Here is a 72,089-nt window from a genome sequence, read left to right on the forward strand (position 1 = left end):
GTAAAATGAAAATTTAACATTAAGTACGACCACGTTGTTAAGTACACCATAGGATTATGTTGGGCATCAGCAAACCTTGTGAAATAATAGATCAAAGCACCGAAAACATAAGCCGCCATAATGGCCCGGTAAATTATAAACAACCATTGGGGGCATTTCCACTGAAAAATATAAAAGAAATAGTGATAGTTTTAATAGTATTTAAGTAATTTTTTTTGGGGGGGGGGGGGGGTCTGCTTTAGTGCTAGTACATGTGACAGGTGGGCACAAACGAAACATTGTACAATGTAGGCCTATATTGTGAGTGTGTGGATGGGGGCATTTAATCTCATTGTCCTAGAAACAAGACAGTTAAGTAGTCTTATTCTGAATTTGCAACAATATCTTGCAGGACCAGGTATATGTGGCATATCTTAAGGCATAAGGCTTTGTACTCTTTGTCCATTCGAAACTTTGTAAACTTATATAAGTTAATATTTTTATTGCCTATAGAAGTTGAGAATGAAGGAGAATATTAGAGATTTTATGATTTTATGTGCCATTATAAATCATTATCTATATTTACACTCATAATTGAAGTCTCCATAATTCAAAATAGACTTGATCATATTACAATTTACATCATACAACTTTATTTTTAGCCTAAATCATGTCGCAGTACCACGACTAAAGACATCACAGGTATATTAATAAAATAAGCTATAAGTTGCTGAGAGCACATGTTCCTGGAAGGGATTACAATTGATTAATATACTGATGAATATAAAACATCCTGAATTCAGGATTGGAGCTTTCCGACTTATACTAGCTATAGTAGTCTGACCTACAAATCATTGAAATTTTATCATTATTTCGTTTTAAATTTTCAAACATTCCACTATTCAAATACTCATGGAAAACGACGAAACGAAACAAATATTGAAAAAAAACGACTGAAAACAAGTGTACAGATATGGATATTTGTACATATCTTGATGGTTATCTGCTGCTTTTAAGTCAGACCACCGATGCTCCGGAAAAAAAAACCGATAGATTTAATACTACATATTTAATAAGAATACAATTTACTTGGGGGTTGGAATGACATTTTAATGTGGTACATTTGCAATGATCGCAGAACGATTTTATTTACTTCATTCCGATATTTTAACTGCCAAAAGATCCTCGACGGGGTCTCGATTATAATGTAGAACATTTTAGATTAGAAATAAGTACCAAGAAAAACAAACTCCTGTGACACAAAGTGGCAATTGCAGTCAGGATGAAGTACACAATGGCCTGACATTGTGAAGATGCTACAATGCAGAAAATCCAATTTTAAATACATCTAGATTGTTAAGGCCCGGACTTCGCCTTCTGATATCCATTTGAATTGCCTCGGATCACATTTCAAAATAAATGTCATTGATCGTTTGAATGTTATTTTTCAAGTTGACAGAACGACTTGAACTCGTCGACTTATAGAATTAAACTTAAATTAATATAATATTTCGAAATATGGAAAATAAATATTGCTATATCATAGAATAAATACCATGAAGATTAAGTTTAATAACAGAAACGAGCCGGAGATATCGTGGGGCTATGGAAATAACAAAGGAAGACTTTTGTTTCTCTTTCAAAGCTATAACATAAAAAAAAATTAAAATATTATTCGCACACTATTTTCTCATAGTAAATCGAATTTTTCGAATTATCTAAAAAAAAAATCCAAAAAAGACCTTAACTACATTTAGAAGTGAGGAGTACATGATATCACAAACACAAGACAATATTACAGAATATAAACACTTATTTAATAATAATAAACACATAACATTTCAACACAATTTACAGTGTCGTCATCAGATGAAATAATGAGGGAATCGTTGGTAGATGACAAGTTAACGATGCTGATATCGCAAACTGGGTAGTTGTTGGTAGTCGTAGTAGTTGGATTGGTTCATCTTGGATGATGCTGTGTTGTTGGTTTGGTCGTTGATACTAATGAGGCAATATAACATAACAAAATATATAACAACTGTGAATAATAGAGAGATTACCACACTACTTTCTCATCCATTTTATATAATACTACAGTATTTAGTCTCCCTATAGTTTCACGTTGGTTAATTAGCTTTTGTTCTCATATTATGACTCCTTATTGTTACTTGTTTTTTACCCTTTCATGTATAAAACCTTGTTAAGTTCTGTATTATTTTCAGTTGTTATATATTTTGTTTCATTCCCTCATTATTATTTCATCTGTGTAAATAGTGCTTAATTTGATCAACAAGCTTCATATTCTATATATTGTCTTAACATGACATGTTGTGAGGTGTTTGTGTGATATTTTCATGAAATAGAATATCAGTATCAAAGTGGTATTTAACGAGAGCGTTACAGGAATGAATAAAAATAGATTTTAAAAGAGTTTTCTCTGCCTTTGAATGCATATCGTGGATACAAAGAGATATTTTTAGCACCATTCCGATCTCACGATGTTTTGTTTTCACTATAAATTTCACTGTCACCGACATTGGGCTTGGATTAAAAACCTCTACAACATGCTATTAATATTAGATTAAAGGGAATGTAAGGAGATTTTCTAAAAAAAAAAACATTTATATTTATCGGGAATCTAATTTTCAGTCAGGCGTCTGTGGTTCCTGAAATTCCACTAAAACTAAGTGTTTGATGACGTCACTTATCGCGAAATGCTTAAATGATACAAACATATATTGCAATTAGTGATGTGCAGGAACCACAGACGTCTGACTGAAAATTGGAATGGTGCAATTAATGCTACAAGTGTATAGTAGAAAACCTCTTTACAGTCCCTTTAATATCCATAATTCATGATTCTTCTAACATCGATAGCAGATCGGTCGAAATAATTTGCGAAAATCGAAAGATGGTGGATTGATACGAATCAAAAGATGTCGACAAGTCCATATTATCTTCAGGCTACTAGAAATTAGATCATGGTTAAATCTAAATTTCTTACACTCAGTGTAGCTTGATATTTCTACGATTCCCTTTTAGTTAAACACGATCTTTCAAAATTAGTAAAACTTCATTGGCACATGACCACATCAATGTTGGAAATTTAACCGTGTATCATTTTTACTCTGCCGGTGCCTTCTGTTCACACCTGTTCCAGTTTTAATCACCCTAGCCCCAACCCCGGTGTAGGATCTAACACCCAACCTTTCTCCTGTTACTCTCAGATATCTCCACACATTCGTTGATAGATATTAACTGATAAATTTATGTGCATTGAAATATGAGATTCAAAATAGTATTTAGAATTTAGAGTAACTTTGCGTTGATAACAATTAAAGCATGAGAAAACATTAACACGTAAAATTCAGTTTTTTACTTATGATTCTTTTACGTCAATTTGGGGCTCATGTAGACGGAAGTGTGGTTCTATGCAATACATACTTATAAAACCGTAATTATTTTTTTATTAACGCCAAGTCATTCTAAGACTAAAAGTATTTTTGAAGATGATATTCAAATCCTCTTTTAGAAAAAATTGCCAAATTCCATTACGATTGTTGCACACTAAGACCATGGTTGTCCTGATGAGCATTGCGTATCCTAAACACATATAAGCAGAACGAGATGAAATAAGTCAATTAAAATAGAAATTCTCTAACCTGGCTGGTGTAGAATGGTTGCTTGTGTGGAAAAGACAACCAAAAATTCTTCAGTTGAAACTCACTTTTGAGGACATCAATAGCTGACATGGCGGTACTCCTTCCAACAGCTTTAGTCGGTTTGATTCAATGTACTTCACTTCAATGACGAGTACTCACACTCACTAGTCTTGTTTAAACATAATCTATTTATACTCGGCTTTTAAACTGGTCTGATTTAATATCCAACTCTGTATTATGATTATACAATATGCGCCTTGCACATACATTCAACCAATTTCAATACATTTTAAGATTACTAGTGGTCCTCCTTTCAAAACTTTTATCATATTGTGTGACACTGCGCATTTCTAGACTTTAATTGCATTCTGTTTAGCAAATTTACATTGCACTACGGTTACATGTGTTTGAATATAACTACCTATGAATAGAAAAATTAACTAATTGATTATTATAGATTGGTGTCTTCATGGTGATATTCTGTCGTGCTGACTTGGAGTCGATTGACGTGATATTAATTGACCTCAAGCAAGAGGTAAGAAATCACCAGAGATTTTCGAGTAAACTCTATTTACTGCGTCATAAATACAACTCAAACAAAATTACTCTTAATTAGATAAAGTAGTATCAACTCACTCGTGTTGCTAAAAAAATGTAATTGGCTTTTCTTGTTATTGACATAAAATAACCAAATAACTCTTACAATCAATCCGAATGACAATTGTATGTCATACTTTTTCTGTATATTTCTTCAATCGTACATAATCATTTTAATCATTTATAATCAATGTTATCACATATAATCAAGTGTATAATCATTGAAATCTTGTATAATCAATGTAACCGTGTATAATCAATGTAATCACGCATGATCAATGTAATCAAGTATAATTATTGTTATCACGTATGATCATTGTAAGCGTGTATAACCATTGTAATGGCGTGTGATGATAGTAATCAAGTTTGCTTATGGTAATCATGTATAATCTTTGTAATCATGTATAATCTTCGTAACCACGTGTGCTCATTGAGATCATTGTAATCACGTATGATCATTGTAATCGTTGTATAATCTTTGTAATCGCGTGTAGTTAATGTAATCACGTATCATCGTTGTAACCATATTAATCACGTTTAATCATTATAATCACGTATAATCATTGTAATCACGTATAATCATTGTAATCACGTATAATCATTGTAATCACGTATGATCATTGTAATCGTGTATAATCTTTGTAACCGCGTGTAATCAATGTAACACGTATGATCATTTAACCACATTAATCTCGAATAATCATTGTAATCACGTATACTCATTGTAATCACGTATAATCATTATAATCACGTATAATCATTGTAATCACGTATAATCACGTATAATCCTTGTAATCACGTATAATGAGGTATAATCTCGTATAATCACGTATAATGACGTATAATCATTGTCATCTCGTATAATCATTGTAATCACGTATACTCATTGTAATCACGTATAATCATTGTAATCACGTATAATTATTGAAATCACATATAATCATTGTAATCACGTATGATCATTGTAACCATATTAAGCACGTATAATCATTGTAATCACGTATAATCATAGTAATCTCGAATAATCATTGTAATCACGTATAATCATTGTAATCACGTATAATCATTATAATCACGTATAATCAATGTAATCACGTATAATGAGGTATAATCTCGTATAATCACGTATAATCATTGACATCTCGTATAATCATTGTAATCACGTATAATCATTGTAATCACGTATAATCATTGTAATCACGTATAATCATTGAAATCACGTATAATCATTGTAATCACGTATGATCATTGTTACCATATTAAGCAAGTATAATCATTGTAATCACGTATAATCATAGTAATCACGTATAATCATAGTAATCACGTATAATCAATGTTATATCAAGTGTAATAATGTAATAGGTAAGTTTGTCCGAAAAGCAAACAAATATTTAAGAGTATAAGTGAAATCAAATCGAGTGTTGCTTTTTACTTTCGTGCACCAGTTTGGGCTTTTAAGGACACAACCACCATGTAGTATGAAATTAAAGAAATGTTGCAATGACATCGGTATTCTCTTTCTGTTTATTCTCTCTATGAATAGAAATGAACGGAGTTTTACGTTCTACGTTTATGTCTCAATGAACAGAGGTTTTCTCAATATTAATAGAATAAATGTGAGAAAATTGTCATCACGTGTTTTGGATATAATCGTCGTATAATGGCAAATGAATATTATCGCCTGAAATGTGTCCTTCAAGTCATGAGAAAGTTTCAAAAATAGAATTTAGTAATGTGGTCAGTATCTTTCAAAAACAAGTGATCCACTTCAGATAAGATAAGTACGCGAGTTTATCAATCAGTCTTATCTTTGATCAATGCTCAGACATATGTTTCACATTGTGTAATTCATACTTATTGTAGAGAGAAATAACGATTGTCCATAATTAACCTTAAAATACCATTGCAACCATGGATATTCATTATTATCAAGCATTGTAATAATGTAATCACGAAAAACATTGTGAAAAAAATAGCCTTATATAGTTATAGCAATCGTATAATTCTTGAAATCATTGGTATGATGTTTAATTGTTGAAATCACGTTTACTCATTGTATTCATGTATAATCAATGTAATCACGTATAATCGATGTAGTAACGTGTAAACATTGTAATCATCTTTAATCATAGTAATAATGTAAAATCGATGTAATCACGTATAAGCAATGAATCAATTTAAATCATTGCACTTACGTATAATCATTGTAATCTTGTTTATTCATTGTAATCGTGTGTAATCAACGTTAGCACGATTTAATCGTTTTTATCAATGTAATCATGTATAATCAATGTAATCATGTATAATCAATGTTATCATGTATAATCAATGTAATCATTTATAATCGATGTAATCATTTATAATCATTTATAATCAATGTAATCATCAATAATCAATGGAATCATGTATAATCAATGGAATCATGTATGATCAATGTACTCAATGCAATCATGTAAACTCTTTAAAAATCATATTTACTCATTCTTTGCATTTATGTATAAACATTGTAATTAGAAATATTAAAACATAGGCTATACGAAAATGTTGTTACTCAGAGGGTCTCGCTATGCGATCTTCAGACAACTGACCTATTTGTATAATCGTTGAAATCATGTATACTCTGCTATAATCATTGTATTGACGTATAATCATTTTAATCATTTTGAATAATTGTAATCTAATCTTTTAAAATCAGAGATCGTGTATTACCATTGTTATCGTGTATAATCACTGTAATCACCTATAATCATTGTAGTCGTGTATAATCATCGTAATCGTGTATAATCATTATAATCGTGTATAATCATTGCAATCATGTATACTCATTGTAATTGTGTATAATCATGGTAGTAGTGTATAATCATCATAATCGTGTATAATCATCGTAATCGTGTATAATCATTGTAATTGTTTATAATCATTGTAGTCGTGTATAATCATTGTAATCGTGTATAATCATTGTAATTGTGGATAATAGTTGTAATCGCGTATAATCCTTGTAATCATGTATAATCATTGTAATTGTGTATAATAATTTTAGCCTGTATAATCATTGTAATTTTGGATAATAGTAAAGTTGTAATCGCGTATAATCATTGTAATCGTGTATAATCATTGTAATTGTGTAGTAATTGTAAATACTTAATATAAGATATGTTGGTAACAGTATTTTGGCATTAACAATTGGCCATTACTTTGAGACCAACTATACTAAGCTACATTTAAATCTGAATTGACTGATAGTTCGGGAAGATAAATTTGCACCATGTGGTTGAATAGGGAAGAATTCTAACCATTGGAAAGCCAATAGATTAAAATATAACAAATTATATGAGATCCTAAACATATTTATAAATAAATCAAATAAAACAGTTTAGATTATGGTTCATGTTCATACTTTTGCTTATATATTTTCTCAAAGATGAAGAGACGGAGTCGATAGAAACCGAAAAACATAAATTGTAGTAATGGAAGTACAATAAACAGTAGCGTGAAGTTCACCATCGTGGCTATCTCCGGTTTATTCCAATCGAGTAATCCAGGATATAGAACATTCCTGCTCTTGTTAACGTTCCAGTAGACTTCATACATAACAGAGTACACCCCACCAGCTATGATAGTATAGGATACGTGGTACAGACGTACAGGTATAGCAGTGATAGAAACATCTACCAGAACCAATATCGTATTAAATACATGGATGTTGACGTCTTCCATATCTGTATTCACACCACCCAGGGGAAACAACGCGAAGTAGAACACCGTTGTGACGGTTATTGCAGACGTGTAGGAAACATTCGCTAGTAACCAAGTAATGATGACGTACCATGGTAACGAATTTTTCTTATTTGCTGTTGTCTCTTCTTCGTCAACTCGATCATTGTTGACACTTCCGGTTGTCAGAGGAATAGTTTCAGTTTTCTCCTCCTTTGTGGTTTTGGCAAAAATATAGCTCGTTACAATTAGTGCCACTAGATGGTATAGCGTCAAGGCGATATACGCCCACGTTGCTAGATACAAAATAGTTGGATGTCGAAGATCCTGGCGGTACACCAAGTAATAGATCAAACCAAATACTGTGTAAAAGGAGAAAATTCCCCGATACACTAACATAACCCAAACCGGCCATTTCCACTGAAAAAAAAACAAATATAAATCTCGAACTTTTTAAAGGGATTGTAAAAAGGTTTTCAAAATTATGCTTTATTACATAAGGCAATTCGCTATTAATGACCAAACACATAGTTTTAGTGGAGTTGCATAGACGTCTGGTTGAAAAGTAGAACTATGCAAATTGATGCTATCAGCACGGTCAAATTCACCGCACTAGTTGACCACAGTCTTTGTAATTGGTCATAGTTTACCAAATACCTTGCCACCGTTAATGGACTAATAGTTTGGAGCATAAAAGTAATTTGAAACAATTAAGCATTAACAGATTAATGCAATGTTTTGAAAATATCTTTAACCGCCCCGTTACCATGTATGACTTTCAGAGCATAACATTGTCACTCGACGATATCGGAATTCTGACCGCAACCACTGAAACCCTATAAAATAGTATAATAAATGTTTACACTGTACCTGTGGTTTGTAAAAAGGTTCCACAGATTTGAATTTTGCAAGATAGTTTTTTAACAAAAATTCCTGCCGAAATACTCCCATGGCTGCTCAATATCGAATGTGATTACCAATAACATACGATTACAGGAAGAAAATGTTAATGGTTATGGCAATGTAGTAATTGTTGATATGTGTCATATGGTGCTATTGTCTATTTTGTGGAACCTTCCTACGTTATGTCGAAACTTAAAGTTTAAAAATAAAAATGACACAGACAAACTTAATTATGTCGAACAACAGGTGCCCGAACGAAGTAAACAGAACTACCAATATCGCTGTTATTAGTTCAATGTCCCGTTCCAAGTGATATAGGTGTCAATTATCAATAACTACATAAATAAATCTTAAGTTTCTGTTAAAAATGGGTTTCCTTATTTTTTAGTGTCAACTGATATTTTTCCAAGCCATTAGAACAGCCCTTCTTTCTATTCATATATAAATAAGGGAACCCATCTTTAAATGCTTCTTACTTGAAAATTGGGGTGGTTATTTACAACTTTAAACTGGTGTCAGGGTGCAGTGTATAACAAGTTTCCAGCTGGATCCATATCTGTATACATATTTCTTATTCCAGATACCATATGAATTTATTGCATCTTAGTACTGAAGCATAAATTAAGAAATGACAGTTTACGATTTTCAAGACCAGAGAATTCAAATCAACCAGCTACGCATTTGTTATCGAGGCGCTGGCCAGTTCCACCGGGGTTTCTAATGTATAAAATTTAAAGTTGACCTCTTCGTGATCCAGTCGATTACCAGGAGAAAGAGCCACTGTGATAGGTGACAGCCTTGTCGAACCCAAGTCCTAACCATAATATGAAAATGTCGTATGTATTATTGCAAAATATAAAAACCAAATCTCACAAGTCCGTAAAGTCCTTAAAATAGGGATAATATTTACTCGCTGAGGATAAAATGCAAAGTGAGTTAAAGAAGAGATGAACTTATCTGAACATGATAGTAGGGTCAGCTATTACATACCAATGAAATCTTATCATATCAGCTAAATATGGGGAGCCGCGGTGGCTCAGCGAGTTAGACGCTTGCTCGCTAACCTGAAGGTCCAGGGTTCAATCCCGGCATAGGTCGAGATAATACCTTCGGATTTTTCAACCCGGTTTCCCCCTGCCAGTGATGCAGGTACGAGGGGCTGATATGGAAAAAGCGTCTAGTCGTTCGGATGGGACAATAAACCGAGGCCCCTGTGTGCTACAGGCTGTGCACGTTAAAGATCCCTCGACAGTTGGAAATCGAAAAAGAGTAGGCTAATGCCGCTGTCCTGGCAAAATTTCCCTCATGGCACCCTGCATGGCGTTGCCCGTCTTCATTAGCCCACATGGTGCAGAAAAGTACGACGTTAAGGTGCATTTATACAGAACGCGAACGCAAACGCGGTTTTTCGTCATGGAATGGTTTCATCATTTTATAGAGGGACCGTTCAAATAGAATGCGAACGCGAACGCGAACACGAACAAATATTTGTTCGCGCGGTCGACCGCCGAGATTGCCCCAAGAGCGAATTTTTCAGAAAGTCGCGGCGGATTTCTTGCTATCAACCAATCAGTTTGTACCACCTCCCTTGCATCATTTCCTAAAATAGAAATTTGTGCACATGGCTTTTCCAATTTGCTTGTAGGGTACAAACAATGGATAAAACGGAAGTTTTGATTTTAGAAGTTGAAAAGAATCCAGTTTTGTTTGACAAAGCTGAAAAAACTTACAAAGAGACAGTAAAAAAGAAAGATATTTGGAAGGGAATCGGAGAGATGATTCCAAAATGACCATATGACCAAATTTTAACAACAAAAGAGGCGATCCGCATTGAAAGCCGTCGACGGTTTTCCGCGTTCGTGTTCGCGCTCTATTTGAATGACTGAACTGATGAAAAGTCGCGTTCGCGGTCGCGGTCGCGTTCGCGCCGGTCGCGTTCGCGCTCTGTATAAACCCACCTTAAAACTCCATTCATTTCATTTCAGCTAAATATGACAAGTTAACACTGCTTATCAACAATTACAAGTATTTACTACAGTGGACTAATTGGAAAAGTTTTAAACAAATTACACACAGGGCTAAAAAAATTTTTTAAATGTTGCCATGAGCTCATAGATGCCTGAAGTCACGAAAAATATCGCCTATTCCGATTACATATATCACTCCGATTCTGGTATTTCTGGCAGTCTCTGATAGATATAACTACAAAACACAGTTAAATTATTGTACATGCTTTATCAGGGTTACGTACCTTTAACTACTATTTCATCTATCCATTTTAAGTATCTATTTATCTACCTGTTCTAATAAAGACAGCAGATGTCATGCGAGGAAGCTAGGTAGTAGTGATCAGAATTCCGTTTCTTGATTTTAGTCTGTTGACTTTTCAAGCGATGGTATAAGCCCGTTTCTCAATCAGTGAGTCAGTATCACCACTAGTAAAGGGTATATGTATCTATTTTCTTATATTTTGTGGTTTTGTATGAAATTATATGGTCAGACTATATAATCGAGAAAGAGGATCATTTCCACTAAGAAAAATGTGTCTCATTTTGACAAAATTCCAAATTATTTTTTCATTAAAAACCTAAAGCTGTTACGAATATTGGTCGTTATTGTGGGCAACTGCTTGTGTTCTCCGTTTTCTTATTCCTTTTGTTGGTAACAATTATCTGGTTTCATGTTCAGAGCCATCCAATATGGTCATTACTTTAAAACAGTGCTTCGCTGACATGTCATGAAATATCGTGTTAAATGAAAGGGGAACTAAATCTTGCAAAGTAGAAAGTTTCTGTGGTCAGAAGGGCTAATCTGTGACTCAAGATTATCAGTAAGTATTGTGGTTGTATATTGGTTATTTTTAAATGAATTATTGATTTAAAGTGAACCAGATCAAGTTTTGTAGAGTTCATGTACTTAAAATGACTCTTTAATTTCTAGAGTCATTGTTCTTTTATTTAGTTTTGAGAATGTATCGAAAAGACCAGGAACTGGATTACTGTAATGTTTAGGACATAGTACATTACATAGGAGTTAGGCTGTGCTCTAAACTAAGCACAAACTGTCTCTTCAATAGCTAACACTAATGTCTTATAAATCTAGAAACCCTTGTTGGAAATCCCTTCAGAAAGAGACAATACAACAACATTTTCTTGAATTGAGGGTGGCTGCCTAAGAGCCTGTGAGCCCCCTTGGCATTTCTGTGATCCCTACAGAACCCCCTCACCAAATTAATCATAGAGATGCCATTGGTAGCCTACACTACTGAAAGAAACAAGACAAGAACATTTTTCTAGCTATTTATTTGAAACATATATCACTAGTAAAGCACCTACTCTGAGAAGATGTAGTATAATAATAGAACTTTATGATAATGTCTTAGAGAGTTTTGCTTTAATTGTGTTCATGCCTTAAACATTTCATGGTTTTACAAAGAATGAATGATTATTTGTAGCAATAGATGATATTTGAATATAATTGAAATGACAATACAAAGGATAAGAAATCTATATAAGGTGAAAATTGATCTTGAAATATAATGTGAATTTTCCATAATGATTAATAGCAATAATAAAACCTTATTTCAGAAATATAGATGTTACATCTCAATAATCCCATCTCTTAATGGAGATAAATAACATTGAAATACTCTTGATGAAAAATGAAATGATTGCTCAATATTTTTAGTGATAGGTTTCAATGTGAGCAGTATCAGGCCTCAACTTTACCTCAGTAAAGAAATGGACCCTGAAACATGAAACCTCAAACATTTAAACAAACCACATTTGGATTTGCTTGATGTATGTATGATTTAACAATGTCAAAGTGAAGGATTTGTTCTGATTTTTTTTAAGCTTTTGATTCGTCAAAATAATTTTCCAAGTTTGTTCAGAAATATATTTGAAAACAAGATCAACACATTTCCAGACAAATGACTGTTTAATGCACATATTTTTAAAGTGAACAGTAAAACTGTGTCCTTGGTATTAATCTAGTTGTTTACAATATTACATCAGTAATTTTAAATCCAAAACCCATGTGGCCAGCTTAAATTTGTAATAAACCACATGTTTTAAATATTATTTTTAATTAGGCATACAGGAAGGTGTACCTGTCTTTTCATATGTTTTTATATAACCCACAGAATACTTTTTCCTAGTTTTTTTACACACCCCTACACATGTTGAGTAATTTTTGCTTTTTAATTGCTAATATGTTCTCCAGCCATGAAATTTATGGAAAGAAATCGAAAGTCTGTACTTGTGTACTGTGCAGGTGATACCTTTCTACGCAAAATCCTGCACATTTCTTTCAAATGTCAAACCTCATAAAAAATATTAGTCACATTTGGCTCCAAAAAAAAAAATTTCCTTTTTTCATTTTTCATCAATCACAGGGTAATAAAAAACGTTTTACTACATGAGCAAAAAAATTAAAAAATACATTTGACAACTTTTTTCTCGAATTCTTTTCTTTACATCTCATACACCGGTAATGTCATTTAATGACATTCATTTTGTGTAGTATCTCTTGACTTATATACATCTCTCAAAAGTCTGTTCAATTTCTGCTTCCAAATACTGTCATTTGGTGAGTTAGAAAAGGAACTATGATGTCATTTCCTCCCAAATTTGAGTCTATTTTATTTGCTTAGCAAATTGGTTTTGTTGCATGATTTTTCTTAAATTCAGACGAGCCTCAGATCATCTGAACAGTGTAATTCTTAAACAGCATACTTATAAAGGCATAGATACAGTAACATCGAAACAAAATTTTTCTTTATAAAGAAGGGAAGACATTAGTTTGACTGTGATACCATTTTGATTTCATCTTTTCAAGCCTTATATACTTGTCCAGCAATCGGAAAGATGTTTTTAGCATGGTAAATTCAAACTTTGAAAAATACATGAAAGAGACAACATTCCTATTACTATATATTCCTAGAAAACTGAACATACACAATTGGTTTAGGCTTTATTAACTATTTAACTCTTTCAATAAGAGGGAAAGCATTCACCATAACAATTACTTGTACTTTAAAATGGTATCACAGTCTTCCCTCTTTTATTTTTTCTCCAAACAAATATGTCTTGAAACTACAAATGAATTTATAATATAGAACTTCTTATAGCAACTTGGTTGCTCCTTGACACCAGAGAGTCTTTATACATAGCACTTTTACAGATTCATAATAATAATAATAATAATAATATAATCACAGTAGATATAACAGACAATAAAAACAGTGTCACACAATTCGAGGTTTTTTTTTTTTCAATTGATAAACAATCACAAGACAAAATATAGGGTTTTGACCACAAATATAACATTTTGAATCGATCATTTTCTTGTACAGTTTTATCATTTCCATAAACACAAAACAGTTGATTGAAAAGACACCTAATGCTTTCATTATGGTATTATTTAGCCTGAAAGTTTATTTGTGAAATAAAGGGAGCCTTGTGTACCAGAAAATCCAAGCTTTGTTCTCCTAAACCTGATAGTATTCCAATCTAGTCTCAATTTCAAATCCAAGCACCTATGTCTATAGAACATAATTTAGTTTCTGTTGCAATTTTTTTTTTTTCAAATGACTTTAAAATATGGGTTTAAATTAATTCTATTGATAAGGTAGCCTTTCATTGCAGGAATTTAACAGGCAAGAACTTGACTATCACTGGTAGATGTACCATTACATAACATTTTCAATACCATGCTAATGCTGTGTATGACATACGCTAATTAATTATTTTGGTTTGCACGGCAAAGGAAATTGGTTATATTTGGGTCATATTAAGGTTTTTTAGTAATGAATTGATATGAAACTGTTACAAGTATATCATTGTACTACTATTACATTACATAACAAATATTATTCACATCTAATAATATGGCACAATTAATTTCTACATGTCCATATTTCTATAACTTTCAATATTATGTAGTACCCTCCACTCTTCTTACCAAGTTGTTCCATTCTCGTATCTGTCTTAAATTTTTAAATTCTATTTTTTTTTTATACCAACAGCACTTGTTGATTCTTCAAATCTAGATTTTTATATCTGATACCTTGATCAAATCATTGAAGAAGATACCTTAAGAATTGTGTCAACTAACAATGAAATATAACAACTTTACTACATGCAAAGTTTTAAGTTGATGTGAAATATGGACATGTACTTTGAAATATACTGATGAAATTCAGTGATGAATAATACCTACAGACAAACAAAGATTTATGATTGAAAATCATTAATTGCAAGAATATAAATGAATGAATAAATGAATGAATGAATGATTATGAGAAGAAAACTGATTGAAATGAAGCCACCTTCATAATAGGTGAAATAAGGTTTTCCAGGAAAAATGATCATCTTACAAAACAAAATCAAAATTTACAAATAATATAATACCGGTAATAAGTAAATGTACAGAAAGAATTATAAGAAACAAAACAGGTGAGAAAAACATACAAATTATCCTTCAACAACTTCTAAATATATATGTATACAGATTTCATATTATTCAACAAAAGCAGAAAACAATACAAAATTCATACAAAGTACAGAAAATGAAATAAATTTTTCGGCTGCTTGTGAACATTCTCTTCTGCTAATGTTAAAATAGTTGATGACAGTGATATATTATAATTGAATGAATGAATGAATGAATATACAGAATGGATGAATAAACTGACGCAATCCTCAATTAACAAAATGTACAGATGATAATAAATGAAATCGACTAGGTTAATATCGTCCACAACGTAAAGATAATATGAGATGACAGTTCTATGTTCTTCAGGAAGTATATCTGATGTTTCTATAATAAACAGTTGCATCATTATACACCTTTGATCTTCCATATTTCAGTTCAATCTTAGAGGTTATACCAATCATAATGTTATACCTTTGCTGCAGAGTTTGATCTTTTTTAAAGTGAAAATAATGGTCACTATCTAAAATTTTAGACATAAACCTGTGATGTTACATTACAAGCAATTTAGGTCACAAAAAAATTGACAAATCCACAATTTCAGTGGACCCTTCTTTTTTTAGGGGACTTGAAACAAAGACCTGCATTCAGCAAAATTATAACATTAGGTTCAGGATGACGTTTACATGTACCTTACTGAACTAGAACTGAAGTAATTTGTATGTACAGTAACTACAAATGGCTTAAAGATAATTTTGGTAATCAAGACAGAAAAAAAGAGAAATCTAGCTTTATGAAAAAATATAATAAACAAAGAATCAACTAAAATTAAAATTACCCGCTTTTTATCCGAAATGTTATAATATTTCCATGCTATAATGCCCTATGATATAAGAAAAGCCTTTTGTAAGTTTTATTTACATGAACATGAGCCCTTTTCAGATGCAATAGTCAAAACAGTCTGCTGGATGTCCAACTGAACTCAAGGTCATAGTAGACATGATGTATTTAAGATCTAAAATAAAATTATTAAAATGTGTCTTTCTAACATAGCAAATAAACTTGGAATTGATTCAAACTAAAAATTAATAATAAAAGAATGTGAGATTTACAAAAACATGTCTTCTTTCTGTTTCATTTCAAGAAGCCAACTTTTTTCTGAAATACTGTATTGATATTTGATGGTATTCTTACTTCATGATTAGAAATTTGTAATTCAGGTTATTTTCTAAATTTACATGAAAACAAACTTTGAAGGAACTGTCAAATAATATTTCTTCTGGTTGAAAGTAATGTCATATTGTGTATTCTAATATTCTACTGATGTCAGAAGAAACTGGCTCCAGAGACACTAAATGTAAATTTCTCTAATAAATACTCATATTTTTCTGCAATCTGTACGAGCAATTTCCAAATGACCTTTTCCATTTGTAGTCTTTGCAGGTTTGAAATGAGAAACAGTATATTAAACTGTCTAAGGTATTCATACGATTGTCATTCTGCCAGCAGCCATTTTAATAACATAGATTTATAGGATTACCTTACTAAAACCAGAATGTCAAATATTTTAGTCTTGACAATTTCAATTCATTTTATAAGCAGTCGACTGAATCAAATAGTTCCATGATTTTTTGCGAAAAGAAAGGAGTAGTATATCCATAATAGTGTTCCTATTTATTTAAAGTTCTGAGACATCTGCCATACTAGGTCCAATTTTAAAAAAAATTAATAAATGATGAAACATCATCGACAAATTAGCCAGATATCCATCTGCGGTTATGTCCTGGCATCTTTGATTTGACCTGATTTTTTCTGACATATTTCAGTGATTGAATTTCAATAAGTTTTTGACCTTATTAAAACATATACATGAAAACGTAAGCACAAGTTTCAGAAAAGTAAAAAAATATGCTAAATATATTTGCATGTCAGCTTTGAATTTCTGTGATTTTATCGAAAATCTGACACTGGATTGAAACTTGAAACAATGTATCCTTTTTTTTGATTTTCAAGCAATTGCATGTCATGTCAAGTCAAGAAGTTGTTCTAGCATCATTTTACATCAATGTAAGTAAGTTAGCTGTAGAATGATTTTCAAATCAATATGTAAAAAAATTGTAAGATAGATTACGTTAATACGAAAACTTGGAAAATTTCTATATTTTTTGTCAAGTCAAATGTATGACAGATCACTTATTAAGTGTTTAATGTACTTTACAAACTACTGACAGCAAATTGGATAAGATAATATCAGTAATTGTTTTCAGTTACCATTGTATCACAATGACGACATTATCAATCAAAAATGTTTTACAAAGTTGCCTAATGACATCAACCAAAATTTGTAGCAAAGATGTCTTTCAACCATCAAGTAAAAGTAGCTTCTTGAAAGAAACAGAGAAGAAATGAAAATCTAAAATAAATGAAAATCAGAACTAAGTTGATTTATATTTCGATAGTTTGGAAACGCCATAAATGAAAGATGATTATTTTTTACAAAGAGATGAATTATTTGAAACAAGTAACAATGAAATAATGTTGTTTCAGTATTTACATAAAGTTACATATGAAACAGTGAGAACAATGAACCACCATCAAAACTTAATCAGTCTATTTAAATGCACAGTGGATGAATAATATTCATTAAAAAAACATATTTTCTAACTGTATGAAAATTTGATTTGCGTTGAAACTTTAAATCACTCATTCTGGCATGTTATTTCCTATTATTGATTTTCTTGCTGGCAACATGTAGCAGATTTCGTCCATGATCATTCCTCATTATTCCTGGTGGCCGCCTACGACTGGCATTCTTAGACATTGTAACAAGAAAAACCACAGGAATTTCTGATATTGGAGTATAGAGAAAGAAAAATAGAGGAAAGGAAATAAATGACTATTGAGATGAGTTGACAGCAAAGCTTAATCGGTGAATCAAGATAGCAATATGATCTTTTTGATTGAATCGTAAAGATAGATGACGTTTCACATATTCTTTATAACTCAATATAAAATACATCTTTCTTGATTTTACAGAAAGATTATTCTATTAGTTTCAAAAACCAGGCATTCAAATTTCAATGCAATTACAAAGCAAATTAACTATGTGAAAATTTGATGAGAAAATAAATGCATATTTGAAAACTGCAGAGCAATTCTATTTTTGAGCTCAATGCAAACTTAGATCATATTTTTAATGTTTGCAACATAAATTTATTTATTTGGCTTTACTCAAATGGTGTTTTGTAATATTTTTGTTTTTATTTTAAAATAGCTTTTATTTCATATAAGCTGCCTGTCAACCTTTATAATTTCAATTAAGTTTTATTTATGTGACATTTTCTTCACAAAGTAATAATACCCCCCAAAAAAATAATTAAAAAATCTGAAACATTAGAAGCAGATGTGAAAACAACCTTGAATATTTCTGAGAAGTTTCTTTATAACAGACCTTAAATGCAATCCTTCTCTGTAAAAAATTCTTCACAATAAAAGGTTTATTTCCTGTCAACATCTTTCAGAAGCGAGACTTGTTCATTTCAGCACAGAGTTTTTTATTTGATTCAGAATTCTGTTTCAAATATCTTACGCTCAGAAACATTACACAGACATATTTCAGATTTTACGCAACACTTTAATCTGATTGATAAATAATATTGAGTTAATATTTAATTTTGACCAATCAGATATGGAACACTAAAACAAATACCACAAAGTTTCAGAGAAATAGGTTCAAGAGCTGTCTGCTCAGAGCGTACTTTGTATGACCATAACAGGATTAATAATAATAATAATAATAATAGTTAGAATAACAATGGCGGACACAACATCTAGAATTATAACAAAGACTTTTGAAGAGTCATAAGTAGGAAGAATCACAGCCTTAAAAGATAACCAACAAAATCAACAACAATATTCTTCGATTACATATTTTGTTTTCAAAAATAAACGCTTCTCAAATTGAGATATTCTTCAATCCACCAAATGAATTCTTTCTCGCTTCAGTACGTTATTACGCCGAAAAAAAAGTTCCCCTTTCATTAGTGCTTCTTGTAATAATTTCGATGACATGTCTGATTTGATATCAGCTGTATGTTTCATTTTACCGTTCATGATGGCTTTATCTCGTTGCAATAATTCCACAATATCCACTCCAAGCCGTTTTAATTCTTCTCGTAAAATACGATTTTCATCTTGTAGGTCATTATACAAACTTTTAAAATGCTGCATTCTGCCTTCTAACTCCATGTTCATTTGTAGGTATTTCTCATTCATCTGAAAAGACAAAGAAAGATAACTCTGATTAAAACAGATACAGATTATTTTTTGGTTGAATCCTCTAGTCGGCATAGACGAGGTAAAGTGTTCTGTGTGGGGTATGGTATGAAACAATTATTACATTAGAAAGTAAAACAAATGAACACACAAGGTCTGAACAAAATTTGTCTATTTAAATGTTTTTATTAAATAAATTTTGTTTTATATCATATATCACCGCCATCAACACTGTATCTCGTCTATTCCAAACTATTCAAAAAGTCCTTTCACTCTGTCTTCATCAAAATCTTAAATCTTTTTAGCGGAATGGGCTAGTGAGCCTGAATGTTGATGAGAGACAAAGATCATAGATATCTGATGCAAGTGGATATACATGTACATCATAAATAATAGCTTTCCCACTGAATCTATAATTGTGTTCGGGTTATTGTGTGCAGATAAATCATATATACACTTGTTCATCATAAATAATACCTTTCTTACTAAATCTATATCTTAGACAGTTAAAGAATTGTGAGATAATATTGTGTTTTATTCAAGACGTGTTTATATCTTTTTTATAATAAAAGACAGACTGTGGTGAAACATATATCGGTCGGTTCACAGAGTTCAATAAAACAACTATATTGATACATATCAATCAATGAAGTCGTGTTATACACTTGTCATTTAACAAGGTGGCCAATGTCAGTTTCTCTCAATGCCCTGTAGCAATTGAAAACAACATAGCCCTTGAACTAGTTTTAATTAGAGTATTGTAGAGCAAAAATATCCAGATATTATGATACATTGATACAATTTTATGAAGGTATGATACACATATAAAATTTCATCATCAATCTCCCTCCAGCATATGGACATAGTTCAATATAAACAGTACGAAAAAAATAGGAATTTCACATTTCTTCACTGAGCTTGAGTTATATGCTTCTTAATTGCAAGGAGCAATAGGTGATAAGTTAAAATAAGTTTAAAAAAGAGGGAGGAGGGAGGGGGGGAGGGGTCTGGGTGGATGAACACTGCTTAATGGTGAAAGATTCATTTTCTTACTGCAGAATGGACAAACATTAATTGTAGTGTGCTGGTAGACAATGTAAAACTTTAACCTTGCATTTTGATTTTTTTTTTCATTAAATTCTAATTTTGGTTAATTCAAAAGTTAGCATGCCTCATTGCTTTCTATTACCTGAGAATATGGCCTTGAATTGTTGTGGACAAATGAACTTAATGAAATGAGAACCACTCCTCCTTAAAAAGACATTAAGGTTATATTAGTCAGTTGTAGTCCATTTTAGAGAATTGATGTCTATGGTTTTTAGAAAATGTCTAATCTTCAGACATCTCGCAACCAAACTAGTCTTAACAATCCAAAGGAATCTATGATATTTGGCTAGTCGCCAGTGTTTGGGGTATTTTTATTCGAATCACTGCCACTTTCTGATTGATTTTTTACATGTAGTATCTCATTTAATCCTAGTTTTTCATCATCATTAATAATCGCTGAGTTTTCATCAAATCCTAAATATAGCAGACTATTGTCTATACAACTTTTAACTACTGACCTAAAAAATTCATTAAGGAAGTTCCACCAACATGGAGTCCAAAGACTTTTTAAAGCAAAGATATCAGAAATAGAAATTATTGTCATCCACATAAGCCACCCACACTTAGTTGACTTAGTTATTATAGCCTGAATTTCTGAGTTACATGGTGTGTGGTACTGCATACAGTTTGTTTACACACCAAAGTGGCTTCTATATGAAATTCTGTCATTACAGTGCTTCTTAGCCAACAATTTATTTCTCAGGTTTTAGCATTTTCAAGAGAAGTGTTTGTCCGAACACAAATCCAGTGTTAACCACCAACATCTGAGCCTCCAACAATAATACCCAACCATCAAAGCTTTAAATATTACTATTGTAAGCTCAATTCTAATGAATATCCAGAGATTGATATATAATAAAACATTTCTGACTTGCATGATCCATAAATTTAGCTGTAGGAGTAAGCCGGATAATGCACATAAAATCATTTTGGATCAAAATTAAATACCTTTTTCAATAATTAATAAGTACATGTCAGAAACCCTGAAAATATCAATAAAATAATCAAAGTTCTAAGTGAATTCACATGAATCTACAGTTCCGAGCAATTTAAAGACATAAAGAGGAAGATGTCTTTATACCTATACAGTATTAACTGCTATAAACTGCATGTAAGCTGGCTGTTTATTGTCTTGCTAAAGCATAAAACACCATGTTTCTCAGGAAATAAGACAATCTTTTTCAGTTTAAATGATGAATATATGCAATCATTAACTCTTTAATTATTGATTCTTCGTTAGGATGTACCATTTTTATGATGTTGCTGTACTTTATGGCATATTATATTGCACTATTTCTATCATCTTTGACAGATCCAGAATAATTGTGGTACATGAATTAAACAAATTTTACATTGAATTCTATTTAGTTATTCTACAACCAAAATAATTCAATATAGTACACTTCATTTCTTTATCATCAGTTAGGAATATATTCTAGTTTGATATCAATAGTTCTATCATCATCATGATTCAGCTTAAGAAACACTGATGATAATGATGATGATGATGTGCAAGGGGTAGAGTTAAATTATCATTTGAGTGTAACCAGTGTTTTCCAGGTACAAGGCTTAAGCCTGGATTCCCCCTGTCAGTGATGCAGGTAAGAAGGGCTGACATGGAAAAAGCGTCTAGTCGTTCGGATGGGACAATAAACTGAGGCCCCGTGTGCTACAGGCTGTGCACGTTAAACATCCCTTGACAGTTGGAAATCGAAAAAGAGCAGACTAATACCGCTGTCCAGGCAAAATTTCCCCCATGGCACCCTGCATGGCGTTGCCCGTCTTCATTAGTCCACAAGGTTCAGAAAAGTAGGACATAAAACTCCATTCATTTCATTTGGCATTGGTACATGTATAAAATTAAACTAAAAACAACCACTTTGTGATCTCCATGTTATGAGATACTTGTACAAACTAATTTCACTAATTAAGTTTAGAAAAACATTTGTAATTTGTTTTCCATATTAATTTTAGAACTTTGCACTAAATTTTGTAAACAGACATCCAGGAAAGATGAAAGACAAAAATAACCTCAAGGTAATCAAATTAGTTCTGATATGTGCACATCATCTTGTCTCTCTATCTCTTCTAACATATGGTTTTCATTGAAGTTTTCTGTTCTCTTGCCAAAAACCACTTTATTTCATCTAATTCATGGTAGCAATTATTTTTTCTTTTTTTATAAATAGCTGTGTGTGTAGATAAGAAAAATTCCTTGACCGAGTTTCCACCGAATTTATCTGTTTTTTCATCATATATAAAATTAATGAGCTTATCTTGAGAAAGAAATAGCCTATACAGACCTCTTAGTTGTTGTGACTACAGTTATTGATAAGGTTTACAGATAAAAACCACTAAGAACTGACCAACTTATTTTTATGGTAATAATTCGTCAGTCTTTTATAGAAATTCAATTTGGTAGCTAGACTGAGACATAAAAATCTTTAGTTAAAATTATGGACATAATCCCCTTGCTCAAATTTTTGTCACATGGGTGACATTGAGAGATGGGTGATAACCCTGCATAGTTTATTCCCTGGTCAATGGTCATGCTTCTATAGCGAATCAATGGTCATGCTTCTATAGCGAGTCAATGGTCATGCTTCTTTATTGAGTCAATGATAATGCTTCTATAGCAAGTCAATGGTCATGCTTCTATAGAAAGTCAATGGTCATGCTTCTGTAGCGTGTCAATGGTCATGCTTCTATAGCGAGTCAATGATCATGCTTTTATAGCGAGTCAATGATCATGCTTCTATAGCAAGTCAATGGTCATGCTTCTATAGCAAGTCAATGGTCATGCTTCTATAGCAAGTCAATGATCATGCTTCTATAGCGAGTCAATGGTCATGCTTCTATAGCAAGTCAATGGTCATGCTTCTATAGTGAGTCAATGGTCATGCTTCTATACCGAGTCAATGGTCATGCTTCTATAGCTAGTCAATGGTCATACTTCTATAATGAGTCAATGGTCATGCTTCTATACCGAGTCAATGGTCATGCTTCTATAGCAAGTCAATGGTCATGCTTCTATACCGAGTCAATGGTCATGCTTCTATAGCAAGTCAATGGTCATGCTTCTATACCGAGTCAATGGTCATGCTTCTATAGCAAGTCAATGATCATGCTTCTATAGAAAGTCAATGATCATGCTTCTATAGCAAGTCAATGATCATGCTTCTACAGAAAGTCAATGGTCATGCTTCTATAGAAAGTCAATGATCATGCTTCTATAGCAAGTCAATGGTCATTCTTCTATAGAAAGTCAATGATCATGCTTCTATAGAAAGTCAATGGTCATTCTTCTATAGAAAGTCAATGGTCATTCTTCTATAGAAAGTCAATGATCATGCTTCTATAAAAAGTCAATGGTCATGCTTCTATAGCAAGTCAATGATCATGCTTCTATAGAAAGTCAATGGTCATGCTTCTATAGCGAGTCAATGATCATGCTTCTATAGAAAGTCAATGATCATGCTTCTATAGAAAGTCAATGATCATTGATGAGTATTTTTACAATTCTATTATTGTGGGTTTATTTGTTTGTTTTGCTTTGAACATTTATGCAATTTATTTATCATTAGTATTATCATAATATCAACAAAGCAAATTTTGAAGCTGTTAGCATTATAAATACACTTCATGTAAACACTTTATACATTAAAATACAGAAATTGTAAACAGTAAATACAATTCTATTGGAGGCTATTAATAAAGATAGTGTATAAAATTAGAATCGTAGTAGAATAATAATATAATACAGTACAAAAGACACTCTTGGACTAAACTGTGTCTAAACTGAAATCATTATGACTCAACACGCTTCAATGACTTCAGAAAATTTCTCTGTGTGTAAGACTGACCTACTTTTAACTTCAGTTTTCTTGTAAACACATTTATACAGGGTATAAAATATTTACATGTACCCACTTTAAAACGTCATGGCTATTCGAATTTTGGCAAATGAGTGTGTTTGCTTTTAGCACACTTATTTGGAGTCGTGGTTTAACATTTTAAATATTGTGTTTAAATACAGTCTAAATTGCACTTATTACGCCAATATGTGTCAAATATGTGGTAAAAAAGAACACAAAGGGCAAATAATAAACAAATATTTTGTACATTACAATGCAAATTAAGGATCATAATTAATTTGATATGAACTTTCACTAAATATAATTATTAATATGTTTTAAACTAGGTTAAAAATTCCTATGCAGAAGCACCATTTTTTTGACCAATCATACTTATTCTCAAAAACCAGATTTTTTTAAACTAAGCTAGTCATTTATAGTGTTCACAGCTCACTGTCGAAATTTGAGCCTTCAAATCCATGTGTGTCCAGAATTATCTGTGTTTGAAAGTTAAAGGAAGTATTGTATTTTCTTGAGACACTGTCATATATAGAAAATACATCTTTAGAAATAGGAAAAGAAATTTTTTAAGGAATTATGAGATTTTCGTACATGTCTAGTACTTCTAAAGACTATTTACATATATTTATTCAAAACCCAAGAATGGTGCATCTGTCCCTTTAAGTTGTATGAAAATTAGATAATAATATATTTCTTGTTCACTTCCATAACAACAAGCCAGATGGTACTTTTAGTTTGTATGCAATATATACTAATTATTATTATGTGACAGTTGCTACTTATTATCTCTTTAGACAATATCAATGAGCATCATGATCAGTTATTGAGTACACACCCATAGACCAATCTCTCATTCTGCCCCTCGTATAAAATCCTGAGTACCCACACAAAAGGTATGTCTTCCATTCTACCCCTTGTAGACAATACAAGTACACAAAATAAAACAATAGACAATAACATGGATGACAAACATGTTTTCAAACATGTATGATCATAAAACAGTATGACCATTTAAGGTGACCATCAAAAATTTGTGAGATCATGAGTCAATGTTCTGGTCTATCCTTGCCTATTCAAACTGTAATAAATGTCATTTCAGTTTTTCATTAACCATGAGTTTGTTTAAACCTACTTAAATTGTTATTGTTGAAAATTATATAAGTCACATTTCAACAATCACACTAAATAGCCCTTGATTGTCCAGACAGACTGGCAACAACGTATATTTTTACGCATTCTTTATGTCACATATCTATTTTCAAACAGGTTTAAAAATTGGGTCAATGTAGCTAGTAGATTATATGACTCTGTTAAATGGTATAACTCAAGGTTAACATCAGAGTGCATATTTATTTATAGGTAGACAGAAGGTCTGGATAACCACTTAACCCAGATACAGTTAAACATCATAATATAGTTAAACCAGTCCCTAGATTTTCCATAGCTGCCGGTAAATTCTGGCACCACATGTTTACATATTATATTCTTGGCGGCACACAAAGTTCATTTTAACCTGGCAAAGTACAAAGTAATTTGTTGCTAAACATGTGAGTTCAAATTTCAAACTTGTTATTCAATGGGAAGAGATTTTTGCTTGAATCTGAATGAATCAGTGTTTATGTCGAGTTTGATTCAGAACTTTTAAACATTGAAACATCAAACTAATGCTATGTCTATTCTTCCACTACATCAGAAGGAATTTTAATATGGCCACTTCCACCTTAAGATCCACAATTCCACAGATATGACTCTGCAGGCTTACATCTTTATGGTAAAGCATTCCACCAGCAAATATAAATGTTGCAAGCTTGATCCATGAAGATCACAATGTAGTTAATTTGAAAACGACAAGGCAACTGGTTTAAGCAGCAGACAATGAATGAGTTTGGCTAGCCCTTTTTTAGAGTAAAAACTGTATACTATACACACAAATAAATGGCATAAGTATAGAAAGTTTAGAGAAGGTCTGCCAAAGCTGTGATCATAGACCTAGTCTTGATGGGTAAGACCAAGGCCTTATTGAGTCAAATTTTGAAACAACAAGCAAACTTTTCTCAAGTTTTTTCTTTTGAATCATCTGACATTGGTTCGTGATAATGTCTTGGCCTTACAAAATCAGTGTCAATAAGGTTAACGACATTTGTTCTGTACTGTCAACAGCAAGTAGAAAGTAAAAAAAAACAACCATTTTTTCTCAGTAATCTAATACAGCAGTTTAAACCATATGAAGACATTTGGTGTGGATTAAAATCAAAAGGTCAAATTAAACAGAAAGTTACTAGATGTTCAGTAACTAGTACATTGATCAAATATCAGGCAATTTTAAAAGATATTCTCATGTTGAATGTTTTATTCTAGTAAACTGTACTCTGACAATCACATATCATATGACAAAAGCTCTCAGTTAATCTCATATCTTTGCAAATCTGAATCTCTTCAGGACCTTATGTATGCAAAATCAGAACATTTTGAAAACAAAATAATCTATCAAAATCAGATCTATTTTTTCATTATCTAATAATTATTTAATAATTTTTGATATTTTAATTTCTTGACTGAGAATTTCTGTTTCTACTCAAATTAACTGTCTTCAGTGATTTCATTGCAAATTTCAATGAAACACTGAAAATTCAAAGAATTGTCGTTATGTACTTCTTCTGTAGGGTTGAAGGTTCATTTCACTGCTTGGTATTAACAATCGTGTCACAATGATGTATAGGACAATACCAAGGCTATCTTACATATAACATTATGTTGTATCCCTGTTAAGATGCCCTCATAAAGTGAAATAAATAAATGCCTGTTTACAACTATGAAGGAAGATTATAGGATGTTATAAAAAAGACAAAATTCACACAGTTATTGTAATAGGCCAAATGTTCTTTCTAGGTCAAGTGGCAATAATTAACCTTAATAATTCAAATCTGACTATCTCTTAAACTATTTACAAATATTATTATCTGGTAGATTTATCACAGGAAATATCAATTCAATATAAACTCTCAATACAAACGAATAGCAAAATCATTTAATAATAGCATAGCATAAACACTGTGTGATGACTATATAGACATGATTTTCTATTTTTAGAGCGAAGTATTTTGGTTCTTTGACAATATTGCATATGAAATTAAATAACTCAAGTACTAACATCTGAACCGCAAAACAACATTTTAGCGAAACAACATGATGCTTAATTGATTGAATACATGTCTAAACATATCTTAATTCAACTGACAGACTAAACAGATTAACAATATGCATACTGGCTATGCTATACTACTGACACTATGCAGTGTGCAATTGTCACATTATGAGTACAAGTCTACAACATATCAGGCCCTTGGAACATGATTTTAATCCTACTTATAACTTGGAATTATTCACATTAACTTACTTACAAAATTAACCTTTTCAACTGATTATATAACTATATCTTAATCAAGGAAATTTTTGAGGAAAAGATTTTTAAGATAGCTTGCCAGGCAAGGTAACATACGCCCACTGGCAGCTGTCAGAAATGATTAAACAGTCTTTAGTGACTACAGGGTTGTACAATATAGCTAATAGAGTGAAACGTCAAGTCAGACATGATATTTCGGTGAAAAATCATCCGATCATCACGAAAATCAATAGGGACCATCTTCATAATGACATTGACACACAAAATAAAAATCAAAAGAATCTGTAAAAAATTGTAGCCAGTAGAGTGAGCACGAGTTGCACAATATAGCTAATAGAGAAAAATGTCAAGTCAGACACGATATTTCGGTGAAAAATTATCCGATCATCACGAAAATCAATAGGGATCATCTTCATAATGACATTGACACACAAAATAAAAATCAAAAGAATCTGTAAAAAATTGTAGCCTGTAGAGTGAGCACGAGTTGCACAATATAGCTAATAGAGAAAAACGTCAAGTCAGACATGATATTTCGGTGAAAAATTATCCGATCATCACGAAAATCAATAGGGATCATCTTCATAATGACATTGACACACAAAATAAAAATCAAAAGGATCTGTAAAAAAATTGTAGCCTGTAGAGTGAGCACGAGTTGCACAATATAGCTAATAGAGAAAAACGTCAAGTCAGACACGATATTTCGGTGAAAAATTATCCGATCATCACGAAAATCAATAGGGATCATCTTCATAATGACATTGACATACAAAATAAAAATCAAAAGAATCCATACAGAACTGTAGCCTGTAGAGTGAGCACGAGCCAAATGTGAACGGACGGACCGACGGGGTGATTACAATATACGCCCATCTTACGTGTGGGCGTAAAAAAAAAGGATCCTGCATTGAAATATTTCTTCAAATCAATTTTTATGCCAAGTTAGATTTATAAAATATAATATTTTTTGAATAAGGTCCATACACTTTAATTTTATAGAAATCTAACTGACCAAAAACCACTCTTGAACAGCAGAGTATATAGTTTGAAGTTGACAGTCACTAATAGATATATAGGTCAGTAACTATGATTTCAGTATTGACTTAAGATAAAGACTGAATACTCAATCTGTAGATTAAGCTGACCACAGTGTTGTCAAAGAGTAAGGTGACCCCAGGTCAAATAATTATAAAACCTGACCAATATGGTCATCTTAAATCTGGATTTAAAATAAAACCAAGATAGCAGACAAATGTCAACAACATTTACCAGGTCCCATGAATTATTCTCAAAACTATTGCCCCTTGCTGGACCATAAAGAGATTTTCAAATTTTGTTTTATGTGTATATAGGATATTGATAATAATGATTTGCACTAGCATTCAATTTTCAGTCGAACACCTGTGGGTTTTGCAATTCCACTGAAACTTAGTGTTTTATGTTGTAGCTTTTAAGATATTATGAACAGTTTTTGCACTAATGACTAACATCATTAACATCTGAAGGAAAAATAAAGCACTAGTGAAATCACAGGCCTGAATCAATATGTATCACCATCTTCCACTGCATATGCAAGAAAATTTTACAAATTAGTAGATTTTTTTCTCTCTTTGTAATAAAATATATCCCAAAGAACTATTAACAAAAGAAAAGAAAGCCATAATGTTATAAAGAGTATCAAAACCTAATAGCTAATGTCAAGGTGAAACTATTGCATGTACATGTATAAAGAATAAGGCAATAATGAGAAGGAATGCTAGTTTAAATTTATAACTTAAAATTCCACAATGGGGTGATCAATTGAAGCCTACAGTTTTAGCTTCTAGTATTACCAAATCCATGATAATTTACAATCTAGCGACAAAAACCCTAACCCCATTATCTCTCTGCATGTAAAGTTGTAAACAATAATTTTCTACAAAAGGTCAGCCATATAATGTTACTACTCTGACTCAGATTCTATGTAGTACATACATGTTTTTGTCACATTATTAGACAGTAACCTCAAATCAGGCCAATATGACATATAATAAAGATGTGTTACTGTTTGGTTTCCCAGTGGATTTTTAGTATGCCTGCCTGTGGCATAGCTCTATTAAGGTGAAGACCTGACTTTAATGAAGTTCAATAAGATTCAGATCACAAAAGTTTCTGCAGTGTTTGGTTGCACTTAAATAGATATATATTTGACCTCCTGTCACACGACACCTCTTGGTAGGAGATTTTTGTCTTTTTGACTGCTTGTGCCCCTGCACCTTAATTTGTCTAGACTTAGATCTTAAGAAAAACTTTTATTGATTTGAAAACTTTATGCAATGATACAGTGTAATAAATCTCAAAAGCTGATTTATGTTGCTTTGAACAGAAAATTCAAGAGAAAGAATGATTTGTGGCCTATAGTCAGATGCTCCAAATACAATGCAACACTTTAGCATATACATGTAGTCATAAAAATAATCACAAATGAGAAAAAAAACTTGTATTATTCAAGGAAAAGTAACACGTGTCTCCATTATAATTAGTGAATTTCTTTATTATTCAGTAATTGACATTTTATTTTTACTAGCATTGATGGGTATCTGTAGTTGTTACACCTCACTTCCATTCCATACTTCAATACATTTCATATTTCATCCATTAAAATCATTTCAACAAAAAATTGAATTCCTGATTGCATTCATTTATGAATTTACATAGATGTAATTAATCAATTCTTTAATTGGGTTGAAATTGAAGGAAAAAAGGTTTTCTAAACCTATTGGAGTGGTGCAAATCAATGCTATCAGAGTCCCCAATAGTCCTAAAAAATAAAAAAAGCCTCTTCACAAGCTCTTTAAATGTAAAATCATCAACTGTGTATCTGATGGATATTTACACATTTCGATTTCAATTTCATATTCTTAATCAATCGACAATTGTATGATTTATAAGTGGGTTTTCACCTTTAAAGACATATGTATAATGTGGGTTATTTGATATAAGGTTATGTAATGATAAGAGAATAATATAAGCTAGGACAGGACGCCCTGCCATACACCAATTTCTTCCAATTCATCTTTTCAAGAGTGTTAAGGGTTAAACATCTTGAATATCTCCCATTCAATTCAAGTTTACTAGAATAAAATGGATGACCTCAGCACCTGACCTAAAATAGCAATCAATCATAAAGAGACAAATCATATTTAAAGAATAGCCTTGAAGATAAACAAACAACAAACTAGGGCTTTAAGTGCACCATTGCTAGCTATACCTGCTAGAACCAGCTTGGATATACACTTTATAATGAATGATTAGAGGAATCACATACTCAGAAGTTTAACCCCTAAATTACACCTGCCCATTGAACAAATGAAATGAAATGAATGGAGTTTTACGTCTTACTTTTCTGCAATATGTGGGTTAGTGCAGACAAGCTACGCCCTGCAGGGTGCAATGAAGGAAATTTTGCCATGACAGCAGTATAAGCTTGATCTTATTTAGATTTCCAACTGTCGAGGGATCTTCAACGTGCACAGCCTGTAGCACACAGGGCCTCGGTTTATAAATATTCTAAACGGATACTCTTCAATTCTTCTAGTTCTAATCTACATTAGGTTATGTTTGGTTTACACCAAAGCAAGAAATATCATGAAGATCATGTGGAATCATACAAGCCAATGTAATTCATATCTCCTACTCATATTTCTGTAGCCGATGCATTGAAATCTACTGATTCTTCAGTCACTATATCTCATCCAAATTTTATTTCAAAAACCTTGATAACCGGTGATAACGAATGACATTATATACCCAGATGCAAATATCTTACAGAGTCTATAAAAGTGGAAAACAACATAAGTTTATATCATAATCTACCACAACTGTTTTTGTTAAAATATATATATAAAAAAATCTTGTATCTTTAAAATAATAACTGTTGACCTCATTTTGGTTTTATTACTCTAGGGGTATATAACAAGAAAATTATATTGGTGGAGAGTGAGAAGAAGTTAAGTAAAGGCTATGACAGGGAAATAAAACTAAATTATGTTATACATGGGATTAGTGGTATAGACAATGTCTAGACCAACAGGCCTCCTATTTACTTTCCACATTCTTTCGTTTGTATTTTGTAGTTTGTTTATTCAGTAAGAACACTGAATGTTTAGATTTTCAGCTTCAATGTTTAGAGGAAGGCAGCCATCTTGGAAATTTTGTCTTCTTTAAATAAAATAACAGAACGTTACTGATTGTCTAAACCAGACATGGATATTTTTAATAAGTCAGTAAAAAAAACATGACTTCACCCGTATCAAAATAATAAGGGAATCAATATTCTTTATCAGTTAGTTTTCTTTTCTTCCCAATCAATGATTAAACATTATAAAATTTCCCTTTGAACTGTGCATGTGCTAAAGTCTTTGCTGTTGATATGTTTCTTAATTTTCCAATCAACTGTGTCCTAAAGTCTAGCCATTTTCGAACTCTTAACAGACATGACTGGCAAATCTAACTGAATCAACAGCCCTGGCATCTGATACAAACTCAATGGAATGAAATGAAGATTTATGTCACGCTTTTCTGCTCAAGATTGGTCAACTGAAAACATGTAAAGCCATACAATGTGCAATATGCAAGTATTTCAGTGGCAGAACCAATGTTTTATGTTGTGTTACAAAAAAAGTATCACAACATTACTTATATTACATAATTGAATTTACATAAAAACATATCTATGAAATCTTGAAATGAACCAATAGGATCTGCCACTGATGCTATCTAACATCTAAAAGGTATCCTCACCCATTGATGTTATTTACTGCACCCTAACATTATTGAACTCTTCTGATAAACAGAAGATCTGAGAGACTGTGTTATCTTAAATCAGCATACATTGAGCCTATCCATTCAGGATTTTTCTTCTATAAATTTTAGAGTTTTGATTTAACCCTCAAGCTCAGCTGTTTTTGTAAGGTAAGTCTCAAAACAGTTATCTTGAGTATTGCAATCTTTATCCTACTATAGCCTTAGTCCAAAAATTGAAGCCGGTATAATTTGCAGAGAAAGATCCAGAAACCTGATGCCATGCTTAATACTTTCATAATCAGTCTTGCAGAGTCCATATATTGGATATATTTCTTGCACAATATGAAAAATATTGAAGCTAGTATCTTCTCCATTAAAGGAATTGCAACACTATCACTATCACTCTCCCAACAAAAGGATCATCATGATTACTATTTCAAATGTGGCCTTATTTTTGCTTTTGTTTTTATGGGCAATTTTTAACTTTGTGTTTTTTTACTGCATTGATCTGCCATAAAGTTGTAAAACAGTCTAAAACCATCACCATGAATTACTATATCAAATGTATCAATCTAATTGTTGCTTTAATTATATACATGATACGCTTGTACAGATATAATTAATGGTGTTATTTTTTAATTCAGATTAAAAGCATTTATATTCCATCAACCATGTTGTCATTACAGTTCTGCATCCTTGCTTCAGTTTAATGAAAGCAATAGTCTGTGACAATTACAAATTTAGTAGTAACTATTTGTTGGTTTAAAAACATCTTTTCCTCAAAAAATATTGACTACAAATTGCTGCATTTAACCAGTTGCTGACAATTAGGAAATCTGATATCCACACATTTTTTTACTTGTAAACTGTAATCTGAACATACTGGTTTTTTCAAACTTGTCCATCTTGAATGATCAATGATGGCTATTTTGACTTGTAGGTCTCAATAATTTTGTTAGCCTTCATAATTTGACTTGTGGATGGAAGTTTGAATATTATGTGTCAGTTTTCACTTCACAGCTTCATGTCCTTTTAAAATTACCAAATACAATGTATGTAATCATGAGTTTATTTTTAAGCTTTCTCATTTGACATGTAGTAAACCCAGTCTTTCTTAATTTCATACATTGGTGTTAAAAAATAAACTTCCCGTAGCAGTACATCACTGGCTAAAATGGGAAAAAGAATCTTTAAAATTACACGTTTGCTTTTGTTTTAACTCCAACCATTCTGAAAATAACTCAGACAACAATTTCTTTTCAAAATGTATTTGTAACAGACTGTCCATAATAGCCTTTTTTTTCTTTTTTAAAAAAATATTTGAATTTGAAGAAAAATAATAGTAAAAAGTGTTTATGTTAGGTTTATTCAGTGCACACCTACAGTTTAATTGAATTTTAAAACTTAAATATAAACATTGATATTGATACAACTTTTATCATTTCTTAAATACATGCTGTTCCAAAAATATATTTGTTATTGATTTCACCAGAACAAAACAGCTAGAGTAAAACAAGCATCCACAATGTCTTGGTATTATAGTAGACAATCAACTTTTTCATTGTGCAGAGATCAGAGATCCCACTCATTGTTATTATAATATTGAAAGAATAAGGAATTGTTATATACGTAGGTATGAAGGAAGTCTTGTAAGTAATGGGGATTCAATTTTCTACTTTCATACACCTGATTGAACCATACTTCATGAGCAATGCCATCCAGCCTACAATGAGTTCAAAATAGACATTATAGCGAATATGGCTAACTATCGACTAAGGTCAATGGACGTTTTAACCATTTCAATCCCTCTGATAGCTTCACTTAATTCAAGGCTATTATCTAGACTCCGCCCTCATCTAACCCTCAACTCCCAGAGCAAGCATCTGAATCATTGAGTCAGACAAACAACAGCCAGTCAGACAGTATAGTCCTAGTTAATCATCAACTAAGTTCAATCATCATACATGGAACTATTTAAAATAAATAAAATTCTCAATCTACAATAAGAAATTTCTAGTAGTAAAACACATTGAGATAAGATAAACAATGATCTATGCGATACAATCAACATTATTCCTAGTATTGATAATCAATGAGATAAATACCAATGATTTTATTGAGAATTTCCAGACAATGTCAAGATATTGAACACTTTTCATTAAATAAACAAACAAATATAAACAGTATTATATCAATGACTGATCGAATATTTATTACTTTTATTTCAGCTTGCTTGAATACGATCTATATCTTTATTTTAACTTATGCAATAAAAATTGCAAGGTAGCAAACTATTTGGAAAAGTAATATAAAATTAATGTCATAAAATGGCATTATGCAATTGTAAGGACGATATATAGACACAGCTTTATGGAACAGCAATCACTGCTTAGTATGATAACATTCAGATGTCTTTCTCCCTTTGTCCTAAGGCGCATCAGAATTCAGAATTTCGCATCAAAAGTTTTTCCATAAAGATGTGTCATATATAATCTAAGATTGTGATTGCATGTTTAATACACTATAATGAAGTGTTCTACAAGGCTTTATAGACATTAACCTTTTTCAACATTAGCTGCTGCTCAAACAGCAATATAATTGTTTCAATAAATGTTCAAAGATATAGTTCTAGTTTTAAAAAAATTTGCTAGATTTACTTTTATATATTCTTCAAATCTAATATTCATACTGAAAATAACTTCAGGGCATAAATAAAATGTAAAATGAAAAATTTGATCTGTAACTTTTCTGAAATGATTTTGATAAATTGTTCATTATAAACAAGTGCTCCGAAGTGACATTCAGTTTTTCAAAATTTGTCAGTCATGTGATTTTATATATTCTTCCAGAATCTAATAGTCATACTGAACAATTCAGTGCATAACAAAATATTTAAGGCAAAATTTTGTCTAAACCTTCATGATAAATGGTTCATTATAACAGTACTCAGAGGTGAAGTTAAGTAAAACCAAGATGTCTGACAAGTAATATGCAACATGTATAATGAAATGATGTTATTAGTAGTAATAAAATGTTAAAACTGACAAGTTACAGACATGACCAGACAGACCACGCTCAATAAATCACTTGTGTATTCTAGACAGACACAAAAAACAGTTGACCCTTGATTGTGAGGTGAAATGAGAAGCAGGGTAGTGTCAGAACTTGAGTGAAGCCCATTAATTTTGATTTCTATAACATTGCTCATCTAAAAATCAATGGAAAGATCTCTCCATAATAAAAATACAGGATAAATTGGGGTGATTACTGAGTTTAAATTTGTATTCTGATTACTGTGTTTAAATTGATCTGGGTTGTACTCTCCGAAAAAATAGTCATGAAATGTTGTTTTTTTCTTACTCTGAACTCAATTCAAACCTTAATTGCCTGGCAAAATCAAACTTGTGGTCCGACTTGTCCTCTTTCACTACCTTAAGACAGTGTTCCAAACTAGCAATAAAGGAAACATTGAATTGTACGCATTTTTAAAGTTGTTAACCCCACCTATTGGAGATATGGATGCTCTTTTAATGCTTAAAGAACTTTGAGGAAATTGACATGACATTGTTCATAACTGTCATGAAGTCATAAGTTGACATAAGATAGTCTGTAGGGCATACCATTGTACGTGATTGTGCTAAATATCAGAAAGACCTTTGATAACATGGTCCCTTATCAAACATATCTATATGACTTAATACAGTGTTATATCATCAAGTAGGCAATGTTTACTTCAATACTTCACCTCAAGTATAGACATTATCATACTGATATTATATCAAATTAGTCTTACCCCTGACCCGTACTTACACCCCGAAATCACTGCATGGCAAGATAAAATTTCAACTGAACTCTTTTACAGAGTAGGCTCTATTGTTGTCTGTGATAAATTAATATAAATGAAATGCAACAATCTGCTAAAATATTGCAAATATCCTAAGTTAAATGGATTTTAAACTTTTTATGTGTATTGGGGACACAGATAGCATTGATTTGAACCATTCCAATTTTTGTGACTTCTGTGGTTCATGCGATTCAACTCAAACTTGTATGTTCTATGGCATCATTATTGTAAAGATTCTTAGATATTGTTAAGAGCTTCACAACTGAAAATTCATAAAAAAAAATATTTCCTTCTTATATAAAATTCTCAACTAAAATAACCAAGTTTAAACTTCGATCCATTTCAGAGAGTTAATTTCATCTTAACCTGTCTAAATCAAAACCTAACATAGACCAAAATCAATGAAACCCTCTTAAAATAATATCTTTCTGAAGACAGTAGACACTAATTAAATTGTTATGAGGTGAAAGGTATAAGGAAAAATTCTTCTTAGTGAGATTTATCAATATTCTTAATGCACCCAAGTTTACCAGAAACATTCACTCTTACTTAATCGGTGGGTTCATATTGCCATCTGGTTCATCAACCAATTATGCTCTGTACAAGTGTTTGTAGTAGTGAATAGTGCTGAGTATTGCCAATTACGTCATGATACCTAACATATCATGAAATAAGGGCTAGGATAGCTGGATACCTATCGCAAAATGGGCTAGTAGATAAAATGTAGCATTTTCAGTGTCTTTTTTACTGCTGTATGCGATATGATAAGCTAATATATCGATATCACGTAAATGACACGTATTGCAATACATCCATTCACCGATATATCGTGCATTAATTCATAATTCTAATGTTTGGTTAAGAGCTGTATTTAAGAATTCCTAATAGAAATATGATTTCTCATGACAATAGGCGGCAGTAGATTCTTTTGAACTACTACATGTAGCTTTATTAATCATTCAAAATTTTAAGAAAAGCAGAAAATCGACTTGCTATTGGAAGAATTGACTTATAATATGATGATTAATTGAGCATGTGAATTGAATCCGATTTCAATGAATATAAAATTGTTACAGATAAAATGATGCTCTCAGAATTATTAATAATGATTCAAAAAACTACAAAACAGCATGATAAAACAAACCATCCCTGCTTCTCTTGCTGTAGTTATATTGATAATATAGAATAGAAGCCACAGAATTCTCTCTAAAAGGCTGCTATGTCTAAACAAGATTGAGGGGGCTTAATGCAGCTTTAAAATGAAAATCAATGCAGCCAGAGTTATTCTATTCTCTTAAATGGTTAAAACCTGTTGCTACTGATATTTTGTGTAAATACACTTCGTCTTTCCGGCAGCCATCTAAATCCGTTCATCTTACAAATGTCTCTTGTTTTTTTATTGTACTTAGAGGAATGGCGCTATAGGAATTAAACGAAAAATAAGTCTGTTTTGTGTAGCTCTCAATTCTAATGACAATTTAACATTAATGTCATGACGTTCTCGAATTGTAACTCACTTTATTTCAAATAAAAAACAAGCACTATTTTATTCTTAATTCTTCACGAAAGCCATGCACGTTACAGTAATTTTTTTTAACTTTGAGAAACAAATCAATTTTAATAATGTCGACTTTCTATGGCAGTCATCTGAGGCATGGAAGACATCTATTTGGATTTGTAGCAATTATCTTCTAGGGAATTTTAAACGAAGTGGAAGTCAAGCACGCAAACAAAATTTTCCATCCATTAATAGGCATGTTAAGAATAATAAACCGTATGCAATATGTAAATGTAAAGAATAAATGTCGGTTTTAAGTATAAAATGCCATGTTGTCTAAATATGGTGTAGTGTTTTTTACCATTGATTACTAGTCAATCTAAACAGTCTTCTAACTAGTCATTTTCCTGTCTGTAGAAAGAGCCGTTATTTATCATTGCAAATATAACATCAATACACTAATTGAATTTAAATTGAACTTAATTATTCCTTAGTATATTTTTCAAGTATTTCAGTGCAGATATTATCGGTCGTAAAAATTTCTACAAAAGAAAATGCAATTAGTCATATGCATTTGATCAATTTTCTTGGCTTGATCAAATACTTTCAGAAATGATTGTTATTTATTACTTTCTCATACATTTTAATATATAATGCACTTAGTTGCATTTTATTTTCACATTTTCTTGTAGAAATAATATCATTTTCATTCTAAAATTACTGGAAATTTAGGTCATTCTTACAGAATTTGTAAATGAAATGAAATGAAATTAGTTTTATGTTCTACTTTCCTGCACTTAATAGGTTGATGAGTACAGAAAATGCCATACAGTGTGCAATGAGGGAAATTTTGCTGAGACAGTGACATTAACCTTTTTTTTTATAAATTTCAAACAGATATTTCACATGCAGTCTGTGGCATCTGTAACCATCTAGAAACTATCTATACTGCACATCAGAATTGTATCATATATCAGGTTGAAAGCCATGATTGGACATATTGATAGCATGCAGTATTGATTTCAGTTTATGTTGAGCTACAAAGCCTCAGTTATCATGCAAGTTTGCCTGCATAATCAACTTAGAGCAATATCTTGAGCTGTCAGTACACACAATTGAATGAACAATTGATGGAAAAAACAACATGTATTTAATTGTTAACTTGATTGGTTTCTTGAAGTCAATGAGAAATTATGATGAAGGCTTCTCGTGTAATTGTATACTTTGGCTTCCTTTGGTTTATAATTAATATTACAACAGTTATACCTGTTGAAATTTGGTCATTCAAAAAATAATATTTTTTAACCAAGTTTTTTCAATAATTGATCAACCTTTAGACCTTCTTCAGAAGATGTAATAATGTCAAAGTTTATGACCACACTTTAATACCCTTTCCAAAGTTAGCAACCTATTATGGTAAAAATAAATTCAAGATATCCACTAAAATGCACCACACTGTTGTGGCCACTGGAAGGAATGCCTACACTCTGCCATGAAAGAAACAATTACTACAAGAGGCTGCTATCATCTTAAGTTCTCTATGCTGAACATGAAATCATGTTCCCTGATCTACATGTATAATGTATATCATTAAATTGACTATTTTTTTCTTAATATGACAACTTCAGTGTTGTGTAACAGAGGTGCAACATAAAAGTATGAAAATATGGTGACATCTGCCCCTTTTTTTTCATTAAAGTAATTATTGCATGGTTGGATTTCATTATATATATAGTATTCATAATCATAAGTCGGTTTCATGATCACATTTCCTCTATAATTAAGTATAAAGAGTTTGCAATGTTTGCGTTAAAGTGAATTAAAACGAATCTCATTGAAAACGCATGCCTTTATATGAAAATTAAATGTCAATAAAGTTATTAATATGGCCTGTTGTTGATAAATCCAAATTATAGTAAGTCTGATGAGAATTGTCAAGAATGCAAGTTTCTGTATTATAGTAATGATAGTCTGTTTAATAATATTTTCATCAACACAATATCGGCACAGATTAAAAGCAGCTTTTCGAATAAACTTTAAAAAAAATTGGCAAATTTTGATATACTAACAAAATTGCAAGGACAGTATGTACTACTAAAACAAGTCCTTTGATTTGATTAGAGTCAGTGTATTGTCATTAACTTCCTGTATTGAACTAAAAGACAATGAGAGTTACTCACCCCTGATTCTTCCCGCTCTTTCAACCTCCTCACTTCTGCTACTAATTTTTCTTTTTCTTCTGCTGCCTCTTGTAATCTACATTCACTTTCTATTCTAATTCGATTATTTTCTTTCTGAAGGAATTTTTTCTTCTCTAATTCCTCTTTAAACCGATTTTTCTGGGCATTTAATTCCTAGAAAAATTATGTGTTGCATAAGGTAAGATTTGAACGACATTTAGAAGTAGAGAGTACATAATATACATATCAGATCCACAAGAAATATTTTATTGCATATCTCACTTTTTGTCATAACAAAGTACATAAATTTTCAAAGCAATTTACACAGGTCACCATCAGATGAAAATCATAAAAGTAATTCGTATTAATCTAGTTTGATTCTTGTTTTGAATGGTCATATCAATATAATCTCACAGGTTTTATATACCCATTCCTATAATCCTGATGTTGTCAAAATAATATTGTTGCTTTATGTACGTGTATTTACTTAGATATTCTCAGGTACATGTTTGATTACATTTACACACACAAAGAATTCTTTCAATTGATGCTTTTTAAAACTTTCATTTTTATCAACAAATAACAATGTAAAAAAATAAGAAACTTACCCTTGTTAAAGATTTCTTTGCGTGGTTAACTGTGTTTAAAATCTCTTCATGTGGAACACGTAATTTTGAATACTCATGAAGAAAGTTGTCTTTAGCTTCTTTGGTATTTGGTATTTTACCATCCAGAACTCTTCTGATCATCTCAATTTCTGCCTCCAGGGTGCTATCTACTTCTGGTATATCTGGAAACGTCACCTCATCACCAGCTTCAAATAGACAAAGAACTGTTTTTAGGGAACTAACAAATTAAGCGAAGATATAACTGATCCATAAGAATGATTAATCCAATGGTTATAGAAAATATCTCTAGAATCTGAACGCCTCAAATTCAGTTTAAAGTTTTTTAGGAAGGGGATTTAATTTTAAAAATATCTGAACAGTAGGATCTCTGTAATTTGTGTTTTTTATAATGAGGTAGAGAAAGGACAGATTTTAGAAAGATTGATCTACATATGAATTTCGCTACCAATGTTTTGCAAAACTCTAGATTTTGGATGAAGGGTTTCATTTTGAATTTTAGATCCGAATGTACATTGTGCATTTTTGATCAATACTCATTCCACCTGATGACTCCATTTGAGTCATGTTATCATGCAAATAATATCATGCAAAAATTCCAACAATCTAACTGTCCACAATGATCAGATTAGTCCTTGAATGATTAAATACTGACCATCTGAAGGTGATGATTGTTCTAAAGATGAATCATCAGTGTCAGTAGGAAGATCATATTCACGATAGTCTTTATTATTAGTTGTACCACTAGTTGATGCTCGACTGGACGACTCTACGCTCTTCGTACTTGGACTGTTCTTGGTACACTCTTCGGGGCCATCTTCTTCTGATTTATCTGTTTTTGATACTGGGGGTGCCAGAGACACATTAGGTGTAAAATGTCTTTCATATCTGTAAAGACAAACAACCAAAATGTGAAGTTTTATTTCGAAATTAAAACAAAAACCACCAACACTACAGGTCAAAAGAAATTCCATGAACACTACTCTCTATAGGTTGGCATCTACATTGGTAAACATACATCTAACATATTGGTTAAAGTACATTCTATAATAGGTCTTTCTTAGTGCAAGTGCCCTATTGTTACTGTCCTGACAATAATGCTCATATCACTAGTCATTCATCTTGTTTAGAATTACTGACCCCCTATTATTATTTTTGAAAATATGATTGCAATACCCCAAATTTCACTCCTTTACCACTTTAAGAATGAAAAAGAGAAAAAAATAGGCAAGATGTTAATTTGATAAGTTGAGATGACAAGATGTCCACTTGACAGAGAAATATTTCTTTCTAGTCTATTGTTCGGAATGTTTTATTATTACCTATAGCCGGCTGTCTTTAGTACTGAGCTAATAATATGTTATTTCACTTGACCATAGTACTTTTGTGTTGGAGTGTGAATTGTTATTAGAGCTTTATAAGTAAGTTGACAAATATTATCTAAGGATAAAATGAAAGGCCAATTTTGAAGATTAAAAATTTAAAGTGAAAGTAGAGTAAAATCTTAAAAATTTACTGTTCACATTAAAAATGATAAACAAGTAACCCTATTATGATATTTGGGGAGTTAAAAATTCCTCAGTCTACTTTGCGTAACAGTAAGAGCAGAAATTGTGTCTGTTGATGATCAAAGTGCATCTTGAGAAAAACATACACATACGTTAATCTAGAAAGTTATTTTAAGTTATTATCTTGTAGACCAATGACCATGGAGGGAAATTCAGCTGGTTCAATTATTCAGGTTGTCTTCACAGCAGCTTGTGTCAGGTGAACATAACCTTGGGTGTATTAGAGTAATCACCAATGTGACTATGGTCAATGGACAGGGATTAATAGGTCCCTATAGTGTATGTGCAGCTGGCTTGAAGTCTATTGTAAAGTGAAATTTTATACATCCTTCATTCCTGTCTCTTAAACTTCTGGAATCTTCTAGTCATTTTTAAATATATTTCATTACAAGTTGAGACAAAATAATTTTTATAAATGAATTATTGCTGTTGTTTCCAACATAATTTCAGAACAAGTCACAGAACTGGTGTATGACTTCATAATCTTTTATGATCTTTTTTTTGTTTATGTATTTTTTGGACAATTCTGTCATCTGCTTTGCTGTAATTTTCATTCACTAATATAATTTAGTAAATTGTATCATGTGAATTTAAAGATTGACCATGACCAAGCTTAGTATGTCAAAATTTTACAAATTGCTTATAACAATAACAATGGTTCTAAAATTGTAATACATTGATTAGGTCACATATATGTAGTTATATTAAAAGTTCAAGAGATATCAGTCATTAAGTCATATTGACATAAGATTATAATTGATTTCATCTTTCACTTTTAAAAATCTAATCTTAAAAATCAGCTGCTATGATAATATTTAATGGTTTGATATTATATTAAGACTGGTTGAAAAAGTCTAGTCATTTGGATGTGACACTTGACAAAAGAACAATTAAGACTAGAGAAACTAATGCCTTCGTACAGTAAAAAGTTTTTCCTCCACTGTATACTGCATGGCATTGTTATATCAAATACAAATACTATGGTAGATGGAATCTAAGTAACTTATTTTATTTAATGTACAAATTGTAAACATTGCCAATACATTGTTTATAGGTAGTCACAAAAGCAAAACAAAGGGTGTTTTTTTGGAAACAAGCCGATTTTTTCTGATTTGATTTTGGCATTTCTTTGAAGATAAACATCGTCTAGGTGAATTTAATACACAGGTAGAGAGCCAATAAGAATACATATATCCATAATGTTAAAAATTATTAGGAGAAATTATAATATAACCCTGAATATACTGAATCTGAATTGATGCAATCCTTTCAACTACTAAGACCCTGACCACGTTAATGGGGCATAGTATTATTTTGAACCTAAAGACAAGTACTTGAGTGACAGATTCCAAACAAAAAAAACGGAATCGTGTTGAAATTCTTTCTTCTTTTTACACAGATTTATTAATTTTAAGATACATGAATATTTATTTTTTTCTGTCATAGTGTATACATGTCTTCCTTGTTTTTTATCATCTTACTATATTATCAAAATAGTCAGACTTCTATTATGTCTGATTGGATGTCCCATATATGATGAACATGTCAAGCTAACAATCTGCTGTATACTTCCTCATTCTTATCACCCAACTGTCACCTGTCACTACACTAATGTTACTTTGGTCATAGAAGGTATATTAGAATAATGTTGTAGAGGTATGGGGATGATCTAAAACCACAGCCCCAGGAGGGATCAATTGGATTCAGGGGTATCATTCAGCTGGATACCCTACATCAGTATACTACATTATAAAAATGATAACAGCTTAGATGATTCTAAAAACAAGATAATGTGGAGTCAGGGAATGCCATAAAATGTTCTGTAACTGTAAGCATAACCTGCCTTACCAGTGACACTGACAACAGTAATTAATATATGTAAAGATGACAATAACACTATAAATAGGATAATGCTTACCTTTCTGATTCTGAGTATGGAATAACACGTTCTGGATGTAATAAAACAGGTGGCCCAGTATGTAAATAAGATGGTAAAATACCAGTTAACCTGAAATATATAAATTTTTAATCATTTTTCTATGGGTTTGACAATTTACATTCTTTTTTTCTTTGGTTGGACAAATTTTCAATAGATTTTCCTTGAGATTTGACACATTTTCAATCATTCATAATGTTCCTTCATATGACAAATTTGTTAAGAAGTAATGAATAAAAAAAAAAAACACGACAACTCCAAACTGTCATCAAAAAATCCAGACAGATTCTTTCTGTCAATAACAGGAGAAGGTAGAAAGGGCTCACTTGAGAACCAAGAAATCACTTTGCATGTCTAATGAATTATCTTCTACTACTTTATTGGGAATTTTTTGTCACTGTCTATAATGCACATGCTCAGTTTGACATGTTCTTTTAAGGCTCAAAGACTATGTGGAAGCAAGTATACAGCAACAAGAAGTAAGCTCAGTTTGTCAGCATGATGACTGACAAATTTAAATTGAAACTGAAACATTTTTGAAGTAGTTAAAGACTTTCTAATATATTATAGATCAGAGAGACAACTATAAAAAATAATTGTAGATAACAAAGTGAAGATTTGCGTGACAAACTCGACAAATTGATTAGATAAATATGATATTCTATTTGGCTATAATTTGAAATAATAAATAAATCAAATATTGATAATTCATTTGTTAGAATTGATGTGCATGCATGACTTTTCCGTCTTTGATATACCAACAATCACTGGAACCATCGCTATTACTGATTAAACTGCGTGTTAAAAGTTTATTGTTTCCAAAGATGGCGTCACTGATTGCGACTGATATACCTCAATCTCACGAGACGCTAAATAAACGTAAAAAGAAATCAGTCAAATGAAAAAAAAAGATCTTTGGGGAATCAAATGGGAAATTGCTTTACGCAATGCAAGAATATTCGATAATATCAATCTTTAGAATTCTAGCTTCACATCTTCCAATTACAATCAAACTGATAAGAAAATTTGATCAACTTTTCAAAAGCTTTCATCATTCAATTCTTTTTTAAAAATTTTTATCAATGCATCAGTGCTGAATATTAAATATTAATTATGTGCAGATTGGAACCAGACACGATATAGATGAAATTAAACATGGTTCCATTGTTCTGTTACTAACTATATCATATACTATTCTATATTAAAGAGAAGATCACAGAGCATGTATTGAAACTAATATAAGATTCTTTTAAGTTTATGTGATTTTACAATCTCTAATTTGTCAACCATCTTATAATCAATAAATAAAAAAGCAAAAGAAAGGACATTGAAGCTAATTATCTCTTGATTGTTGATATCAACACAAATTAACAGCAAAATAGGGGTACTGAGCATTTGAATATGCAGTCTCTTAAACTTGCTAATAAATCAATTTACATGTACATTTTTTTTTCTACAGGTAGATATTGATATAAGCTTATATTACAATATGTAATTAGAGGTTTGATATATAGATCTTTAAATAAATATCAAGTAACTAGAGCTGATAGTTTCATCTATTCATTGATGTGTATACCACTGTACACAGAATAAATTAAGGGTACAAATTGATGGTCCCCTGCTTGAGAATTGTGCTAGTAGTAAACATCAAGTAATTTGAGCTGATGGGTGGTCAACTTCAGCAGGAGACCAACAATTTCTGGAAATGTGCCCCGATGTACAAAGAATAGGTTATGTACATCAGGGTACAAATCAATTGGTCCCGTTTGTGAATTACATTACTAGTAAACATAAAGTCACTACACATACCCCTCTCTCATGATTGCAGGAGCTGGCAATAATTTGCCTTCTTTGATAGCACTAATAACATTTGGAGCCCATGGTTGGAAGGCAGAGACAGTTCGCATACCAGCATCCTGCCAAGCAGAAACTTCCCCTGGTGATAAGCAAACTTCTCCTTTTAATCTCTTCTGTAAAACACTGTCTGTTTCCACACTCTATAATGTAAAATAGTTAAATCATATTAAACAAACAGGAATGAATAATCTACAAGTATGTTTACAGTCATTTAAACTTGCAAAATTATTTTGCTTAATAATAGCTTACTTTTTAGAGCTTAATAAATTGAATTATGAGCAAAAGATAAATCCAATGAATAAATCAAATGGTGAATGAATAAACAAATCAACTAATAAGTTATCTAATCAACTTTCACAGTTTTTCATTTGGGGACATTTAAGGATTTTTCTTTCAAATCTATGAATGGCAATCTAATGAAACTGATGCAAGAAACTACTTGCTACACATATCTAAAAGATGAACAGTTAATAAATACCTATTGATAAATACATATTTGAAATTGGATCAAAAATTAACACTAATGGATATAAATCATAGAGTACTGTTTCAACTTATAAACAGAATATATCCTAGGTTAGTGGATCAAGACTTTACATCAAATGAATATATAACATAGAAAAATGTTGCAATGAATAAATGGACCTAAATCTATGAAATTTATCTTGCTCAATAATTCATTGAGTTATTAGCATTGGATAACTTTACATCAAATGGATATACATAATACACAGATTAATGTTGCATTGAACAAATGGATCTAAACCAAGGGAATAAAACCTTGCACCAAATGGATTTATAGATATATATTGCAATGAATTCATGGATCTAAACGAAGAGAATAAATCACAAGGTTGTCATGTTATTTTATTCAGGCTATTAATCATAAGCTTACATCTGATCAACAAGATAGTTACACAATATTTGCTCACTATGATCTGTTGATACAGACATAAATCAAGTTTACAGGAGGAAGCTAGAGTCAATATGAATACTGGAGGTCTATAGTAATTATTATCACATTAAATTATAATTTATCAGTTATCTAACATGTTATACACATATTGTTTGACCATAATATAGTGTCCATTTTCTTACATTAGATTAAAGGATAACCAAAATAGTTTCAGGTATAATTAATTCACAGAAGGGTCGTTTGATCAACAAGATATCAAATCCTCAAATCAAACACAGAGTAATTAAGTATTGAAATGTTTATTGTTTTCTACAGAACTTTTTCCATATAAATTTATAACAGGCTGCCTTTTCTAAAATCACAGACGAACGGTAGTACAGTTCAAGGGCGATTTCCAGGTTCTTATCCAAGTTAAAATGAGGCAAAGGAGGGCTTTGGTGGATTTATAATTTACATTATTATTAGCCACTATGGCCTTGATTCTTACTTAACCTAATGATATACTTCAAGAAAACCAGAATTGATGATGTTTTTGATTAAAATTAAACTCTGTGATGAACTCTAATGCCTTGACTTTATAACCACAAAACCCCCAGCAGACAGGCAATATAAATGAGTATAATCAATTATTATCAGTGTCTGTGTGTGTATATATATATATCTATCATACTTATCTGACCTCACTCACACCACTGGTCAGTTTGTTTAGTATATTTGATCAAACCACCAGACACACAGTCTGCGTTATGTAAAATGACCAAAAGTTATCCAGAATTACTATGGTTAGGAAAACATAAACAACAGGGAGATAAGAAAAGAGACTGGCATCTTTATCAGTAGGTTGATAAGGTGACATGATTTAGAACTTCAGGTCAACCAGAACCTTGATTCCATTTAATGGATCCAGATAAGACCTTTATCATTTTCTCCATTTTTTACTTGATGTCTTTACAAATTGCAAATTTGATTCCAAATTTGTTTTCTGACAAAAAATAATTGTAAGATTTTTTGGTGTAAGCCTAAACTCTAAAAAAAAATAACGGTACATAAAATCCCAAAAGATCAGTTCCTTAATCTTAATCTTCAAGAATAATTCTATTTCTTAAGTAGGTGAATGGAATTAAAGCTATTTCAAAATATATTGAAGCCACATCAATCATTAAATTATCTTTAATGTTCTAAAGGTAACACAAACAGGCGAGAGTTAGATTCTCTTCCGAGACTTGTCAGCTTATAACTTCCAGTCATTCATCAAAATTTCTAATATTCCTCACTGGAAAAAAGAAGCTTGATATATAATGCATGAGTTGGAGAGAGTGAGTGGGGTAGAGTAATATCAGAATTAGATTTTTAGTCTCTTTAATCAGACATTATAGGTGGTATCAGAAACTCAGTTGGCTTCCAGTAGAAATATCCTTGTTCGCTACACGGAACAGAATTTATCATTCATTTTCTATTTGATAATCTGTATTTCATATGCTCTTCTTCAATCAGTGAATTTTGACGTCAGATTATCAAGTATTTTTAAATGAAAAATTGTGACAATCTAGTCGACTACTTGCACTATTGCAGCAACAAGACAACTTCCAGTCTAATGTTGGATAATCAAGACTACTTTCAGCACTATTAAGGAAATATGTCTGATGATAAAGACTACTTTCAGTTCAACAACTGATGTCTGATAACCAAGTATATATTACTTGCACTATTTCAGAAACAATGTGTCTGACAATCAAGTCTACTACTTGCACTTATCAAACAAGTGTGTCTGATGATCAAGACTATTACATGTGCAACTGGTCTTCTATTCAAGAAACAAGGTGTCTGATGATCAAGACTATTACAACTGGTCTTCTATTCAAGAAACAAGGTGTCTGATGATCAAGACTAGTCGAGAACAAGATGTAACAGGAAATTGCTCAAGATCTGGGACGAGAAAAACAACAGATGCATGATGAATGGTTTAAATTAATTCACAAAAAAGATTTGACCTTGAGAATGAAGGTTTAACTTCATACAGTCATGTTGTAAAATCACTAGTGACAAATGCCTCTGGGGTATATTTGGGTGGATTTAAATAACAACAAAGACACCAGTGTATGTCAATTAAATTTTTCTTTTTATTCTGTTTTCTGTTTTAAAATATTTTGCAGATGTTTATGTCTTCCTTTTATAGTTTTGCACTTGATAGATTCTAATTCTGATCAGAGATGTTATTGCGCATACTTAACAAATCTGAAACACAATATCTTAGATCATATATGCATTTAACTTTTATACAGCAGATTGCCTGGTACTATGCACATTATCATTAACAGTAGAAAAGCATTTTCATGTATAAAAATTTTATCTTCATGCAATCACAAATCAAAGCAAAATGATATTTGATAAATTTTGTATTTGTCTCCTATAAACCACAGGTGTTCTTTTTTCTGTTAAACAACATGCAGGTAAATTTCAAACTTGTGTAATTAGACCGACATGTACCTTGAATCCTAAATTGCATCTTATAAGTCACAGTCAGTAAGTGGATAAAAATAGTTCAATGGTCAATGGTCACCCTGCAACATATAAGAACATGAATACCAAAGCCAGGAGTGTGTAACAAATAAGTGCCTTCTGCAGTGCCCAGTGCACTACATTGCCAAGATAGCAATACTGTCTCACACAGTCATTAAGGCAATGAATTCAGTTCCAATGTCATCCTGAAAATAAATGTCAGGAGCCAGGAGTCTGTGGAAAGAGAAAGTGCCTTCTGCCCGGTGCATTCCATTGCAAATACAGCATTAAATTTACTGTACTTGGGACATAAAATAAGAAGTCAGATACACTAATAACCTTCAATTGATAACAGAACGGCCGTTCATTTTATTTTATAACTGTTGATTATCTTGGCTTTGGCAGGTTGTGATTAATCAGAGACCAAGCTTTGTTAATGAAGTTAATAGGTATATCTTGATACAGACTACCCTCTCCATAACAACAAAAACAGTCAATCTAAAGAGAAAAGATGGTGATATAAAAAAGGAGGTTATCAGTAGATTCCTGGAGGGCACAAGTTATCAGCCAACATTGGCAGGTGTCTATATGTTAAAGCTGTGTTTTTGGTCTGGCAGGGTTATCTGACTAATAAACTTGAGTTGCTATCCCTTGATATTATCAACTTGTACTATACTATTAACCTTTAGGCACAACCAACAAAACAGTCAGACCACTCATTTACAGTATATTGTGGATTATCCTCATTTACATCTTGTTTACATATTGACCTTTGCATATAAAAAATACAGCTTAATTACCAAACACTGTTAAGTTTTATAGCCTAAGTTTGCACATAGACTAGTTACAGTACTGTGAACATTGAAAGACTAGCCAAACAGTGAAAATAGATAAAGCTTATACAGGAGGAACAATGTCCTGACTTGTACCTCAAGTATTAGCTGTTATCTTTTAGTGTTTCAGTAATCCTACACAGTGCTGTACCTTTACAGGTGTTTCTTGATTATCAAACTATAATGGCAATGCTAATTATTCAAATTCCGCTAAATTCTAAGCTTACAGAGCAAAATGACAGTTACACTACTTTAAACTGCTGCCACATATATGCAATGTCATCATTGTTTCATGCTATCATATATTTCTAGAAAGTCCTTGGCTAACTCTTCAAAATGATAATATTTGAGACTATTGACAATGATACCATCACCATCATATTATCTGTCACTGTCCAAGTGAGTGACAAGATTGGTAATAAAAAAATCAAGATGAACTGTCTACATTCTGACAGAATTATTCTACCTTATCAGAGAACATCTTGATGATATGGACAACTATCATATTTCTTGGCTTCTATAATATTTCTCAGTTTTCCTCTTATTTGATGCCTGAATTGTTTTTATATCCATGATATATTTTCAAATCAAATGGATTGTAGAAAGGTTTTTTATGTGTACGAGTGATTCTTTTAGTTTTTATTTGAACAGTACCAATTTTCACTCCGATGTTCGTGCAATTCCACTAATAGTAATCGTTTTATGACATCACTATCACAAAAGCTCCTAGTTATAATATATCTCTTAGTTTTAGTGGAATCGCAAGACCTACAGATGTCTGAATGCTATTAATGTCCAAAATACACACATAGAGGTTTAGAAAACCTTTATAAATACTTGTTTCAAAATTAAAATTTTAGCACTGTATTCTCTAATATTTCTTATAAAATTTCACATCATAAAGTAAGGGAGGTTTAAAGTACAGATACCACACTTGATATTTAAAAGTTGTCAACAAGTCGTGAAAAGAGATTAAGGAACTCCCAAGATACTATTTGATGTTTGAAATCAGATTTCAAGGGAAATAGAATGTGGATCAATTGAGTTGATGGCTACCAGGCATTGTGGTTTACTATGGCAGTCTTATCATGTTTAGACAGAAGATTGGTATGGAGTTGTTGTTCACATCATATTAGCTGGGTGGAGTTTAAGATAAACAAGATATTTGTGGCCAGACTAACGTCTATTATTACACTACTACTGACTTGGTTTAGTACTCGGTACCACCTTATCATTTCTACTAAACAATACTGATAGTGTATTTTAGGTTCTTGTCAAAAGATAGTCAACAGACACCTCATTTGTCTTTCTCATCTATTAACAAGGTATTTAATCTGATTGCAATGAATCTGGATTATGTCATAGTAGATTAGGGAGAAATGTGACTCTTTGTGATCATCTTTAAAGACATGATATTGAGGGAGCATTAATAGGCATGAATTTTCTGAAGTTATGAATTAATTTCAAAATTTGAAGGCTAGACTTGATTCTCATGAATCATCTTCAGTCATAAGATAAGCAATTTGAATGGTTAGAATGGAGCCTAAAATGAATTTATGAAGTTGATAAGGATTTGAAATTTGAAAGTTACATTTGAAATTTGAGCAATATGATACTCAAGAGTTTTAATAGAATAAGCATTTTCAAGGTTAGAATTTAGCCTTGGTGGGCAAGGTTTCTCTGAAATCATCTTATGGATTTAACTCATGCAGCAGTACTGCACTAACTACAATTCTGCTTAAATTTGACAACTTGAAAGATAGTTAAACCCTGATATGTAAGTCTACTACTATGCCCATTGTTTCCCTTCAGATGTTCAATAGTATAGTAGACATATAACTATCCTTGGAAGAACTCTGCATTGATGGATTTCACCATAGTGGATATCCTAACACGAATACACAGAAGAGAGCAATTTACTAGGAGGAAGCATTTCATCTATATGGATATAGGCAATATCAGAAGAGAGCAATTTCCAGAGTACAACCAGAAGGCTTAATTCAAGATGTCTGCCTATTACTACTACCTCTTATCACCGGAAGAAAAGAACCCATATTTCTATTTTGAACTTTACATGAAAAGATTGACAACATTTTGTGTGAGACTAAAAATAATATCCAACAAATTTCTTATGGCTTCTACAAGACATCTTAATGCATGTCTTTTCTTGTTAAAATACCATTAGAAATATGCAGAAACATCTTTCTTTCCTTGCCAAGAACCTGACTGTATAGAAATGATAAGACATGTGTAGGACTTCTGTTATTAGGAGATTTATGGTATCTTAGAAAACAAACTTTATGTAATAATCCTAGAGACGTCATTCCCTTTTAAAGGTTATCTTCTGCCAAGTAATCCAACAAAAAATCCTTGAAAAACATTGCATGCTTTTAAAATCTAAAGTTATTTTAGACTACAATTTAATTTAACTACCAGTGACTGAACACTAGCATTAATAATTGATGACAGAGAAGTCTGTTAAAAAAATTTTAAACTTCCTTTTGAAAGAAAATGTCCTCATTGGAGAAAAATGTTACTTAATGGTTCTACAAAAGTTGAAGTGACATACAAGTCACATGTCACCAGATTGCATAATTCAAGTGCTATGTTGTGCTATGTGTTTGTGGTTGATGCAATCAAGATATATTTTCAATTAAATAGTCAATTTCATGGTTCATTTTACAGCTTTGCCAAATGATATGCATTCTTGTCATCAATAAAAGTAAATTCAGATTGCCTCAGAGCTATAAATGGAAACAGATCATCCAGGAAAGATCAGCTACATGAGCTTTTGCAGACGATGGTGGTAGAATCTTGTTATTTTCTTGTAAAATATGGATGTCTATGAAGAACTTTTGCTATAAACCTTGTACTAGAGCCTTGGGGAAAATTGATCTTAAGGCCATGGAAACTTGCTCTTTAAGCCCTGGAAACTTGCTCTTTAATCCATGGAAACTTGCTATTAAGGACATGGAAACTTGCTACTAAGGACATGGAAACTTGCACAAAAGCCATAAGTAAAGATCTTAAAACTGATGTGGAAGAAAGTAACTACGTATCATACCATATCAAAAGAATAAATGACTTTTCTCATTACATGACTTCATAAATCCCATAGACCTTTATTGAAGTTAATTGACATTTCAAGACAGTGTATTTCTTTGATAAAATTAATTAAATTTCATTGATTTAGAAACCAGTTATCTGGGCATCTTTTTCCATAACCTTCTATTATCTTTGACAGCAGATATTTATGGATTAGAAAGGAATCAGACAAAGGTTATGGCTGATTTTAATTATCTTAGGACAAAAAACAAATCATTTTCTTATTCATGGGAATGTCCAGCTTTAAAAATATCCATAAGAGCTAAAATTAGTTTTCTAATGTCATTCAAAACAAAATTAGAACCTGATTAACATTCTGACAGAGTAGTGTTCAGGTTTCAGCCAGTATGCAATAGTTTGGGGACCTTGAATACGTTTTTCCACTTGATTTGAATAATCAATAATCCAGACTCGTCTTGGCAAGATCCGGATTTTAAGTCTTTAACCTAATTTACAATTAAAATGAAGCATATGAATGATCTTTAATTTTATTCCCTGAGAATTTCAAATCCAACCATATGTAATGCAGACAATACTATAAGCTTAAGTAATTCTCATTATCCCCATAAATAAAAATTAAGTCAATTATTATATTTCTAAAGAATTTTAAATCCAACCATATGTAGTGGAAGAATTTAATATCTCTAGTTCAGCCTATGTAATTGTGCATCACTTCACCAGCAATCAGTCAATTAAAACATGTTGAATTGTCTCGGGTTGCATGGATATAAATAAATCATGTTCTCTGCTACAGCATGCTTTGATATTCCCTTTTGATCCACAAACAAACAAAATGAATATTTCAGAAAGATTTCTACTTGAGAGACATGTTTCACTGCTTTTACGTAATTAGCCGTTTTCCTCCAACCATAAAATCAATTGTGTATAGTAATGTAATTAGACGAGAAAAACGATTAAGGAGTAAAGCTATCCTATTAGTTTGAAATGAGACAATCGATATCGGTCTATACAGGTAAAATAAATATGACAACCAATATGCCTATTATTATCTAATAAATTATATTGACTTATTATCAATATGCTGGTCTAAGTAGTTTCTTTAAGTCATATTTCAACATCAAATCAAAGCAAATATTAGGTTCATTTAGATAATCCTCTCATCCTACTTAAAGGGGCCGTGTGGTAGTGTCATGTAGACTAAATCCTTTCTCCCAGTGCTCAATAAAATATGGGGTTTTTCATTGATGAAAGATGAGTGGATTTCAGCGCTTTATAAATACATGCAGTCACTATAAATATCAAGCATAACTTCATAAAATAATGGTGAGAATTCAGAGAAAATTATTCAAGATTTTTGAAGCCAGTAGATATGACAATATAAAACAACTGGGGGAAAAGGACTTACATGACATTTAGACAGAGAAGTACATATCACATACAAGACAATATTCTCTCATTATTTCATCTGATGACGACACTGTAAATTGTGTTGAAATGTTATGTGTTTATTATTATTAAAGAAGTGTTTTTATTCTGTAGTATTGTCTTATGTTTGTGATATGTGGAGGTAGTATATCAGCAAATCAAATTAGCTATTGAGAATTTTACAAAAATGACAAAAAGCCTCATATTTCAAAAAAATTCACAATTTTAATGGCAAGTTTGACCTATTTGATGTCAGTCTATTTAAGAATAATGAAAAAGAAGTGTTTTCAGTTCTCCTTCAATGATCAAACAGGTTTCTTAGAGGTTTTCTCATGTCACACTTGAGAGGTTATTGGGATATTACACAATATCTCTGTATGATTATTTCATCAGTTTTCTTTATGATATATTGTTGTCTATATTGGCTCTCTGGGCATACAAGTTAAAAGTGTTCCTACTTCACAACAACTTATTGCACTAATCAATCTTGCAAGTCAGCCAATGATCTTAAAACCCACTGGTCAATTAATTTGTATGGTCATTGAGATGATGGTTGAACGAAATTAAATGAACTAGGTACAATCTGTAATTCTAGGTTACTTTATGATCTGTATTGCTTATATGTGGCTAATCATATCAAGTATTATAATCTGTTTTCTCCTTTTTCTAACATTGGACGCTAACAAATTGATCAATGAATGGCACAAAACAAATAGCATGTACCTGTAACAACAAGTAATATACTTCGAAACATCAGCGCTGAAAAGGCTGCTTTGGTATGTATCACCTAATCCAGAGCAAGTCCAGTAGAGCAGCCGCTAGCATTGGAAGTTTGATATCCTGCAGTTATCTGTTCATAATAATGAATTCTTTACAACCTGTGATTTGAATATGATTTATTATGATAAATGATACCATCATTAGATGTCCAACTGCTCTATTTGAGTATTTGATCCCACATAAGTTTCATGCTTCTATGTGTAACACATGACTCTACCTCAAAAAGAAAATATCAAGTGTCATTTCAGTATGAAAAACTAACCTGCATCTTTTTCATGATTTATCTATCATTTTTACGGTATTCTTTAATTACTCTGTACACATGTTGCATTATAATAAATTATGAATATTGAATCTCTTGTAGATCTTCAATATTGAAACTGTGCATGTGAATCACTTGTATGTATTAAATGATAAATTGCATCATGTTTTTTTTTTTTTTTATAAAAAACTGTTGAGTTATAGGGTTGAAATATTAAAGATTCAAGTTCAGAAATGCATTGAAGATGTCCATGTCCAGTTTTATCATTAATGTAGTCAAAACAAAGTCTTTTATCAAAGTTTAATAATACACCATTATAACATGGATACAAACATGTGTAATTGATAAGACATACATGTATATATACAAAGAAAAAAACTTCTTATTAATGATAAACTATTTTTTCATTTGATTATTTACATCAAATTCACTGGATTTCCTGGACCCAATAGCACATCCTATATCATGTTCACATAAACTGAACTGATAAACAACAGCAGATGTTGTCTATAGGTGTACTTATTTACCTCCAATTCAAATCATACTCCATTTAAATCAGGAGTACATCAATGTAACTAATGACCATTATGTTGACATCCAAGTTAAATCAGGTACAAATGTTTAATAATGGCAGTCCATAGAAGGTTTGATCATATTGCCAGTCTAAATGTATTCCTAACTGTACACAATATAAAAACATTTTATACCAATATGTCTAGGTATCCAGAACATAAGATTTCAGGTAACCAGACTCTTTGCAATGAATGTAAATCTCATATAATGTGATGTCCTGTAGATTCAGTCTTTTCAAAATTTCTTAAATTATAGAGAAATAAGAGTGTTTAACAGAAACTTTTATGTATAAAATGGCAATATTGTTAGGAAGCATGATTTGGAAGCTAAAAGAATTCTTTAAACACCATCAGCCACACTAACTGAATGGAGAACTGCCATACCAAGTTGAGCCAAGTTACTAATTCTATAAACAAACAAAACTTCATAAACCCCTCCTGTTTTCTTGAATAACTCTAACGAAACCCTTCTTTATTACCTATGTTTTATAGCACGCTATGTGGTCAATTGAATGAAATAGTTTATGAACTAGATTGAAACTTCAAAATGAACACTGCCACACCTTTTTATACAATGTTTTATGTTGGACACAGTTTTTGAACAACTTCAGTTATGTGATCCCAAGGTGTGATCTTGTGAAGAAATAGGTTTTATTATTCCGTGGGGGCTTTCAAGTCTATGTGCCTGAAGACGACGAGAGAAACATGTTGAAACATTGCCTAAATCTTGAACCAGTGATTATTATTGTTCAATAAAGAATACAAGTACATAAACCAACCATATTATCTATTATTACAAGGCTACACACTGAATAGAATAGAACAATGTAGATGGATAATCCCTTCAAGCTCATTAAATATTCCATCCTAATATTTGTACCTTATTCTTAATGTTCATGATCATCTGAAGAGCCTGGAATCTTATTAGTATTTTTAACAACATGACAAATCATATATACATAAAAGCCAACCTATTGAGCAAATGAACAAGAGTACAGTCAATGCAGAATTTGCTTCAATGAGTTAGCTTACTTTGCATGAATCTGAAACATGAATGGACAGTATGTGATGAGCTCATGTCATATAGAAATGACTGTTGTTATTTTGTTCAGTCATATCCTTAATATTTGTTTTTATCCATTATATAAGTCCATGGTGTAGAAAAAAATATGAAGTGTAATAAAAGTTTGACTTGGTGAATAGGTTTGTATAGCTTTTTGTGTTATATGACCCATACCACCACAGAAATAGTTGAATATACCACAGTCAAAGTCTAATTGTTAACCACGAAATATACAAGTACTGAATGACCTAGGGGCGATTTGTACTAGTCATTTCAATAATATCCTTCTATAGTGTGTATATATGATTATTAACAGACTTATATGATATAAATAATCAGTACTGGCTGATCTTATACAGTCTATATATATATATATATATACCAATAGCTTGAGTACTCACACATTCCATACATATATAGTGTATATTATTACACCCACTATCAAGTAGAGCACAATGGAAATAGTAAAGTTGTTTATTGATGGTTGTATAAAGATGTAAATACATGTACAGAGTCTAGACACGATGCAGAGATGATAGGCTTCTTCTATTATCTACTGTATCTATAATCCTCCACTATATACACTGCACCAGACACCTCATCTATTCTCAACTTCTAACTCATGGATGTCTAAATGAAACCTTTTCATCTATGCATCTTTAAGAACTTAATGAAATATATAGTTTGGAATACTGCTGATGCAGCAAATAACCTAATGTTTTATCCTATAGGTATAGTTTTTATTTAAACATCCATCATTAAAACAGAAGGATCAAAAGATGCCTTCTTTTAGACAATACAAAATCTCGATCCAAGAACATTAGGCTACCAAGGGCCTTAAGTCATGAATAAGCTTACTTCAAGGGCCTTAAGTCATGAATAAGCTTACTTAACATAAGATGAGTGCTCCAGTCATCTGGTCAACCACTCAAATCAATTTTAAAATGAGTTTTAATATCCAATCAGATGATCGTATTTGTTAAAATCTGAATTTTTCTTAGTTAAGTTTTTGACTTTGAGAATAAGGCCCCAGCAATAGTATATTTATTCTGATATTTGTCACTATTGCGGTATTTTTGTGACAGTATTTAATCAAATTAAAACAGAAGACTAAGTGTGTCTGTATTTCTTAATTCTCTGAACAATTAACAAAAAACAGTTAAAAAATGAGAAGGTTGAAACAATGTAATTTGCTGAAATGCCAAGGTGTTCCTGGGATTTCTCCTAGAGATAAAATATACCTTTGGAATTCTCCCCACGGATCTGACGAAAACGGAATTGTAGAAAAAAAACATCAATTCAATCTAGAATTTAAAATTCCATTAACTTTGTCTAAATCACGAGAGAGTTTTCAACTAATTCTAATGAGATAGGGACAAGTTATAAATTATTTACATTCAAGGCTCATTTTAACAATTTTCCAAATGCGCTTGGCAGACATATCAAGTTCAAGTGTGGTAACTATGGGAAGATTTTTGGTATCTTATGTCTAAAAATACTTTTGCTTTAAAAGTCGTCTATAAATCATCTGTGACTTATTAACTCTATCAATTCACTAGTTTTATTTTCAAAACTGTCTACAGAATGTCTGTGCCTTCTTTGCACTATTGTGTTGGTTTTGGTGAGCAAACACTTGGCTGGACGTTTTGCAATGTCCACTACCAAAACTGACCTGCTTTCTCCTGGCCAGAGCCAAACTTTGTTTACATATTTACTGGGAATAAACATCATTGTCAACAGTCAAACAACAAACACCCTGTGTTCATTGAAAATAACTATTTTTTCCGTCAATGAAAGTCTTAAGCGGATATATTGACAAACGTCTTTTAAATTTTACCCTTGGTTAAAAGAGGTCAGTATGGTTTTGGGTAACTTTTAACTGAATGTAGAGCAAAAACTGTCACTCATTCCATTATAGAAGTAAAAAACAATACAAGTGAAATAAGTGGAGCAAAATAGATGAAGTCGGTAAATAAGTTCATCCAAATCTGATCGAAAGACAACAATTCAGTAAGGAAATGACCCATTCAGCTGCTTACTCCTGATTTCACCATTTTTGATACATCTGATGGTACTTCCCTTAACAGGGGTCCACTACTAAACAACTTTTACTTTCCATTTTGTCATACTTTGGACAATATTTTGATATACTGAATTGTCTAGCTTGTACAGATTTGTATTGTCAACTAAGCCTATTGTTCAGAAATTGAAAGCTGTGGTACACTAAATGAACTAGTAGAACAGAGGGCCTTGATAAAAATCTTCTAATTGCCCCTTATTGTTTCAAGAGCAAGCTTATTTTATACAGTTAGAATTAGGTAAAATATTCAAGTTGTCTGTTAGTCTAGTAGCTTCTCTCAGAAGAAATAAAATCTTGGGAGGTGATTTATTACCTGAGATATAAGACTGTAAAATACACAGTAAACCAGTAAATACTTGTATAGCTATCACCTAGATCCATCTAATATTTACACATCTTATTATCAGATTCCAAATGACAAAAAACATTATTTATTTCCGATTGGTGCTCCGATATACACCAATTTACCATTTGGACATTCAAATACCACCATTGATGTTTTCCTAATTATTCATTTGGGAAGTGTAAAAAAGTGAAAAAGCTAATCTCTTGTCGGCGAGTAATCTCTTCATTTACACATTAGAACATATCATCAGTTCAAGCAATAAAATAGTCGGGGAAAAAAAAACTTTGGTACTAATATCCCACGAGACTGGAGTGATATGACTCATCTACTACAGACATCAAGACTAGAATTCTAAACTGTTTTTTATATTTAAATCTTTAAACATTTTCCTGCAGACATAAAGTTGTATTCCCGCTACTTTGTAATTTTTAATTTAATAAATTCAGTCTCCAATGTATTTAAGGCGTCTGAAAAGCTTTTAGATTCAAATTAAGAATTAAGTTACGTATTACATATTTCTTCTTTTAGCAGCAAAAATATCATTGCATCACTCTATATTCTGGCATGTTTTGCCCATAGTATCTTCTTGGGGTGGCTCTTTGTCCGATTATGACCAAAAATCGTTTTTTTTAAATTTGTATAAAAAGGATGCACACGTTTATCAATTTTTTTTAGATTTTAAAAATAACATTTATCCAAACTGCAATCCTATATGTCACAAACCAAGGGGGACATGAAATAAGTTTAACAACCCTCCAGGATCATTTATAATGACAAATGTGTCATGGTAATGTTTAAAGCAAGTAGAGAACTTTCTGACCAGTTCATTGTATAATCTGTCTTCAGAGAAACAGAATTCATTCAATGCACTTTAAATGCAGTGCACAATCACTTGAAAACTGTTGTATATTGCATTTTAACAGATGTGCGTGGGTTTAAAAAAGAAGAAGGTATAATACTAAGAATTCCAGGAATTCAGCTTTATTTCAATCTAGAGAGAATACAGGTTATCCATCTTACAGAATTAATACTGACACAGAAAAAAGTGCACAAAGTAATTAGTTTCATCATAGCACTTATTATAGTATTTAGTAGTTTTAGTAGATATCACTGTTTATTGATTACTTTTACCCACGATGTCGTAAGATAACTTCTATATTTCTTAACTGTAATTTTGTCTCTGCCAGAAGTGTAAGTGATTACTCAAATGAGTTAAAGAAAGACATTTCACATAAAAATTTGATGAAGTAATGTTCTTTCATTAGTCCAGTTTTTTCGCACTTTTTTTTTTAAGTAGTATTGAATATATGGAAAAACTACTAACATCTGTCTCTTTCTTCTATTTTGTAGTACATCCAATATGATCATAAATCCTATAGAATTAACAAAATTTGAAAAGAGTGCAACAATTTCTTTCCTGTATGGGACACCTCTACAACCACAAATCTGTTCAGAAGCAATTCATTAATTAATCAGTTTGATTGTTCAAATACACTGAAAAACAATTGTCTTTTCATCCACAAAGTTTCAATGTCATTAAAGGACTAACAGTTGCAATAACAAAAAAAAACATTTTGATATTAAAATTATTAGTGAGTAAACTGTCTATTATAAACAATGAGTGGGTGTATACAATAAATCACAGTATTAATGCAAGTCTTCAGCATCCTGATATTGAACAAAAGGAATTCTGCCAGATTATATTATGCAACATAGGTTAATTCAGGTCAAACCTGAGAGTTTTGTTGATTCAGGTGTTTCTATGTCTAGTATATAAATATATACCAAATGGTAATGGCTTGTCATAAACATACTTCAGCCGGCTTCGAGCTAATATACACTCAATTCTTCATTTTAAATCAATGAGAACTTGATACAAATATTTGTACTAATGAGAATGGGCAACAACTTGTAGTGTGCAATGAGGGAAATTTTGGTTAGACAGTGGTATAAGCCTACTTTCATTTCCAGTTGTTGAGGGATCTTTAAAAACAATAAGTGAGAATTTGAAAGAATTGACCTATAAAATCTAATCAAGGAACAGGTGATAGAGTTAACTAATAGCCTAACAGATGCCAATCCAACTCGCTACAAACTGAGCAATTCTACTGTCACAAGCGTTGGGGTTGGATTTTATGACTAAATTCTGAAAATCACATTAATAAATAATAGTTAATTCAAGGATCAAGATCAAATGTTTTGTTTTGAGACAGGACAGGCTGTGCAGCAACAAAAATTCTCTGAAACTCATTATTAATCGCAACAACTATGCAAATAAGTAAGTATTTTTAAACATAAATCCCATTAGGTATGAAGGTTCAATACATTTTCAATTAGCTGTGAGTGGTAAATATCAAAAGCATTAGAGCATTCATGTCATCATTTTGATGATAAATACACAGATACATGATTAATGTTTTCAAATGAATTCAACATTAACTTATATGAATTCTAAAGTGATACTTCAATACACTTTGACTTTAAATTCAGCATTGCTTTGGAGAAAGCACTGTCTTCATTAGCCAAATTAGGTACATAAAAGTAGGATGTAAAACTCCATTCATTTCACTTGGAGAAAGAATACAATTTTTGCCATGTGCAAGACAGCCTCTGCATTAAACCTCTTAGATCAAAGTCATACTGATAATGTCATGGCCTTGGGTTTAGCAGTAAATGTGAGGAAAAGCAGCTTATAAGAATTAGACAATGAAGGTAATACTTCTAACTATAGAGATTTAACTGTCTACATTAGGCCACACCAATTGATTTCATGCATGCATGGTCATATACACCTGAACTCAATCAATACCATTTGAAAAGTTTGTCAAAAATTTGAGTTTGATACAATTTTATTTTATGATTAAAGCATATGCTGCCAAATGACAATAAAGTATCAGATTCCATAACCGTGGCTCAAACACATATGGCGCAGTTATTGAGCTGGACATTGTCCTACATTAACTACTGGAATTTTCACCAGTTGACCTTTATTTATGTGGAAATTGATAATTTCAGATGTTTGGTTGAATAGGTAATCTCAAACTTGATCACTAAGTTCAGTCAGCTGAAGAACTATCTTCTATCTGCTTAGATATTTACAGTAAAATTATTAACATAATTATAACATAGTTTAACTACCACTGGATATAAGTATGGTATGTCCAACAACAAAAAGCTTTACCTTGCCACATTTTGAATATGATTTTCTCATCTTTTATCAAATAATGATACAATTTGAGAATTGAATCCTCCTTTTCATATATATGATACTTTATCGCAAATATAACTCCTTATATGGCCAAAACAATGTTGAACATTACAATACAAATAACACTATTTACTATACAAAATTTAAAAATCAAATACAAAGAGAAATATTCTATAAAGATTAAGGTTTGATATTTTTTAATTATTTTCATCAGTTTTTTTATTTCTTTCAAACCTCATTTTATTATATATATATAGTAAGTAAAAATATTTAATCATATATAATAATGTAAAACATAGATGATGTCTGAGTTGATGGCCTAATACTATATTAATATTAAGTATTGTCTATAGTGATTGAAATGTCTGTATCATGGCCTAGAAGTGTTAATCAGCTAGTTTGACTAGTATTTTAATTAGTCCCAGCATTATATAAGGTATTAGTACCCACAAGTAGAATATAATTACTAAAAACCTATTCAACATCATTCAAAATGTGTAAATGGCCTTTTCTCCACACTTAAGCCTCTTCGATTCATTTATCAATTGTCACTGCCTGCCTAGACTAAACTTTTACACCTTTCAAAATGTCTGGTGGCTTAAATTCATGCACGGTTCATTAAATTTCAAGTTCATACATTTTCAAAAAAGTTTGTTATACATTTAGTGTCATCTTTTAAGCCGTGATGAAAATTTCAATGGTCAGATGTCTCTGGTATCTTGCTTTAATTAAGCTTATCATTGCTGGATATTGACAAGTTGGCAAAAAACTTTATCCTAGGTGTGACCTATCATACATTGGTCATATAATATGTATCTTTAATGAATGAAGAAATTCTTGTCAAAGATTCTTGAACTCCTATTACAATTTATACAATGTGTATAACAACTCCATCCAAATGTGTTCAAAATCATCTGAATGATATTATGCCAAACTTTTGAATAAACAGAAAAATATTTGGCTAAGCTAGTCAAGCTTGAATACATATTGATCTACTGCAGACCACTTATTTACATGTTTATTAATATCAATAAAGCAATATTATCATCAAGAGTCAAATTAATTTCTAAATGGAGTTAATTGCTTTGAAAATCAAAACGCTCTTCACAGTGGTCTCATATGGCTGTCTGGAGTGCCTTTCAAAATCTAAATTACATAATAGTTTTCAAATAATAGTTTTTCAATGGCCTATTGTGTTTGTTCAATTATATTTATTTGAACATTGAATAATAGTCTGCACATTATCAATAGCTAATATTTACTCTTCTCAACAGGTAAATGTGTGGAAAACAAGCAATTATATCACAGACAAGCTTACAGCAAACTATGTTTATCATTACTACCAGATGCCGCCACACAGTAATCACTGCTAATAAGGCTTCAGTTTCAAGGTGGCATGCCGCAAAGCAGTAATCACTGATTATAAGGCTTATTTTCAAGGTAGCATGCCGTTACACAGCAAACACTCTTAATTAGGCTTTATTTTCAAGGTGGCACACAGCCATGCAGCAATCACTGATGATAAGTGTTCATAATCAAGGTAGCATGCCACCATGTAGCAATCACTGACTATATTGATTCATTTTTAAGGTAGCATGCCACTTATATAGTACCTATTAAGTTGTCTCTGAATTGTGCTTAAAATATGTAACGCTCATTATAATAACAATAATGATTTCAACTTATATGCTGTCACTACAAGATGCATAATTAGCGCCAAGCATTTATGTGTAAATTATTCTTCATATGAAATCTATACTGTTCAGCCATAAGTTATATAATCCCAATGCAACCAATATGACAGAATAATAATGGAACAGAAGACAACCACCTGAATAAGAACCAACAAGTGTTCGTCTCTCTTAGTTCTGTTAGAAGTGTTTTTAAGGGCTATAATATTCATATTCAAATCATTATGTATACGTACCAGGTATAAAACTGTGTATAGAGTTAAATGGCCTAAAAGCAGTGATATAGTTGTGACACATGTCAAAAATTTTATATATGAGGTGACAAGTACTGGTGTCTCTACTATATGTACATTTCTGTGTCAAACCGAATACATGGGCTGAACCTCTAAATAGGGCAAACCATGATAAATAGAAGATAACCTTTACATTTACAATCTAGCAAAGATAAACAAGTGCAAAAGGACATCATGCTTTTTTGGTAGAAGAATATCCTATCAATATCTTGCACCATATCCACTTTTTTAAGATGCCCTCATACAGTTGCAACAGAACACAACTAACAAATCAGTAACATATGAGCTGCAAACAAAACATATAACTGCCATTCTTATTCTCAACAATATGCAACTGGTAATTGCTATGGTGTGAGAGAGCTCCTTTAGCTTTCAAACTTAAAACAGAAAATGCATAAACCTATGTTATTAGTGTCAATCAGTTAACCGATTTCAGGTAGGATTTCCTGGGTAACCAGCTCTGATTTGAGATGACCAAAAGGATGCCAAATATAACCTGGTTCTTCAAAATCACTAACTGTTTTAACATTATATAATATGAATATATTGATGAGAATACATCATATTATGTATCTTAATGTCATACATGAACAGATCCCAGCCAGATGTATCAAAAAAATTCAACCATTATGTAGAAATATACAAATCATGTTAATTTTGAACATAAAGCGTTACTTTTTCTCTAGTATTGTGACAGTGATAATTATCATATTGTATCTCTTTGAGCTCTATAGGTTTTGAATCATGGCTTGGCCAACAACATCACACTATCAGTATCACTTGGAAAATGAAATCAAATGGAGTTTTACATCCTACTTTTCTGCACTTAATAAAGACTGATTGGGATTATGAAGATGGGCAACGCCATGCAGTGTACAATGAGAGAATCAAATGTGAAATCAGCAGTAATGATAAAAATATAGTGAGTATTGCTGGTAAGAAAGACTGGCAGATAGATAAAGAATATGAAAATAATAATTACTAAGACCGATAAGAAACCGGTTGGCCGTGTTGTTTAAGAAGCAATAAGTGCAATGTTCTAAGATTACATTGAGAACAGTTATGTCTGTGGTAATATGGTTGTACCAAAAATAACTTCCACTTAGTTCTATACTTCCTGTCTTCATATAAACACACTCCAACCTCCTGATTTTTAACTTCTATTCAATATTTCAAAAGCTATAGGAGATTATAACTGCTGCATGGTAGTGCAGTTTATCAAAAACTTAGACAATTTCCTTTGCAGGAAACCTTTGAACAGCGAGCCATCTCATTTTTTGGCATCAATGATATTTGATGCATTAACTGCTTTCTCCAATATTAATCTTCAGGAGCCGACATTGAAACAGCAAACTCATCATGGCATCCATGACATTTGATGCATTACTTCCCCAAGATAAACCTCAAGGAGCTGGTATGGAAAAAGTATGTAAGAAGTCAGATGGAAAAATAGAATGAGGCTCTATGTATGTGTATATGCTACAGGTTGTGGAATGTTCTGGACAGTTGCAAACAGAAAATGAGTCAGCTATGCCTCTATCTTGGCAATTTCATTAAATTGTATTTACCTTATCATGAGTAGAAAAGTAAGATAAAATATAGATTCTTCAATAAAATGATGGCATATTCAATATGTTTTTAAATCTTCTAGGGTTTCTAATAGAATGCAATGTTATAGACTTCAAGCCGCAAGAGCTTTGTCGGTTTACAGAAGTACAAATCTACCTAGAGGATGTTTCATCTGATCTTAGAGTACATAACATTACATTTGACTTCCTCCCAGCGTGTCTGAAAACTAAACTTCTACAGTTTAATCTATCAGGATGTTATTGCACTGAACTGCCAATCCTAGAATGGTTCCTCCCTATACCCGTGAACAAATAGATATTTTATTTCAACCTTATAATGCAGACATTGACACATGTTATTTCATGATGTGTAATATATGCATTTTCAGATTTAGACATAAGCCGTCAGAAATGGGAATGGAAAATTACTGAAAAGAAAGTCCACAATCTGATACCCAAAGATTCTAAATAGATAAAAGAAATAAAGCATGAAAAACTCTGGAGACATTGGGTAATTTGAATAATCATTAAAAATTCCCTGACAGGGTCCTGTAAATTATTGCGTAGGTTACATCAAAAACGATGTTTAATAAGCGGAAAACCAAATCATTTAAGCATTAATTCATTTTGATCAAACAAAGTTACTTCACAAATATTTCACAAAAAACTCAATGATTGGTTGAAATGGGAGTATATCATTAATTAGATTGCAATTTAAAATGTACTTTGATTTCAGATTTCTCTCAGATGTCATAAATGAAAACTTCATGTAAAATTTATAAATTTTAACTCTTTGTACTCCTTTTATGACATTTCTATTAATTTCTACATCTGTGATATCTTTATCTACTATTCAAATTGAACAAAAATATATTTTCAATTGTGAAACAAACGCAAATATTCACAGCAAATGTTCTGCAGAACAAATAGCATCCTTTACTAAAAGCAATTATCATTATTAAACTAACTTCTATATTCACATTTGTTTAAAAGTTAGTTTGAATAAGTTTAACTGGGAAACTCTAATTGATTGGAGGAAAGGTGTGGAGACCAATTTACATTTTGAAACCAATTCTGGCATCAGATAACTTTTTATATGTTATTGCATGATTTGCAAGGAGTCACAAACAATAGACAGTATGGGTTTTTATATCAGTATTTGTCAATGCTATGTTAAAATGTAGATATCGTCCCATCTGTATTTGTCAAACCATCTACATCAGTTCTTAATATTGATTATTTTAAAACATAAGAGCAATTAATTTAATTTTTGATGCAGAATATCTGATAACATTTGGACAATGCTGTTCGATAGACTTTGACTCCTTTCAATTATATTTATCCATACGCTTGTGTATTCATCTTTTTAATTTTAAATATGGCTTGCTTCATGTATCAACACTTTTTTAACAGTAACAAAGTTGTTATTGTATCTACATGCTTCAATATAGAGGCTTTTGCATCATTATGCAATGCTTTGCTACTTCAATGATCAGGAGAAATATAAAAATGTTGCCAATTAAAACACTTTTAAACAATCCGAATTCAAGCACAAACTGTTACAATCTTTTACTAAAAATTTCAAAACGATTAGTCTGGATTTGAAACGTGGTTATATGTGTAAAGATGTGAAACAAACTTTGTACAGGCGTTACTGCACATCCTGGCCCTAAACACAAAGATGCTTTGTCTGGATTCCAATACCAGCTTGTTACAAGATATTACCTTAGAACAAAACATTAAATATATCACACAGTACTGGTAATTTTTGAGTGAGCATAACATTTTTGGCCCAAGTCTAGATTCTTAGCTCATTCATTCACTCAACTAACCGGACCATGGTCAGAAAAAGAAGAAAAAACAGAAAGGAGAATTTGTTATAAGTACAAGGAATTTGACCTTGCTATATCACAAGAAATACCAGGTTAGAAAACTGATACAAGTTACATAGAGAAAGTTAATAGACTCCATGTGTAAACTACCAACTTACTGGAGCAACTAGTGGGCTAAGTACAAATGTCTTGGTTAAAAACTGTTGCAAATCCTGGCGTAATCCAAAGGGTATGGTCTATTGATTTGCTCTTACTTCAAATCAAATATTGAATTCCTTTGCTTCAAATTATCTGTGAAATTTCCACACAGAAAAACTCAATTGAAAAATTGAACATGAAATTTATCAGTTAAAGGTTATATGCTTACAAATAATGTTTTAAAACAGCTGAGAAGTAACATTTTAATAATTTTTCAAAAAACCTTCACAAAATTATTCACTTATTTCGCTTTAATACAGCCGAATAGAAACATGATTTCAATATTATTTTATAAAAAATCAAGCAAAGTATTAATTCACATCAATGGAATCAGAATACATTTAAATTTGAAACTTTAAAAACATGGAACAAAGAATAAATTTCCATTAAAGAAGTCTTGCAAGTGATCATTAAAATAATGCTAAAAAATGCATTTAGTAAAAAAAAATCCTGTCAATTTAATGTCAGTGGTGACCAGGATTTTAACACGAAAAATCTATCAGTACTTTTTTAAATTTTAACAGGCTTTTTCACTCTTCTGCCACATTTGACCTTTTACATTCTACTGTGTGTTGGCGAGACAAAATTACATCATTAGTTGAAAGCTATTCGATAACCAACCTGCTAACCTGTTACATTTTTCATTAAGCTTATACCAGAATGATATTATCACATCCTGTTTAAAAGAATTTAAACTTAAATCAAAATTCATAATCTTCAATTTAAGCACCATATTTGAAATGTATTGATAATACCTTTCTTATAAGGAGTGTGTGCCAAATTAATATATCAAGGAGAATCATGACAAAAGTATGTCTCCAAATGGCAAATAATATATTTTTTTTAATTTTAGATTAATGTCAATAGTGGGAGTAATCCTATGAACTTTATTTCTTTAAAACCAGATTTTAAAATATCCATCATAACATTCAGTTTTAATTAATTTTTAGGTTTTTTAACAATACAGACAGTTTAATATATACCAAATTAATCGGCAGATTCTCCTACCTGTATGTCAAATTTTTGCCCATTCATATCACGGTAGCTTTTATTCATTATGATTATTTTAATTTGAAACGTTGAACAAATTCAAATTTGTATTCAAAGAAATTAAGCTTTTATCGATTACAACTTTCAAAAATTTTTTCCTCACATCAAAAAATTTTTTGCCTTCAATCATATTTCCTAACTACTTTAAAAGCATCAAGACACATGCTACATTACATGTGAAATAAAATAACATTCATCAAAAAAACCTCTTGAGAGAGGCAGAAGCGAAATTACAGAAATATCGATTTAAATTCACCAGCATGGAAGGTTTCCATTTTCTAAAAGGATCGCAGAAAAAGACAAGCTGGAATCTATTTTGAGAGGAGATTGGTGGCACTAATTACAGTAGACTGAACTTTGTGACGTTCTGTGATCAGAGAGATAGAATTACGCATGTAGGCCTCTGATAACAGATGAGGTGTAGGAAAATTCAATTCTCAATAGTCTGATGTCATCTTACACAGGTCAATTGTTATTTTTAACAGAACTATCAACTTGTCTCCTTTCTTCGGAGCAAAATATATCATATTCTGTACTGGCTTAAAATATGCCTATGTTGTACTGTACTTTGAAAATGTCTGGTTTAGTGCAGTAATTCTAGGTTTGTTTTCAAATGAAACACTTTCAAAAAGGTTGCCTTTGTAAAGTATCTCTCATAGTCATGTCTTGATCAATTTATGAAACAATCACAAAAAAAAATACAAATATTTATCCTAAGACGAAATTTCAAATTGCGATTATTTTTAACATTGTAAGCTTAATCAAAATCACCTCTCATCATATTATGCCTATCAGGACCTCTTAAATAATTACATAAATATCAAAAATCTTATTTATCAGGGCTGTTGATTTGGCTTTAATTGCCAGCCATGCCTGATAGAAGCTTCAAAATATCTCATGTAATATAAAATACCAGTATGTAATTTTTACCGTAAAAATATCATATTTTTGTGGATTTGTTCTCATTATTTATGGTGAAAAATGGCAACAAATGTCAATTTATGAGCTAAAATGTTCATTATCTATGTTGATGAAATGAAATTAACATGTACAAAGACTTCTATACATTATACATTTTTAAATATCTATATACCAGTATCCAATATGGAAGTTTATGGTACAAAAGTTTCAATTTTGAATTCACAATCTTAATGGTTTTCAGAGGCGCATTAAAAGACAGAATAAAGAATCTGTTATGTCTAATAAAGAGACTATCAAATTCATTTCAAAACAAGTTTTCGTAAGTGCAAATAAGTCAAAATGTATGCAACACACTGAACAAATTCTATGACAATGTCCATGACACTGATCATTACAACACCTGTGGATAATATCATTTTGGCAGCAAAAACTGATGAAATGCACATATAATTCTGTCTAATGGGCTGAGTATCATTACTGGTAAATATTTTATTTTCAATATACCCCAAGCGCTCTACATGTAGCTTGTTTTACAAACTTCGGCGCATTTAGAGCACTCTCCATGTAACATAGATGTCAGCACTTTATAAATATAACTCTAATATTAGAAATATCTAGAGGGTTGTTAGACTTCAATTTTTGCAAAGAGTTCAATTTGAAACTACCTTCGTAATTTCCATAAGGACTTCTCAAGTTAAGGTTTCATTGCAATGTTATGTCAATTGAACAAAATTGCTTTAATATATCAAATTTGTCATATTTTTTTCTAGGTACTGGTATAAACTTTTTTTTTTATGGATGTGAAGTGTCAAATATTTTTATTACAACAAGCATGAGAGAACTCCATTTTTCAATAGCAATATTTTGCACAGTTTTTTAATAATTAGAGATAAATCATTGAGCTGTTCAGACTTTTTCAAAAATTTGTAAACTTAGTTTGTTGACAACAGTTATATAATTCCATATCATCAATTGTACAATCCCAAAGTGGATGATCATTTAAAAATGATTTCTCTTAATCTCAGGATGGACTAAATTTTAAATGCTTTTCAGGCTTTCTGACAAGGCCGACCAGTGCATTGGTTGAATTGGTTCAAGGTATAAACACTCAGGCTTCAATTCAGATTCAAAATTTTTATAAGCACTGTGTCAATATAAATTATTGTAAAACTGAAATGACCTGGTATGAGGCCCTAGATTGACATATTGCTATCTGAACAGAGCAATCACATATGG

General features: G+C 31.4%; 2 protein-coding genes across 2 annotated transcripts; both read right to left on the bottom strand.

Annotated features, from left to right (window-relative positions):
• Window positions 1–7,619: 7,619 nt before the first annotated feature.
• LOTGIDRAFT_153662 (hypothetical protein) lies at window positions 7,620–8,906 on the bottom strand (the record flags this gene model as incomplete). The annotated part of the gene is made up of 2 exons (XM_009059684.1): window positions 7,620–8,375; window positions 8,826–8,906. 2 exons carry the CDS (start codon window positions 8,904–8,906, stop codon window positions 7,620–7,622), a joined length of 837 nt encoding a protein of 278 aa, XP_009057932.1.
• Window positions 8,907–19,265: 10,359 nt separating this feature from the next.
• Window positions 19,266–56,037, bottom strand: LOTGIDRAFT_153663 (hypothetical protein; the record flags this gene model as incomplete). Its single annotated transcript, XM_009059685.1, has 7 exons — window positions 19,266–19,568; window positions 40,264–40,437; window positions 40,872–41,077; window positions 41,545–41,777; window positions 44,376–44,465; window positions 46,203–46,390; window positions 56,032–56,037. 7 exons carry the CDS (start codon window positions 56,035–56,037, stop codon window positions 19,266–19,268), a joined length of 1,200 nt encoding a protein of 399 aa, XP_009057933.1.
• Window positions 56,038–72,089: the final 16,052 nt, after the last annotated feature.

This window comes from Lottia gigantea (assembly GCF_000327385.1).
Source record: "Lottia gigantea unplaced genomic scaffold LOTGIsca_4, whole genome shotgun sequence".
Lineage (NCBI taxonomy): Eukaryota > Metazoa > Mollusca > Gastropoda > Lottiidae > Lottia > Lottia gigantea.